Source organism: Sphaerodactylus townsendi, linkage group LG13 (assembly GCF_021028975.2).
Source record: "Sphaerodactylus townsendi isolate TG3544 linkage group LG13, MPM_Stown_v2.3, whole genome shotgun sequence".
Taxonomy (NCBI): domain Eukaryota; kingdom Metazoa; phylum Chordata; class Lepidosauria; order Squamata; family Sphaerodactylidae; genus Sphaerodactylus; species Sphaerodactylus townsendi.
This window is the reverse complement of record NC_059437.1, coordinates 51,400,498-51,472,369: the sequence shown is the minus strand read 5'-3', so window position 1 is coordinate 51,472,369 and position 71,872 is coordinate 51,400,498.

The window sequence follows — 71,872 nt, the reverse complement described above, 5'->3', positions numbered from 1 at the left end:
TGTCAAGTGACAGACCATAATGTCACAGAGTCCATCTTCCAAAGCAACCCTTTTGTTCAAGCTGATCTTGGTCATCTGGAGGCTAAATGTAATAATAGAAGATCCCCAGGTGTCACCTGGCGGTTGGCAACCGTACGAACCATTCATGATGCTCATCCCCCCCTTTCCCCCACCCTCATACTGGAATCCAGCGCTAGCCACAGTCAACAGAATCTTTCTGTTCCACATTTTCTGCATCACGTTCCAAGGGCTGTCACTGGGACATCTGGAAACAATTAAAAAGTCCACACAATTGTTTAACGACAATGAGAAAAAGGATTCTATCTCCCTCCACCCTTAAAAAAAAAGTCTTCAATGAGGCACAAAAATTCAGTCATTTCCATTTGTACGAGATGCCTACTTGGGAAGGCAGGGATGCGTGGCGGATTTATCTCCCTGCAGTCAAAATGAATTCTTAAGAGCAGACAATGACATTCCTTTACCCCGATCTATGCCTTCTAGTCGGGAAGTCCCTTTTTTAAAAAAACCCGACAACACAAAGTTGGAATATTTCGGAAAGCAAATAAAAAGAATGTTTGTATTCTTATTGGGAGAAGTGGAATTTATCTTCCGGCTCCTTAGGGGTGACACAATCATTTTAGTGACACGGCGGGCTTTTTGTTTTGTTTTGTTTTTCCTATTGGTGGTCTATCTGCCCATTAAAAGAGGAAACTGAGCAGAAAATAATTGGCTGGCCAATGTCTCTGCCTTTCCAAATCCAGCAGCAGCTATAGTACACTGTCACGGGAAAAACATACATTTTCCGTTTTGGGACCAGGCAAAAAGGAAAAGGAAATGGGAAAGAAAAGAGATTGAGTGGAGAGGGAGCGAATCTCCAATACATCAGTGAACAAACCAGGTATTAATAGAATTCAACAGCTGTTCATTTTTTCTTGATCAGTGGAGCAAAACAGGAAAAAAAAGGAACCCCAGCCTTACAGAATGAATGCCTTCTTTATGTATTTGAGTATTCTGTTCTCCCACTGCAGTCTCCGGCAGCAAAGCTGCGTGGGGTGGGAAAAACATTTTATTGGTGACTAATGTGATTGACTTCACCGTGAGGTCATATTGAAGCCATCGTCCTCATCCCATACCTGGGCTGTCTGGGCCTGATGCTATCCAAAAGCCCTCGCTCTGTGATGCATGAGCTACATCTTACAACAGGGAACCCAACAGACGGCAGCATCCGTAGAGACCGCATCTGTGGATTCTGCAGTTCTTTTTGAGGCCAGGCCTGTTAGCATGACAAACCGGTGAGGCACGCCGGGATCGCACTCTGGAGAATCGCCCCTGTTCCTGACTGTATTCTGTATTTGTGCAAATATTCTGAGTGATCCATGATGGCTTTTGTCCAAGAGGGCGGGGATGCTGCAGATTTTACCAAGGATCTGTTCCGTTGTCAGATTTAACACGTTTGATGGTGGCAGTTAGATGCAAAACAACCATTTGATCTGTTTGCTTCATGTCGAGCAGTTGGGATGTCTGCTGAACCGGTTGCACTGGGTTTCCCAAGTCCACCAAGTGCAAAGATTCTGCCCATTTGAGCTGGTTGGCAACAGCATTTAGAAGAAGAAGAAGAAGAAGAAGAAGAAGAAGAAGAAGAAGAAGAAGAAGAAGAAGAAGAAGAAGAAGAAGAAGAAGAAGAAGAAGAAGAAAAGGAGGAGGAGGGGGTGGAGTTTGGATTTATAGCTGACCTTTCTCTCCTGTAAGGAGACTCAATGTGGTTTACAAGCTCCTTTTGCTTCCTTTCCCCACAACCGACACCTTGTGAAGTAGGTGGGGCTGAGAGAGTTCTGAGAGAACTGTGACTAGCTCAAGGTCACCCAGCAGGAATGTAGGAGTGCGGAAACACATCTGGCTCACCAGATAAGTCTCTGCCACTCAGATGGAGGAGTGGGGAATCAAACCTGGTTCTCCAGATTAGAATCCACCTGCTCTTAACCACTACACCACGCCAGCTCCCAGCATGAAATAAATATTAGTGAAATAGGGTGCTGTGTGGTTTCCGGGCTGTGAAATATTAGTGAAATATTTTGTAATTTGTATGCAATCTAATCGCCGAAACGATTGCCTGATGATCAGAGCAAGGATAAGAGGAACTAGAGCCAGCATGGTGTGGTGGTGAACAGTGGCAGACTCTAACCTGGGAAACTGGGTTTGATTTCCCACTGATACACATGAAAGCTGCTTGGCGACCCCGGGCCTGTCTCAATTCTTTCATAACTCTCTCAGCCCCACTAACCTCAAAAGGTGCCTGTCGTGGAGAGAGGAACAAAAGTGGTTTATGAGCTGCTTTGAGACTCCTTAAAGTGCAGAACAGTGGGTATAAAAGCCATCTCTTCTTCTTCTTCTTCTTCTTCTTCTTCTTCTTCTTCTTCTTCTTCTTCTTCTTCTTCTTCTTCTTCTTCTTCTTCTCCTTCTCCTTCTCCTTCTCCTCCTCCATCTTCTTCTCCTTCTCCTCCTTCTTCTCCTTCTCCTTCTCCTTCTCCTTCTTCTTCTTCTTCTTCTTCTTCTTCTTCTTCTTCTTCTTCTTCTTCTTCTTCTTCTTCTTCTTCTTCTTCTTCTTCTTCTTCTTCCTCTCCCTCTCCCTCTCCCTCTCCTTCTTCTCCTTCTCCTTCTCCTTCTCCTTCTTCTCAAAAATGTCCAAGATGTCCAAAATGTCCAAGATGCTTGGAGGTTATTTAAAAACACAGTCTTAAAAGCTCAGCTGGAATGTGTTCCACAGGTTAGAAAAGGCAGCACCCAGTCCAAAAGAAAGCCACCATGGTTAACAAGGGACGTTGAGGAAATTATTAGGGGAAAAAAAGATGTCTTTTAGAAAATGGAAGTCAAGTTAACTGATAAAGAATACCAGAGAGGAACACTGGAAATGGTGGCAAAGAGACTAGCAGAGGATTAGCTGTAAAGGGGAGGCAAAAAAAGGATTATGAGGAGCGATGGCTGTGAACATCAAGAACCAGCTTAATAAACCCAGTTCTTCAAGTTACATCAAAAAACAGGAATAGCCAGCAAGGGAAGCGGTAGGCCCGTTAGATGACAAAGGAACAAAGGGTGTGCTAAAAGATGACAGGGAGATTGCAGGAAAAAAGCTGAATGAATTCTTTTGCATCTGTCTTCACTAAGAAGGAGGTGAGGAAAATTCCTGCACCTGAACCAAGCTTCTTAGGAGTAGAGATCAAGGGAGGAACCTACTTGAGAGAGATAGTGGTAGACAAAAGGAAGAAGTTCTGGCAGCCATTGATAAACTAAATGCTACCAAAATCCCTATTGGCCCAGATTGCATTTCACCCAAGAGATGCTCCTTAAAGAGCTCAAGCATGAAGGGAATTGCTGATGTTCTGCTCTCACTTTAATATACAGCTTCTATCCTTGAAATCCAGGCTCCATCCCTGAAGACTGGAAGATGGCAGCAATGTCACACCAATCTTTAGAGAGAAAGGGATCTAGGGGGGGGACCGGAGAATTACAAGGCCAGTCAGTTTGAGGCATCCTGTTTCCTGGTAAATTAGTAGAATCTGTCATTAAAGATAAAATTGCTGAACATAGAAAAAGCAAGACCTGCTTTTGAGAAAAGAGTCAGCATGGCTTTTGTAGAGAGCAAAAAAAAAAAAAAAAAATCCCTGTCTTACAAAGCTTACTACAGAGTTCTTTGAGGATGTAAATAGGCATGTGGATAGGGGAGACCAGTGGACATTTGTCTACTTGGATTTCCAAAGAAAGGCTTTTGACAAAGTTCCTCACCAGAGACTATTGGAGAAAACTCAGCAATGAAGGGAATAAGAGGGGAAGTCCTCCTATGGATTAAAACTGGTTTGAAACAGGAAGCAAGAGGGGCAGTTATGTAAATGGAAATTCTCACAATGGAGAGATGTGGGGAGTGGGTGTCCCCCAAGGATCCGTATTGGGACCAGTGCTCTTTAACCTATTCATAAATGATGACCTGGAAGTAGGGGTGGTGGGTAAAGCCGTGAGTAGCCATAAGTTGCAGCAGATGATACCAAAATGTATGTAGGAGGGTGGTAGAGAACCACAAAGGGATTCTGAGGAGCTCCAAAGCGGACCTTGTAAGTGGAGGTGAATTAAGGCTAAGAAAATGGCAAAATGCAGTTCAATGTAGCAAAGATGAAGTGAGAATTGCACATAGGGGCAAAAAAAATCCAAACTTCACATTACTGCGCTACAGAGGGTCCAAGTTGCTATCAGTCCACAGACCAGGAAAGGGATTTGAAGCGTCTTAGTTGATAGTTCCACATGAGAATGTCAACTCCAATGTATGGCTTAGCTAGAAAAAAGGCAAACTCTATGCTGGGGATAATTAGGAAAAGGAATTGAGAATAAAACTGCAAGAGATTGTCATGCCCTTATATAAAGCCATTAGTGGTCGACCCAGCGACACTTGGAGTACTGTGTTCAGTTCTGGTGCACCACATCCTCAAAAAGGGATATTGAAGAGATTGAAAAAGTGCAGAGAGAACTGTAGCAGCTTGAGGATGATTGAGGGACTTGCAGCACCTTCCTTATGAGGAAGAAGGCTGCAGCGTTTGGGACTCTTTAGTTTGGAGAGAGGAAGGCGTCTGAGGGGGACATGAAGTGGAAGTCTATAAAATTATGCATGGGGTAGCAAAATGTTGACAGAGAGAAGATTTTCTCTCTTTCTGCCAATATTAGAACCAGAGGGGCATTCATTGAAAAAGTGCTGGGGGGGAAGAATTAGAACTAATAAAAGGAAACACTTCTTCATCAGCGCGTGTGATTGGTGTTTGGAATATGCACTACCACAGAGGAGGTGGTAGTATGGCCACCTAACCTGGATAGCAAGCTTTAAAGAGGGCTTGGACAGACCCAGATTTAGGGAGAGAGGAGTGGGATTTGCATGGCTGCACCAATCTTGATCCTCTTTGAGTCTGGAGATTGCAAATTACCCCGTGTAACAGTCCAAGGTGCTTTCGGGGGGGGCCCAACAGCCGCCCAGAAGGCCATTGCTTTCCACAGCTCCCTACCATGTGAACTCCCAAAGGCACCTGGTTTGGGCCATCTGCAGTAGCAGAGGAGCTGGACTAGATGGACTCTTCTCTGATCCAGCTGCAGCTTGTTCTTATGTTCTTATGTTCTTATGTGTCTTCTATTTCTTCTTCTTCTTCTTCTTCTTCTTCTTCTTCTTCTTCTTCTTCTTTAACTTCTTGCTTCTTCTATCTTCTTCTTCTGCCTCTTCTTTCTTCTTCTTCTTTCTTTTTTCTTCTCCTTCTCCCCTTCCTCCTTCTCCTTCTCCTATGGCCTCTTATAGCCTTTCCTCCTTCTCCTTCTCCTTCTCTTTCTCTTTCTTCTTCTCCTTCTCCTTCTCCTTCTCCTTCTTCTTTCTTCTTCTTCTTCTTCTTCTTCTTCTTCTTCTTCTTCTCCTTCTCCTTCTCTTCTTCTCCCTCCTCCATCTTCTCCTTCCTCCTCCTTCTTCCTCCTTCTCCTTCCTCCTTCTCCTTCTTGCTTCTATTTCTTCTTCTTCTTCTTCTTCTTCTTCTTCTTCTTCTTCTTCTTCTTCTTCTTCTTCTTCTTCTTCTTCTTCTTCTTCTTCTTCTTCCTCCGCCTCCCCCTCCTCCTCTTCTTCTTCTGCTTCTCCTTCCTCCTCCTCCTCTTCTCCTCCTCCTCCTCCTCTTAACCTCATGCCTCTCCTTTTTTTCTCAGCTTCTTCTTCCCCTTCTCCTTCTCCTTCCTCCTTCTTTCTCAAAATGTCCAAGATGTCCAAGATGTCCAAGATGCTTGAGGTTATTTAGAAACCCACAGTCTTAAAAGCTCAGTTGGAATGTTCCACCCAGGTTAGAAAAGGCAGTACCCAGTTCAAAAGAAAGCCACCATGGTTAACAACAAGGACGTTGAGGGAAATTATTAGGGGAAAAAAGATGTCTTTTAGAAGAATGGAAGTCCAAGTTAACTGATAAAGAATACCAAGAGAGAACACTGGAAATGGTGGCAAAGAGACTAGCAAGTTAGCTGTAAAGGGGAGGCAAAAGGATTATGAGGAACGATGGCTGTGGAACATCGCAAGAACCAGCACAAACCCAGTTCTTCAAGTTACATCAAAAGTTGGCGGAATAGCCAGCAAGGAAGGTAGGCCCGTTAGATGACAAAGGAACAAAGGGTGTGCTAAAAGATGACAGGAGATTGCAGAAAAAAAGCTGAATGAATTCTTTTGCATCTGTCTTCACCCAAGAGGAGGTGAGGAAAATTCCTGCACCTGAACCAAGCTTCTTAGGAGGCTAGAGATCCGAACTAACGAGAGATAGTGGTAGACAAGGAAGACAGTTCTGGCAGCCATTGATAAACTAAATGCTACCAAATCCCCTTGGCCCAGATTGCATTTCACCCAAGAGATGCTCCTTAAAGAGCTCAAGCATGAAGGGAATTGCTGATGTTCTACTCTTTATTATGCAACTTCTATCCTGAAATCCAGGCTCCATCCCTGAAGACTGGAAGATGCAGCCAATGTCACACCAATCTTTAGAGAGAAAGGGATCTTAGGGGGGGGACCCGCTGGAGAATTACAGGCCAGTCAGTTTGAGGCATCCTGTTTCCTGGTAAATTAGTAGAATCTGTCATTAAAGATAAAATTATTAAACATAGAAAAAGCAAGACCTGCTTTTGAGAAAGAGTCAGCATGGCTTTTGTGAGGCAAAAAAAAAAAAAAAAAATCCCTGTCTTTACAAAGCTTACTACAGAGTTCTTGGAGGATGTGTAAATAGGCATGTGGATAGAGGGGAACCAGTGGACATTTGTCTACTTGGATTTCCAAAGAAAGGCTTTTGACAAAGTTCCTCACCAGAGACTATTGGAGAAAAAACTCAGCAATGAAGGGAATAAGAGGGGAAGTCCTCCTATGGATTAAAACTGGTTGAGAAACAGGAAGCAAAGAGGGGGTGTAAATGGGAAATTCTCACAATGGAGAGATGTGGGGAGTGGTGTCCCCCAAGGATCCGTATTGGGACCAGTGCTCTTTAACCTATTCATAAATGACCTGGAAGTAGGGTGGTGGGTAAAGCCGTGAGTGGCCAAGTTTGCAGATGATACCAAAATTATGTGGTAGGGTGGTGAGAACCACAAAGGGATTACTGAGGAGCTCCAAAGCGGACCTTGATAAATTAGGTGAGGGCTAAGAAAATGGCAAAATGCAGTTCAATGTAGCAAAGATGTAAAGTGAGAATTGCACATAGGGGCAAAAAATCCAAACTTCACATTAATATCGCCACAGGGGTCCAAGTTGCTATCAGTCCACAGACCAGAAAGGATTTGGGCGCTCTTTAGCTGATAGTTCCACATGGGAATGTCAACTCCAATGTATGGCAGCGCCAGAAAAAAGGCAAACTCTATGCTGGGGATAATTAGGAAAGGAAATCTGAGAATAAAACTGCAAGAGATTGTCATGCCCTTATATAAATGCGGTGCTAATCAGCGACTTGGAGTACTGTGTTCAGTTCTGGTCACCACATCCTCAAAAAGGGATATTGAAGAGATTGAAAAAGTGCAGAGAAGTAGCAACTTGAGGATGATTGAGGGACTGCAGCAACTTTCCTTATGAGGAAAGGCTGCAGCCGCTTGGGACTCTTTTAGTTTGGAGAGGAGACGTCTGAGGGGGGGGACATGAAGTTGAAGTCTATAAAATTATGCATGGGGTAGAAAATGTTGACAGAGAGAAGATTTTCTCTCTTTCTGCCAATATTAGAACCATAGGGGCATTCATTGAAAAAGTGCTGGGGAAGAATTAGAACTAATAAAAGTGAAACACTTCTTCACGCAACGCGGTGATTGGTGTTTGGAATATGCACTGCCACAGAGGAGGTGGTAGTATGGCCACCTAACCTGGATAGTTTTAAAAGGGCTGAATAGAGCCAGATTTAGGGAGAGAGGAGCTCATTTGCATGCCTGCACCAATCTTGATCCTCTTGATCTGAGATTGCAAATGCCTTAACAGTCCAAGGTGCTTTCGGGAGCCCAACAGCCGCAGAAGGCCATTGCTTTCACATCCTACATGTGAACTCCCAAAGGCACCTGGTGGGCCACTGCGAGTAGCAGAGAGCTGGACTAGATGGACTCTGCTCTGATCCAGCTGGCTTGTTCTTATGTTCTTATGTTCAAGTGTCTTCTCTTTCTTCTTCCTTCTTCTTCTCTTCTTTCTCTTTCTTCTTCTCTTCTTCTTCTTCTTCTTCTTCTTCTTCTTTTTCTTCTTTCTTCTTTCTTCTTTTTTCTCCTTTTTTCTTTTTCTTCTCCTTCTCCTTCTCCTTCTCCTTCTCCTTCTCCTTCTCCTTCTCCTTCTCCTTCTCCTTCTCCTTCTCCTTCTCCTTCTCCTTCTCCTTCTTCTTCTTCTTCTTCTTCTTCTTCTTCTTCTTCTTCTTCTTCTTCAATCAGGCTGCGTGAGAAGCAAAAGCCAATTGTGCTGTATTGTGAGACGAGTAAGGAAAACTGTGAAGCAGCTTGCTGAAGACCCATGTGCAGATCAATCAGCCGTTGAACCCATTGGTGAAGAAACAGGTCACCATCTCTGTTTTCCACTGATGAACAAAATTTGAGCTGAAATGGTGAACAACATTTGAATATCCCTGAAAGGGAGCCCAGAAAGGAAACTGCTTGGCAGACACAAGGGGTCCTTCCGCACACACAAAATAATGTGTTCTCAAACCACTTTCACAACTGTTTGCAAGTAGATTTTGCTATTCCGCACAGCTTCAAAGAGCACTGAAAGCAGTTTGAAAGTGCATTATTCTGCATGTGCGGAATGAGCCAAGGTCCCAGCTTCACTTCCTAGTTTTTCTGGCTAACAGATCTCCCATAGCCAGTACTGGGAAAAACCATGTTCTGCCTGTAACCCTATAGGACAGAGGCGTATAGGGAGAAATGGCACCCAGGGGCAACACCTGCTCCAGGAGTCCCCCGCCCCCATGCCCCCACTCCCCTATGCTCCCCTGCCCGGCCCCTTGTGCCCCCCGCCTAGCCCCTGCCTGATGGAGGTGGGGGGCGCTGGCAGTCTGCCACGAGCCCGCCAAAGTGCCCCTCGACAAATTCACTCCCCTTTTTCGATGGGGCTCCAAGACTGCAGAATGACTGCCCCTGGAATTGTGGGATTGTTTTCTGTCTTAATTTCAAAAGAGCTGTGAAACATTTCTTTTCTGTCACATCTTTGGAGATATCTCCCTAGAACCGCTTTTCTGACAGGGAGGTTTTCTTCCTTCATGCTAAGGCATACTGCTTGAATCTAAGGCCGCTTCCGACGTGCCTTCAGGCTCTTTCATGCCGGCAAGAATTCTGCCAGCGTAGTGGCGAGGCCGCTCAGACACAAGCGCGGCGAGCTGCTTCAGGAGAGGCCGGCGGATTTACAGGCGTTCCTCATGGAGTCGCCAGCCTCTCTTTTTTCCCATTCATTTGTCTCCCGCTTGTTCGCTCAGCAGTTGCCTCTGAAGCCCGTTTCCACGCCAGTTCTCCTCAGGCCTCCAGGGGTCCGGGAGGACAGCAGGAGGGGCTCTCGGAGGCAGTAGAGGCTGACAACGGGGACAAGGTGAGTGGGAAAGGGAAGGGAAACAGCTTTTATGTTCTCGGGCGGTGCCAGCTTCACAATCACAAGCAGCCGGGAGACACGCTTCAAACTAGAAGGCAAAAACAACCCTTTAAAGGGTTGTTTTTTAGGGTGGCCTGACGCCGCCCTGGGGGAGGGGAAGCGAAGCCAGGTCGGTGCTGCTGCGTTGCAGCAGCGCCACCTGTGCGAATGGCTCCCTGGGAACGGTGTTTTTGCCATCCCCAGGGTGCCATAAAAGGGCCGTGCGGAAACGGCCTTACTGTTTTACCAGTTACTTTTAAAATTGATAGTTGATTATCATTATTACTCCCCACCCCCACACCCCGCGCACCATTTTTGTATGCTGATTTCAACCCATGCTGTGAAAGCCGGACGTAAATTCTGGCCAGCTGCATGCAGATTTGGAACTGCAGCCATTTAGAATTTGGAATTCTAAACATTCAGAATTTTCAAGTACTTCAAATTCTATCAGAATGAATGAGAACAGCCATTCTCCCACTAAAAATAAGGCAGCTTGCTTTTTAAAATATTCTCTTCAACCTCCCTGACCTTTTCACAGTGATTCTGCCAACCCAAAGAGTGGAGCAAATGTAGCAAATGAATAGCAATAGCTATCTCTGTGAAGTCCTATAATAAGCCTTATTCGCTTTTACCTGTTCCCCAAAGAGGTATGAACAAAATATAACATTTCCTTACTCATCTGCAGTTTAATTCATCTGAGTAACATTCTTACTTCTAAGTTCTAAACCAACATATATTCCCTTTGGAGGATAGAGGGAAGGTGGTATGTATAGCCCCATCTTGTCAGGACTGAGAAGCTCAAGGTGGCTTACAAACTCCTTTCCCTCCCTCTCCCCACAACAGACACCTTGTGAGGCAGGTGGGGCTGAGAGAGTTCAGAAAGAACTGTGACTGGCCCAAGGTCACCCAGCAGGAATGCAGGAGTGCGGAAACACATCTGGCTCACCAGATAAGCCTCAGCCATTCAGGTGGAGGAGTGTGGAATCAAACCCTGTTCTACAGATTAGAATCCACCTGCTCTGAACCACTGTACCACGTCTCCTTACAAAACAGAAAGGTGGGGTATAAATCCAAACTCCTCCTCCTCCTCCTCCTCCTCCTCCTCTTCTTCTTCTTCTTCTTCTTCTTCTTCTTCTTCTTCTTCTTCTTCTTCTTCTTCTTCTTCTTCTTCTTCTTCTTCTTCTTCTTCTTGGGGCTGGTACTTGGATGGGAGACCACCAAGGAAGGCTCTGCAGAGTCTTCTCACTTGCCTTGAAAGCCCCTCGCTGAGGTCACCATTAATAGTTGTGACTTGATGGCTCACATATACACAGGGAGGTTAGTCATAATTCCAGGGGATCTCCAAGAAGATCTCCAGCCACTATCTGGAGATTGGCAACCCTACCTCCCATCCTTGTGCTCAATCCTAGATTCCCCCCAGTGCATAATTTAAAACCAGCACTGTAGTTCTAGATGGAAAAGACCCATTTCTGAATCTAGTAAGGTGAAAGAACATAGCTAGGGGCCAGGGACCAAAGGTGATAAAACTATTATGCTAAATATTGAATTCCTGGCTGTTGCAGGTTTTTGGGGCTGTGGGGCGTGGTCTGGCACTTTTAGTTCCTAATGTGATGCCCGCATCTATGACTGGCACCTTCAGAGGCATGCTGTGGGGAAAGCCCGTAACAGCCATTCATGTACAGATTCCGACTGTAAAAGCCTTCGACAATAAATTGAATTCCTGTCGACATTAGCATGCGCATCTTGATGAACTGCTCACTTAAAGACAAACTGTTATTCATATTAATTGGTATGAATCCTAATTTAATTACTTAGCATCCACAACATTGCACTTTGATAATTTATGACATGCATGACCCAGCTGAGTTACCCTTATGCCCAAGTTGGTTCTCCGTGAGAAATATGTTCTGCATCTTTAATGACTGCCACTGTGTTCCGCTGTTCTTGTAAGGGGCTGCAGAAATACACGCTGGCCAATTACGCAGAGGCCGATTCTGCCGTGCTGGCAACTGAATCCTGGCATGGCAAACTTCCTTGTATCAACATACAAGGAAGTTGCTGCTGCTGCAGTGATGTACCAGGATGTTGCTGTGCACGGGGAGTGGAAGTGATGTGCAGCAAACTGCTGACATACCCGGAGGTTGTGGTAGGCATCCTGCTCTTGCTCTTGGCTTTCCCTGTGGAAAGCAAGAACCCTTCAGGTGCACACCTGATGCTGTGGCAGGCAGAGAGGAGCAGCAGTGGCGTAGGAGGTTAAGAGCTCGTGTATCTAATCTGGAGGAACCGGGTTTGATTCCCAGCTCTGCCGCCTGAGCTGTGGAGGCTTATCTGGGGAATTCAGATTAGCCTGTGCACTCCCACACACGCCAGCTGGGTGACCTTGGGCTAGTCACAGCTTCTCGGAGCTCTCTCAGCCCCACCTACCTCACAGGGTGTTTGTTGTGAGGGGGGAAGGGCAAGGAGATTGTCAGCCCCTTTGAGTCTCCTGCAGGAGAGAAAGGGGGGTTATAAATCCAAACTCCTCCTCCTCCTCCTCCTCCTCTTCTTCTTCTTCCTCTTCCTCTTCTTCTTCTTCTTCCTCTTCTTCTCCTTCTCCTCCTCCTCCTCCTCCTCCTCCTTCTTCTCCTCCTCCTCCTCCTCCTTCTTCTTCTTCTTCTTCTTCTTCTTCTTCTTCTTCTTCACTCCCCCATTTGTAATCGGCCACTAATGCATATGTAACCTCAGCTTGTGGGTTCTGTGGGGCAGTACTTGGAATGAGTTGCAACAACAATTTTTAAACAACAAAATGGTTTACTTTTCTTTACAATTAACACTTTTAAAACATCAACATTTAACGTTACAATTCAAGGTCCTGTTCAGGTTGCATTTCAAGTCCTTCTATTTACAGTCTACTGATATTTGCCAAGTCCAAATTCTTCTTTGCAAGTTGGTTGGTCTCACTGAAGACTCTAAGGGCTTGATGAGACAGGTTGCAAACAGCGATAGAAGGTCTCCAGGAGAACTCTCAACCATTATAACAACAAAAGAAAACCCTGAAACAAAAAAATTCAACATTTACAACATAACAAAAACAACAACTACCTTCCCAGTAGTTTCCAACAATATTGCAATTACCTTAACAAGGTGTTAAGGGCTTATAGAAATCAAGGTCCGAGTCTGGTAGCCTTGTTCTTCTGCAAAAGAGCTCTTTCAGCCTCTCTGCTGCTCCGAGTCTCCACCCCCTTACTGGGTCAACCCATTCTGGGCCAATCCATTCAGGGCATGGGGGTTACACATACAGCCACGACTTGGGTGTATTCTGAAAATGCACCTCCCACCAAGAAAAAATGCACAGGAATGCATAATTTTTTGTTCTACTCATGCTGTTTGAAGGAAGACCAAAAGTCGCATGGAAACCAAGACAGCCTTCTTTCTTGAACAATCCAAAATACTCCACGGGCATTGCGGAGCATTTGTTGGGATGTCTATAAATCGGCACACCCCTATACCCAATTGCTCACCTTCCCTCCTACCAATAAACCAAAGCTCCCCTTCCCCTTTCCAAAAAAGTAACTGACCGTGGCGGTGTGCGCGCGCTCTTTAAATGGCTTCCACCAGGACCTCTCTTTCCGATATATTATTCTTCCTCATTTCCCACCACAATATTTCCTGCAGGGTCGATGCAGATAGCAGCTTTTCGGAGCTTCCCGAATTGAATTGGAAGGCTAGAAATGGGCAAAGTGGGCATTTATGATCCTTGACTTGGAGAGGAGAAAACGAGCTTCGAAGGCCAGCTAAGTTTGGTTTTCGAACATGCTGTCTGCAAGTATTCCGGCTTCTCCGTTTTTGTGACATTTTCAAATGAATACCATAGTGCCTTCCTAATGAGTAGGCAGAGAGGAGCAACACAGCTCGGAATGCAGATACTGGTGTCTTTTGGCCCATTGGGAAAATAGCATTGGGGTGTGTGTGTGTGTGTGTTATGTGTATTTCAACTGGGAAAATGGATTTGGGAACATTAATCCCTCCCCCTGGTCTTGTGACACTGATCTAATATGTCCTCTGTCATGGCTGTTTCTAGTATTTTTAAAAACTGCGAGCTATATGATCACACTGAATAGCCAGTTGTGGGTTTGAGGGGCAGCCAGGGGAAAGATTCTTCCGCAGCTGTGATTTGAGAAAGCGGGCTGTATTTTCTCCCTCCTGGAGCACCCCCCCCCCAACCCCAATACGAACAGACTTATCACCATCAGAGACCCCAATCTGCTGAGATAGCTCTCTTCAGTGCCAGGGAGTCCATAAAGAGAAGAGAGATTTCTGACCCTAGAAGGCAAGGTTAAACGCAATTGGCAAGGCGAGAAGATGCCAGTGCACTGTCTATTTTTATATAGCTAGCAAGACCTGTTATTGTAAATTTTTGTTTTTTAAAAGAACCCTGCAGCAAACTCCAGGCAAATATGTCCAGTACAGATCTTTTTTAAGTCTCAAATTTTGAGCGCTTGATTTATTTGCTCCCTCTTAACTTCTTCCAGCCAGCATTTAGCGTTTCCCTTGTAACCCTAGGAAATATTTCTCAGCCTTGAATGCATTCCGGATACGTTGGCCTAGGTAGAAGGAACAGAAAAGTGCTTTGGGGCATATAGATTGAACTGGAAGTCCTGGGTTGAAATCTGTCTATATTTGTACATGTTTATCCTCCTTTCTTTTCCAAGGAGTCGACACATGTAGTTCTCGGCCCTCTGTTTTATTTTCACAACAACCCTGCAAAGTAGGTTAGATGGTAAGGGCAACTGACTCAGGTTCACCCAGTGAGCTTTACTGGAATGGGAGGATTGGAACTCAGGTCTTCCAGGTCCTATGTAACACTGCTTCCCTTGGTGCAGCCGTACGCTCTCTGGATGACCTACTGTCTCTCAGACGTGGGATTCCAATATTTAATATGGGGTTAATAATACTAGTGTGACTGACAGGGTTATTGTAAAAATGAATGAGATAATTATAGGGAAGTCTGTGGAATTCATGAACCTGCAGTTGACTGTCAAAACATGGTATTGTTCAGGGATTCCTCAGTTTGCATTTTCTCCTTCTCCTGCTTAGTGCCATGAACCTCATACTTTTTCTGGATTGGAGTTCCCGACAAGCTGAGAAGAAGAGAAGAAGAAGAGTTTGGATTTCTACCCCACTTTTCTCAGCCATAAGGAGTCTCAAAGTGGCTTACAAGCTCCTTCCCCTTCTTCTCCCCACAACAGATACCTTGTGAAGCAGGTGGGGATGAGAGAGTTCTGAGAAAACTGTGACTAGACCAAGGTCACCCAGCAGGCTTCACATGGAGGAGCAGGGAAACAAAGTTCACCAGATAAGAGTCCGCCGCTCATGTGGAGGAGCGTGGAATCGAACCCAGTTCTCCAGATTAGAGCCCACCGCTCTTAACCACTGCACCACGCCGGCATTTTGAGGCTAAAATAGATGTTGCCTCCCCACCCCTTGAGCACATTGCTATTCCTACCCCACTCCTAGCTGACTGATGCATCTCTTATCCAGCAAAGGGCTTTCTGTTTATGCACAAAATCAACCGTCGTGGAAAGCGTTCAAGGTCAGGGCGAAGAAAATAAGAAAAATAGCAAGCCCGAACAAGTCTGACACCGGCTGATAAGTCGCCTTTTGCATGGGCCGAGACTCTCATCAATCATGTTTTGAGGTTACGGCACGGAAGATTTGTCCCGACGACTCAAATTCACAAATTAGGACATGCGATGGGAATACAATGAGCCGGGTCAGAGGAGAATATAGTATTCCTCCTGACCTGGATTAGACAGGATGTATGGAGAACGAAGCACTGCACAGCGATAGAGAATCTAATTTAGGAAGGAGCGCTGAACAATGAGCTTTGATAAATGAATGGATTTCCACCGCAAAACTCAGAAAGAGAGCATTGGGAGTTTGCTCACGCTTACACGTTCTGATCATCAGATAGCCGCATTCGGGAAACAAAACATCCATGTAGTTGACTGTATCGTCCTTATGACTGCTGGAAAGGATGCACGGCACCCATGTGCCGAGGAGCGGCTGTGCACCGTTAGTTACATTTGTGACTTTATTTGGGTTTCGAGGATTTGGGATTTGGGGTGCCTTTTGGGCCAGGGAATGCCCTGTAGCTCTGCAAGCCTGACAATTCCGCCTGTCGCATTCTTCTACCTTCGTCTAAATTATTCCATCACGTAACTTGATGAAATGACAAAGACAGAATAAGGTTGTATGATAGAATAGAATACAGCCGCAGATTAAGATGGAAGATTGTATAAAATACAACCTGGGAAATAAGGTGGAGAATAAAAGACAGAACGTAGTCGCAAACTAAGAAAAACAAACAACAGGACAGAAGACATAAACACAGAGCTATCTAGAGCATGTTAGAAATTTTCCCTCCTGTCATGCTATGGGCGTGCATGTCAAAAGGGCCGTTTCCGAACGGGTGTTTAATGGCGGCCTGGGGACGGCAAAAACGCCGTCCCCAGGCCGCCATTCGCACAGGGGGCACAGCTGCTTCGCAGCCGCGCTGCCCTCGTGCCACCTGCCTGGCCCGAAGCCGGCGTTTCCACAGTGCGCTTGGAAGCGCACTTGTTGTGGAAATGCCAGCTGGAAGCCGCTGCCATGCGAACGGCAGCAGCTTCCAGGCGCTTCCCCCCACTCCCTCCCTGCACTTACCTTGTCCCCGGCCCTCCAGTGCGTCGCCGAGGCCTGGGGACATGCCCCCCTGCCCGGCAACGCTTGACCAGTCGCACAGGGCCGAGGGGCATGTCTCCAGGCCTCGGCAACGTGCCGGAGGGCCGGGGACACGTCGGGTCGGCCGGGCGACGGCGCTCTGCGGCGCCGTCGTTCCCGGCTCTTTCATGCGAACGGTCCCAGGGTCGTCGGGTCAGCACGAAATGCGGCAACCTAGCCGCTTCCACCTCCGTGCGGAAAAGGCAAACGTTTTGGGATGTTATAAAGTACTAAAGGTGGAACAAAATACCTAGGGGATTTGAACATGCCAAACATATGCCCAGTTTGCCTGAGTGAACAGCAAATCTTACCCCCATGGGTTGTTGTCTAGGGCCGTTTCCGCATGGCACAATTATACCAGGTTCAAAACAGTATCATACAAACCGGGTCTATTTTATCCCGGTTTCTCCCTCCGCATGGCTGCCCGTTTCTTTCCAGGAGCCGAGTTAGGACCAGGAGGTAATATTGTCTTTGTCTTCAAATAACCTTTTTTTTCTTATTTTTGAAACTTACATCTTGGAGTCTGTGCTTAGCATTATTTTGGAGTATCTGATTTCAACTGGATATAACACCTGGTGACTCATCTGGTGGCAACTTTCCTTTCCTTTAGGCCAAACTCTATGGCTGTTTCTGCACGGGTGGAAAACAGCGCCCCAGGGATGCTAAAAACTGCGTCTCTGGGGAGGAGTTTCCACGGCCATCCTTGCACCTCCCAAGCAGCGCGAAGGCTCCACTTTCAAACCCTGCTCAAGGAGCGAGGTTTTTGCAAAGCAACATCTTCCTGCCAGTGCCATGCAAACAGCACCAGTGGGAAGACACTGTTTTTCCCGTCCCCTCCACTCACCTCTTCTGCCAGCGTCACTCTGGAAGGCTGGAGGGACATGCCCATGCCCTGGAGGTTGGAGGGTAGTGTGGCCATGTCCCTCCAGAGTGATGCTGGCAGAAGAGGGGAATGGAGGGGACCGAGGGAGAGGGGGCTGCTCACAAGCTACAGTGCAAACAGTCCCTGAGCCTCCACTGGCATAATTTATGCCGGTGGAGGTTCGTTTCCGCGCGTGTGCGGAAAGGGCCATTATAAGGGGTTTTTTTGTCTTATTAGCTTCTTAATGCCCTGCTCCTGTTTTAACTACCATTTTTATGCTGCTTATGTCCAATGCTTGGTTTGCAATGGCTTGTTGTCAGCATTGTGACAAGATTTCAGTTGAATGCCACCTCAAGCAAGACTTTGAAGATGCAGCATAGAACTACCCTAACAAATAAGCGATGTTCAAAGGCATCGTTTTAGACCCTGGAAAGAATTCTGTGAAACCATCTTCTCCCTTAAAGCAGAGAGTGGAGGGAAAGGGAGATCACCTTGATAGATTTTTTTCTTCTGGAGAACAGGAATGATGCAACCACAGCTTAGATGCCAGGAGACAAAGTTGCATGCTGGGAAGACAAACAAAAGGGACTTCAGAGCGCTAATGAGACGGAAAGGCTTTGAGGCAGAGAATATAATCCAGAAGATGCGGAAGGCCTTTAGCGGGGCTCTGAAGCAATTCGAGGCGAGGCCTTCTTCAAGAGCAATTCGAGGCGAGGCCTCCCATTTGCGCATCTCATCTCCTCCTCATTTTTTATCAACAAGCGGAATGTCCCTGCTCAGCCTCTGTCGCGCTTCTTGGCAAAAATGGATTTATTAATGCTTATTAATAGCCACCGGCAAGGCTCCTGTCACCGAGCCTGCCTCTCCTTGTTACGTCATTGCTCCTCACTGGAGCTGCGAGCGGTATCTAATGGGCCTAGAAGAGCCAACTCTTGCCACGCAGGTTGGTCGGGGTCATTAGGGTGGGCTCTGGGAAGCTGCGGTGGTGACTCACTTCCAGTGGCCAAACAGGCCCTGAGGACATCCTGAGGAGTTGCTGAATGTATCTGAGTTGCCCTCTGATTTCCTCTGGAGAACCTCCCAAACCTATGTGAGGCAGCCAACACTACGCAGTACTGAGATAATACATAAATGTAAAGAAAACAGTCAAGTTCCAATTGACTAATGGTAACTTTCATGGGATTCAGAAGAAGAAGAAGAAGAAGAGGAAGAAGAAGAAGAAGAAGAGGAAGAAGAAGAAGAAGAAGAAGAAGAAGAAGAAGAAGAAGAAGAAGAAGAAGAAGAAGAAGAAGAAGAAGAAGAAGAAGAAGAAGAAGAAGAAGAAGAAGAAGAAGAAGAAGAAGAAGAAGAAGAAGCCAGCTGGATCAGAGTCCATCTAGTCCAGCTCTCTGCTACTCACAGTGGCCCACCAGGTGACATTGGGAGCTCACATGCAGGATGTGAAAACAATGGCCTTCTGTGAGGTGGGTGGGGCTGAGAGAGCTCCAAAGAGCTGTGACTAGCCCAAGGTCACCCAGCTGGCATGCGTTGGAGTGCACAAGCTAATCTAGTTCACCAGATAAGCCTCCACAGCTCAAATAGCAGAGCGGGGAATCAAACCTGGTTCTCCAGATTAGAGTGCATCTGCCCTTGACTACTTCACCATGCTGGCTCTTCGACAGTGCTGTTCGACAGTGGAATGAACTACCTCGCAGTGTGGTGGTGTCTCCTCCTTTGGTGGTTTTTAAAGAGAGGCTCAATGGCCATCTTTCAGGAGTGCTTTGATTGTGTCTTCCTGCATTGCAGAGGGTTGGACTTGATGGCCCTTGGGGTCTCTTCCAACTCTGTGATTCTATGATTCATGCATGGACTCTCCTGGCCGTCAGTCTTACCCTGTGCCCACTGAAGTCAGCTAAGCATTTGATAGAATACAGACAAAATTGCATTTTGATACTGTGCCTGGGAAGATGTGTCCTCCCCCATTCCTTTGTTTTAACATCTGGCCTGAAGACAGAGTTGTTCTGTCAGGCCTATTGTTGAAGGCAACAAGGATTTCCACCTTTCTGGCCTCTCATCTCATCTCTTTTTTCCTCCCCTCTCCTCTGAAGACTACTCAACAGTAGAGAAAATGGGGCATAAAAACCAGTTCTTCTCTTCTTCTCCTTGGGCGTTTTCCCACTTACCTTCTGCCCCGCGCTACTGTAGGCAAGTAGCGCGGGGTCCCCTGGCACTCCTTAATTGAAAGCAGGTGGCGACAATGCATAACGCCTCGACGCTGCCAGCTGTCAGCAAATCAGCTACATTCCTGCCATTCTTCCGAAAGGCACCTTTGGATGAAGCCCAGGCACGCACCAGAAATGAGACACGCTGAGAGCAGCACGGGGCATACGGGAAGGCGTGGCAAGTGGGGAAACGCCCCCCGAGGACATTTGTCATCGTCTTCCCCTTAGGAGTGCACTATTAGTTTCTATTTTACCATTTCATGCTGTGATTATGATTCCCAACCTATTGCCAATTTGTGCATTAGCTTGTTTCCACTAGTATGGTGATGAAATGCAATTACAGATAAATGCACCTCGTAATGTTCTGTTGTCCGTGCCTATCTGACCTTTTAGTGTCAACTTTAGCTAGCTGGAGCTGATGCCCAAGATTTATCCTATGTCAGAATGGGAGACTTTCTTTCAAGTCTGAAAGATGAATGTCAGTTCTCCTGGCAACCAGGCAACGTTCTTCTTATGTAGGCTCCGATGTATTGTTTCTGGGTCGGGCCATTCGAGGCAAAAAGAACTGAGAAAGATTACCTTCCTCCACATGCAGCCTTATCTCTGAGGAACCATTTCCTGCCCCAGCTCCTCCTGCATTCATTATTTCATTTTTAATTTTTAATATGCACTCCCTTACGCTTTCTGAGGGCAATGCATCTTCAGACAATGAATAGTCGAAGCCTCAGTAAATAATCCGAGTAACTTACAAGAATGCAAAACTGCAAAAAGGGGCATAGTGTTGCCAGACAAAAATGTCAGTCTATAGAAAAAGAGTAAGACGAAGAGTTGGATTTACACCCTGCTTTTTCTCTCCCTTTAAGGAGTCTCAAAGCAGTTTACAAACTCCTCCCCTTCCTCTCCCCGCAACAGGCACCTTGTGAGACAGGGTGGGGCTGAGAGGGTTTGCTGGGGAGAGGGGAAGGGAAAGGAGTTTGTAAACCAGTTGAGTCTCCTTACAGGAGAGAAAGGGGGGATATAAATTCAACCCCCTCCTCCTCCTCCTCCTTTTCCTCCTCCTCCCCCTCCTTCTTCTTCTCAGGAATTTTTTCCTGATGTTTAGGTGGAATCTCTTTTCCTTCCCCTTGAACCCATTACTCCTGGTCCTAGTCTCTGGAGTAGCAGAAAACAAGCTTGCATGATTTTTCAGGATTTTTGGAGGATGCTTGAAATACAAGCCCTATTCCAAAAATAAGCCCTAGTTACAGAATACCCGGCGCAGCTGATCTGCTCAAGTGAGGGGTGCAAAATCACGGGGAAAAATAAAACATTCCCTGAAAATAAGCCCTAACGCATCTTTTGGAGCAAACATTAATATAAGACCCTGACTCCTTTTTGGGAAAATATGGTACATAAGCACATAAGAACATAAGAAAGAGTCTGCTGGTTCAGACCAGAGTCCATCTAGTCCATCACTCTGCTACTCGCAGTGGCCCACCAGGTGCCTTTGGGAGCTCACGTGCAGGATGTGAAAGCAATGGCCTGCTGCTGCTGCTGCTGCTGCTGCTCCTGAGCACCTGGTGTGCTAAGGTATTTGCAATCTGAGATCAAGGAGGATCAAGATTGGTAACCATAGATAGACTTCTCCTCCATAAATCTGTCCAAGTTGGGGGTTCTATTCCTGATGCCAAAATGTGGCCTCCTTTCTTTACCTTCCTCACTACTATTTCATCTCTCCAAACCTTCCAGACTCTTTAATCACTATTAACCTTTCGGAGCACAAGATTCATTGATCTTCATTTTGTCAGCTGTGAGTGACTTCAGATAATTTTCCAAACACCTCTCATCTTCATTAGTGAACTCTGTCTGGTCTCTGCCAACTCCTTAGAGTTTCCCGAGAGGCTCAAGGAAGCCATTGTGAATAGACAGTAGCCGACCTCCCCGTTTTCTTCCTTCGTGATGCCACTTCCACATACTGGGGAGGCTCCCAATCTTCACAGGCTCCCTTTGGAAAGAATGATCGACTCGCGCGGATCACAACATTTACAGGAACTCAGCAGCATAAAGTTTTCCAATGCTCGGGGGTGGAGGTAAACATTTTCCCCATTGATTCTCACCTAATTCTGGTCCCGTGATCTCTGGCATATCTTCGGATGATCAAAGGGATCCCCCTTACCTTTTTCATCAGTGCTAGGACACACACTCTCACACACACACACAAACACACAAACGTCCTGTTGAATCACCTTGTTGAACAGCTGCACTGGATTACACCAAAGGTCCCTCTCGGCCAGCATCTTGCTTCAAGCAGCAGACAACTGGAAACCTTTGGATTGATAACAAACACAGCACAGATACCAAAACCTCCCTCCGTTGTTGCCTGTATGGGCTGGTGTTCCACAGGTTATTGGTTCTGGACACAGAGGTTCCATTTCACCTTGATGACCAGTAGACATTGATGGATATCTGTGACGTGAATGTCTAAAATACTTTGAAAGCCAGCGGGCATCACCCGCATCCCACAGTAACCAGTTCCTCCAACCAATGGCTCTTGTTTTGCCAGGAAGTTACAGTGGGGGCTTGTGGCCTTGGTCGATGGTAAGATGTTGGGGGCAGCAGTGGTATAGTGGTTAAGAACAGGTGCATTCTAACCTGGAGGAACCGGGTTTGATCCCCGCTCTGCCACTTGAGCTGTGGAGGCTTATCTGGGGAATTCAGATTAGCCTGTGCACTCCCACACACGCCAGCTGGGTGACCTTGGGCTAGTCACAGTTCTTCTGAGCTCTCTCAGGGTGTTTGTTGTGAGGGGGGAAGGGCCAGGAGATTGTAGCCCCTTTGAGTCTCCTACAGGAGAGAAAGGGGGGATATAAATCCAAACTCCTTCTCCTTCTCCTTCTCCTTCTCCTTCTCCTTCTCCTTCTCCTTCTTCTTCTCCTTCTCCTTCTCCTTCTCCTTCTCCTTCTCCTTCTCCTTCTCCTTCTCCTCCTCCTCCTCCTCCTCCTCCTCCTCCTCCTCCTCCTCCTCCTCCTCCTTCTTCTTCTTCTTCTTCTTCTTCTTCTTCTTCTTCTTCTTCTTCTTCTTCTTCTCCTTCTCCTTCTTCTTCTTCTTCTCCTTCTCCTTCTCCTTCTTCTTCTTCAGATGATGGAACTGCAGATTTTGGCTCTCCTTGAAAGACAAATAGCTCCATCTAAGCAGTTGGGTACCCTGTACTGGATCTGAATCTGCAGGTGGAGCACCACGCTCCGCCGGCCCACTCTCTGAAGGTCCCTTCTATCTCAGAACTCCTGTACAAAATACCTGGGAAGCGGGACATGCTTGGGATTATAATTATTCAAGATGGTTGTAAACATTCATGCAGTTGTGGAAATGAAGAATTTCAAGCGCTCTGGAAAGACTGCTGTGTAAATGCTGGCTATTATGTTTTGAAGTCAAGCGTGGAGGCCGCATGACTTAGCATTCAGAGTGGGGGACACCAGATAAACTCTGCTGGCTGCGGTACATTCCGATACAAAGCAACTTGTAATGAAACCATATGTCCACATCTCCCCGACAGAAGCAGGGCTTTGAAGGCTGAACTCTAACAGCTGTCAAAAAGCCGCCGTGTTTATGTATAATAAATAATGCAAAGCCGTCCTGACGCATGGGCTCCTGATGCCACTCTGGCAGAACATGAATTTCAAATAATAAGACTCAAGAGATCACCGAGGAATCAATAAATTCCATCAGCTTGGATCTTGATGCTGCCTAGGACACGGAGACGTGGAAAGTGAGCAAGGCTGGAAGGTGAGAAGGTGAACTTAAAAGACAAAAGCAAAACAGGCATCTCGAGTCGTTTTCGCTCGAGTGACGCAGACTCAGGGCCAATTCAGGCATTCAGTGGATCATGGCGAGAAACATGGCGAGTTCATGCTAGGGGCGTACCGCCCAGGGGAACATATGAGGTCAAATCACCCCCTACATACCACCTCCTCCCCCCACCCCAGTCCATATCCAACTTCAAGACTTGGTGCAAAAATGTTGTTTGGCTGTCGTGGGGGAGGACAGCTGTCCATACCGGGGGAGGGGTGTGTGTGTGGAAAATTCAGATTTTGCACTGGGCTACATTTTCCCTAGATATGCCTCTGGTTCATGCATCAGGAAGGGGATTGTATGCTTGAATCCCCTTCCTTCATTACTTCCCTTTGTCAGCTGTGGAGATTTTTGCATGCAATTTATGAAGATTCTACAACCGTTGGGCTACATTTGTATTGACAGATTAGGTTTTTGGATGCCATGCACCATTTTATTGTATTAGCTTTATGCTGGAACCCACCCTGAGCCCCTGAGAAGGAAGGGTAGTCTACAAATCAAATAAAAAAACAAGAATATAATGTGGTGGAATAGGTCTGAGGGCCCTGACCTGGATAGTCAGGGTCAGGCCGGTTTAGAGAAGAAGAGTTTGGATTTATATCCCCCTCCCCCCTTTCTCTCCTGAAGGAGACTCAAATGGGCTTACAATTTCCATTCTTCCCCCGCCTCCACAACAAACACCCTGTGCGGTAAATGGGGCTGAGAGAGCTCTAAAGAACTGTGACTAGCCCAAGATCACCCAGCTGACATGCGTTGGAGTGCACAGGCTAATCTGGTTCACCAGGTAAGTCTCCACAACTCAAACAGCAGAGCGGGGAATCAAACCTGGTTCGTCCAGATTAGAATACACCTGCTCTTAACCACTACGCCACTGCTCCTCCTCTTCCAGATGATTGTGTTCTGGAGGTAAAAATAAAAAATAAAAAAGTAGACCTCATCTGAGTATATGCTGACATTGGAAAGTCAGGATTGAATGGCTGGGGGAAAATTCCACCATCACAATTGCACAATGCATGGTTGTTTTAATCATTTGCAGCCTAAGGAAAATGTGATCTGACTTGTCAAATTATTTCAACTGAAACATCTTATTTTTGACAGCTTCCTGGAGAAATTTCCGTAATCTTATCACAGATCTTCAGTTTCTTTACCATCCTTTTGATTATGTGCCTGAATGGGAACTACCAGTCACTTCAAATTTCCTTCAAATGAGGAGGAGGAGAAGAAGAGGAGGAGTAGAAGTTTGAATTTATACCCCACTTTTCTCTACTACAAGGAGTCTCAAAGTGGTCTACAAACTCCTTCCCTTCCTCTCCCCACAACAGACACCTTGGGAGGTAGGTGGGGCTGAGAGAGTTCAGAGAGAACTGTGATTGGCTCAGGGTCACTCAGCAGGCTTCATGCATAGGAGCAAAGAAACAAATCCAGTTTGACAGGTAAGAGTTCGCCATTCATGTGGAAAAGTGGGGAATCAAACCTGGTTCTCCCGATTACAGTCACTGCAAGGGTCGACAGATCTTGGCAAGAACAGTCACAGAGGCAGCAGGTTAATTTTGTTCACCTGTTACCTTTGCTTATCTTCATAGGAGGCAAAGCTCAAACAGCAAAATTGGAATCCAAAAGAATCTTAATGACCGACAAGTTATGAGCTTCTGAGAATCAAAAGTTGCTTTTGTTGGATACCTGATGAAATGAACGTTGACTCCCAAAAGCTGATATGTTGACCCTCTAGGTGCTACTGGCACCATCTACTACAGACCAACGCAGCTACCCGTCTGAAATTATATTAATGGCTGGAATGATGTCTCATCCAGTAATGTTGGGAAAGTTCATATGAAGGTGGGCGTTTCTACTCCCCCCCCCCCCAAGGACTCCTTCAGCTCAGTGGTAGAGCAACAGCTTTGTATGTATGAAGTCCAAGGTTCAGTCTTCACCAGAAGTGAACTTTGGTTCCCCAAAGCTGATATGTTGCCCTTTGAGGAGCTACTGGACTCAAATCTGGTTCATCTACTGCAGACCAACACAGCTACTGCAGACCAACACAGGACTCCTATAGCTCAGTGGTAGAGCAACAGCTTTGTATGTAGAATGTCCATGGTTCAATCTTCACCTTTAAGCCAGTGTGGTGCAGTAGTTAAGAGCAGGTGCACTCTAATCTGGAGAACTGGGTTTGATTCCCTGTTCTGCTGCTTGAGCTGTGGAGCTTATCTGGTCAACCAGATTAGCTTTTGCTCTCCAACACATGCCAGCTGGATGACCTGGGGCTAGTCACAGTTCTTTGGAACTCTCTCAGCCCCACCCACCTCACAGGGTGTCTGTTGTGGAAGGTAAGCCCCTTTGAGTGTCCTTCGGGAGAGAAAGGGGGGATATAAATCCAAATTCCTCCTCCTCCTCCTCCTCCTCCTCCTCCTCCTCCTCCTCCTCTTCTTCTTCTTCTCCTTCTTCTTCGGACTGGGTGGCAGGTGATGTGAACGATTTCTGCTTGGCACCATGGAAGGCAACTGCTAGTTAGAGTACACAAAACTGTCCTTGATAGACCCAACTTCTGATTCAGTCGAAGACAGCTTCATGAAAAATTATTATGGATAAGTGGCATGACTCATCTGCTTTGCACACAGAAGGTTGCAGGTTCAAATCTCAGCCTCCCCAGCCAGTAGATACTAGCCAGTGGATGACACAAAAGACCTTCACTGGAGACCCTGAACAACGGTAGCCAATCAGAGTAGACAAGACCCCAACAGACCAAGGGTCTGACACAATCAACTTCCTGTGTTCCTCTAAGTGAAAACCGGTTGGGGATTAAGAGCCTTCAATTCTAATTCAGGGGAAGAAATGTTTTCAGTTGTCAAAAACTCAGCTCTTCCCACTCTCTCACTACTTTCCCTCCAGTGTTTATGAACGTTCCTATCTGAATACTGCCACGCTGTGATGAGCTGAAATTTGACAGTTCTGTGCTCCCCGATCCTATTTCATGAACAAACAAACTGGAAGGGAATCAATATACAAAGTGACAGCTATCTTAGCCAAGCCCCTCATCCATTCGTGGAGGGGGAGCGATAAAACGGCGTAACACGGCGACCTTTGTTAAGGAGGCCGATCGGGAAAATATGCCGCTTTCCTGGAGGATATGAACTGAGCACAATGCCGTTTCAAAAATGATAACTATCAGGCAGACGCAACTAAGGAAGATGAAATCTGACTCGTTCACTTCCTCATGCTGGGGAGTTCTATCGATTCCCTCTTTATCACAGAGATTCCCTCTGAACTGCTTTACGGACCGACTGGAGCAGGTGCGAAGGAGAGTGATGAAGATGATCGGGGATGAAGATGATCGGGGTTAGGAGGAAAGGCCGCCTGGAGAACAGGAGGTTGGGGGGTGACGGGATTGTTCTCTCTTAAGTATATGAAAGGCTGTCAGAACAGGGCAGGGAGTGGTTCATGTTGGCAGCAGAAGATAGAACTCACAATAATCAGTTCAAGTTATTATTATTATTATTATTATTATTATTATTATTATTATTATTATTATTATTATTATTATTATTATTATTATTATTATTATTATTACACACATTACAGCACAGCACAAGTGTCTGGAATTCATCTCTGAATATCGAGTCCTTCCCAAGGACCTAGGATATTAGAGGTATTTGCGTAGAATATGTGCAGTTCCTAGAAGTGCTGCTTTCTGCAGCATGTGGACTGATGTTCTGTCCAAGTTTTGGCTTTCCAGATGTTTTTCAAGATTTCTTGGGATTCCTCCTAGAGCACCGACTACTAGTGGGATTACTGTTGTTCTTTTTTGCCACAATCGTTCGACTTCAATTTGTAGGTCCTTGTATTTTGTGATCTTTTCCAGCTCTTTGTCCTCTACCCTGCTGTCAACTGGCACAGCAACATCTATGATCCAAACATGTTTTTTCTCTACCACTGTTATGTCTGGGGTGTTGTGTGCCAGGTGTCTGTCTGTCTGTATTCTAAAGTCCCAGAGTATTTTTGCTTCTTCATTTTCTGTGATCTTCTCTGGCTTGTGCTCGTACCAGGTCTTGCTACAGGGCAGGCCGTACTTTTTGCAAAGGTTCCAGTGCACCATTGCTGCTAGCCTATTGTGACGTTCGAGATAGTCAGTTTGGGCTATTTTCTTACAACAGCAGATGATGTGCTCCACGGTTTCATCACCCTCTTTGCAGAGATGGCACTTTGGGTCATTGTAGGACTTTTAAATTCGTGTCTTTATTGCATTTGTCCTTAATGCTTGCTCCTGGGCAGCAAAAATCAGGCCTTCAGTTTCCTTCTTTAGAGTTCCCCTTCTGAGCCACTCCCATGTTTTCTTGCTGTCAACTTTCCCTTCAGTGTTCTTAAAGTACTGCCCATGGAGTGGCTTGTTTAGCCACTGCTCCTTTCGTGTTTTAAACTGTTGGACTCTATACTCTTTTGATTCTTTGGCTTTCAGCATCTCAGCCTTGTGGACTTCTTTCAATGCTGGCTCTTGACTTTCTTGGATGTATTCTGTCAGGCCTCTTTTCTCTTCCTCTACTGATTGCTTGATGTGGAGCAGCCCTCTTCCTCCTTCTGACCTTGCTAGGTAGAGTCTGTCTACATCACTTCTTGGATGCAGTGCTCGATTGATGGTCATAATTTTCCTTGTTTTTCTGTCCAGGATGTCCAATTCGGCTTGTGTCCAGTTAATTATGCCAGCAGTGTAGCGTACTACAGGCACCGCCCAAGTATTAATTGCCTTTATTGTATTTCCTCCATTTAACTTTGATTTCAAAATTTTTCTTACCCTTCTAAGATATTCCTTCCTAATTGCGCCTTTGACTTCTGCATGCTTGATGTTCTCTGCTTGCAGTATCCCCAAGTATTTGTAGCTTTCATTCACTGGTAGGCTCTTTATTTCTATGGCATTTGGCATATTCACACCCTCGCATGTTGCAAGTTTACCTTTACTGAGTTCCAAAGTTGCACACTTGTCAAGTCCAAAATCCATTGCAATGTCAGTGCTAAAGACTCTCACTGTGTTCAGTAGTGACTCAATCTCTGCTTTTGATTTTCCATAGAGCTTTAGGTCATCCATGTATAGAAGGTGTGAAATTTTTGGTGAGTTTCTTGCTGTCTGATATCCTTGACCTGTTTTCTTCAGAATTATAGAAAGCGGAATCATAGCAATGATGAAGAGTAGTGGGGACAGGGAGTCTCCTTGGAATATTCCCCTTCGGATGTTGACTTTCCCTATTCCTGCTCCATTGATTATTAATTCTGTTTTCCAAGTGTGCATTGCATTCTTGACCAATTTCTTGATGTTTTCACTGACTCCAATTATCTCCAGGCAATGAAGTATCCAACTGTGTGGCAGTGAGTCGAATGCTTTCCTGTAATCAATCCAAGCTACATGCAAGTTGGTTTTCCTTCTTTTGCAATTCTCAAGGATCATTTTATCTATGAGCAGTTGATCTTTTGTTCCCCTACTGTTTCGTTTGTTTCCTTTTTGTTCTGGGGGCAGCAAGTTCTTTCCTTCCAGGTGGTCTTGTATTGCATCAGCTAATATGCCAGTAAGCAGCTTAAAGGTTGTTGGTAGGCAAGTGATTGGTCTGTAATTGCTAGGGATTGCTCCCTTTTCTTGGTCTTTCATTATCAGAAACGTTTTCCCTGTTGTCATCCATTCTTCAATTTGGCCTGTTTGCAGCACCTGATTCAACTGTTGGGCAATTCTTTCATGCAAGTTGGTCAGTTTCTTCAGCCAGAATCCATGTAGTTCATCCTTGCCTGGGGCAGTCCAGTTCTTCACCTTTTTTGCTCGTTTTCCAACCATTTTAGTTGTTATTACAAGGTTGTCCATGTTGTTGCTGCTAAGTTCAGCCTCCACATCTTTGGCCCAATTTGCATTTTGGTTGTAGTTCTTTGGGCTGTCCCAAATGTTTCTCCAGAACTCAATTGTTTGTTCTCTGTCTGGCTCTCCTGTGTTTCGTTTCACATCTCCACTTACATTCTGGTAGAATCATTTCTGGTTGGAGTAGAAAAGTTGATTCTGCTTGAATTGAGCAACCCTTGCTTCGAATCTTGCAATCTTCTTTGAAACTGCCACCAGCTGTTGTTTGACCACCTCTATTGCCTCATTGAGTTTCCTCTTGTCCAGGTGGTATCTCTTAACTAGGTCTGCCTTGATTTTCTCATTTTTCAGCTTCTTCTCCTTCATGCTTTTCAGTTTGCTGGCATCCGATCGTAGTTTGCTGATTTTTCTTCCCAGTCTGATTTTCCACTTTGGAGTACCTATTTTCGGTCTTCTTTCTGGGTGATGGATCTTTACCCCTAGCTCTTTAGTAATCACTACTGCAGTGCTGTACATAAGCTGGTTTGTTTCATGCAGTGACATTATTTGGATTCCAGCAATGACCTTGTTTGCATCCTTCAGTGAATTGAGCAGATCCTTCCTTGGAACAATCTTCAATGGTGGCAATCTTGTACGTTCATTTGCATTGTTCATGTGTTCTAGGATCTTCTGCATCAGTTCTTCCTGCTTTTTTGTCAATTGGGAACTTTGGGTTGTTTGGGTTGGCTCCTTTGGAGGTGTGATTATTGTTGTTTCTTCCTCCTCTTCATATTTTGTCTCTTGCAGTCCTTGAATTGTTGCCAATTTTGTTGAATTTCTTTGAGTGTTTCTTGGTATATTTTCAATACCATTGTCTTGTGCTTTCTGCTGGATTTCTGCTAGCTCTAGTGCACTAAAAACCTTGTTCCTTTCAATATATCTTCTTTGATCAGCAAGTCTTTGCTCAGTAATTTCTGTGTCTGGGTGAAGTTCTTTCCAGACTTGGTACATTCGTTTGAGGTATCCTCTTTTTGACGGGGTTGATTTGTAGTAGCAAGCCATAATTTCTCTATTCTCTGCACACGAATATTTTCGACATTTGTTCGGTACTTCCAGTAGTCCTGCAGTCTTCAGCCCTGGTTGCTCAGCTGAAGATCCTGAGTCCTGTAGCCCATTTTCCGCCAAGTGCCCAGGTACTCCAGCACTAGACGAGGTCCTTGTTGACCCGGGCGACGACCGAGCCGGTATAAAGTTTCTTTTTCTTGTCTTCACCATGGTTTTGGGTTTTGGGCACATTTAGTCTGGCTCCTCATCAGAGGCCTCTCTGGTTTGGGTGGCCCTCCAGTACAGCCCTCTGACTCATTGGAGCACACAAGCCCCACCACCACAACAAGGTAGTGCCCTTTGGGGGGATTATTATTATTATTATTATTATTATTATTATTATTATTATTATTATTATTATTATTATTATTATTATTATTATTATTATTATTATTAACCGCCCTCCCCCGGAGGGCTCAGGGCGGTGAACAAAGCAGAAAGATAGAGCACAAATAAAATCCATAACATCAAAATTTAAATAGTCATTAAATAGTGGCTCTATATATGTTAAAACCAACCCCATTAAAATGCAGCGTCCTAATATCAGATATACCGGTGCCGTCCTACTAATGAATCCCCTGAGAAGAAAGGGGAAGAGGGGGACGGCAGGGTTCACAGATGTTAGAAAGGGGGGAGGGGGAGGGAGGGGGAGGGGGGCCATCAGCGGCCGGACTCCCCAAAGGCCCGGTGGAACAGCTCCATCTTGCAGGCCCTGCGAAGTTACAGGAGGAAAGGTACCGGCTGGATATTAGGAATAGAATCAACTGTTTGTTATGGAGGTGGTGAGCCCGCCCACACTGGCGGTCTTCAAGCAGTGGCTACACAAACCCATTGGGAATTAATAAGGTTAATTCATTACCTTTTTATTGTATTGTAAGAACATAAGAACATAAGAACAAGCCAGCTGGATCAGACCAGAGTCCATCTAGTCCAGCTCTCTGCTACTCGCAGTGGCCCACCAGGTGCCTTTGGGTATTATCATGTTTTAATTTTCATAAGCCACCCAGAGCCCAACCCTGGTTGGGAACAGGTGGGATACAAATGCAACCAGCCAGCCAGCCAGCCAGCCAGCCAGCCAGCCAGCCAGCCAGCCAGCCAGCCAGCCAATCAGTCAATCAGTCAATCAGTCAATCAGTCAATCAGTCAATCAGTCAATCAATGGCCAGGAATGCTCTAAGCTGATCTTGCATTGAGCAGGGAGTTGGACTGGATGGTTTTATATGGCCTCTTCCAACATTGTGATTCTATGATTTCTGTGTTTTCAGCCAGGGGGCTAACTGATTTCCATTCCTCAGAGTGGCAACCGTACCGGCTCTTTGTTCAAGCCCACAGGAATATTTTGAAGGGCTCAGTTATCATTGCAACTCATCTTTCTCCTTCGAATGCTTCAAATTTCATAGTAAATACATTTGTCAGTGGAATTGTCTTGGTTCAATGGCTGCCATCTTGGTGAGAAACAGTGAATTGCCCGAATGCCTCATAACTAAACTCAGGCCCAGTGAGCCCAAGTATACTTTTTCACGCATCACCCAGATTGAATGGGGAGAAACCCAACTCTTGCTCTGACAATGGCCACCAAAGTTCTCGCCATCATGGTTGTACTCTGCTGCTAACAAAGATTAATGTTTTAACCATTTTTATATTAGTTATTTAAGATGTTTTTTTAAAAAGTGTTCTATTATTTAAATGGTATTTCAAACGTTTGGTCTAAGACTAAGGTGACCAGATTGTCACCTTTTTAAACCGGGACGGGGGACCTGCGGCCGCGTGCACAGGAGGCTGCCGCACTGCCTTCTGGGGTGCTCCCCTGTTTCCTGCCCGAAAAGGGGAGCGCCCCAGAAGACAAAATCGGGACAGTTAAAAAACCCTGCGGGACGCGGGACAGATTGGTTTAAGGCGGGACTGTCCCACCGAAAGCGGGACGTCTGGTCACCTTATCTAAGACCGTAAATAAACCTGAACTGAACTGGTGCTGGGAATGCCCTCTTCCAAGCAATTTTTAAACCCTGTACTCAGGGGCACAGTTTGGGTTGGCCTGTCTCCTGACTGGTTACGTTGCCAGTACAAGCAGCCGTGTGAGAAAATTGGTCCACATAAAGATGCAGACAGTTTCATAGCCCAGTGGAGCCTTTCACCTTCCAAACTAGGTTGCAGGTTTATCTCCTCCAAACCTCACTGCCATGTGCAGGAGGGGGCAGGAGGACTGGCACTGTCTGCTCCCCTCCCCCGGCACAGGTAGGTATGAAGGTGGCTTGGGCACCCTATCTGAGTGCTTGAGGGACCATCTCTCCTGCTACACCCCCTAATGGACACTCCATTGGTGGAGCAAAAATTTACTCTCTGGCCAGAAGGAAGTTCTGCTGGCCTCCACCAGGGCCATCTTCCAGGCCCTGTGGAACTGCAATAAATCCTGTGAGATAGATCAGATCGAAAAAAAGGAGAAACGGACCCAAGGTCACTCACAGTCTTGAACTAAACAGTCAAGTAGGTAATTTGAAGCTGGAACGCCCAGGTCCCAGTCGAATTATCACTTCACCATATCCAATCATTATTTGCACTGTTAGGTTAGTCAATCAATGCATGGCATAGACTAAGTGGTGGAAAGTGTCCTCAAGTAGCAGTTGACTTACGATGACCCCACAGGGTTTTGAAGGCAAGAGATGAGCAGAGGTGGTTTGCCACGGCCTTTCTCTGCATAGTGACCTTGGACTTCCTTGGTGGTCTCCCATCCAAGTACTAACCAGGGCTAATCTGTTTTAGCTTCCAAGCTCTGATGAGACTGGGCTAGCCTGGGCTATCCAGGTCAGGGCATAAACAAAGTAAATAGAGGTAAATAATATATAGAGAGGAGGGAGAAGCCAGTGAGCTCAAGGTCTTGTAAACTATGACAAACTGTGGATGCTGTACTTCCAGAAATTCATCTCGATAATCTGGAATCTGGGAGCAGAGAGGACAGAAGAACGGGATGAAATAGAAGCAATTGACTTATTTGTCCATTCCCGTCCTTCCCTGTGGCTTGAAGAATCAATGATGCAACGCGTGACAATCTGCGAAAAGTCACCCTAATACCGTGGTGGTGAACCTTTGGCACTCCAGATGTTATGGTCTACAATTCCCATCAGCCCCTGCCAGCATGGCCAATTGGTCTAAGACTGTAAATAAACCTGTACTGAACTGGTGCTGGGAATGCCATCTTCCAAGCAATTTTTAAACCCTGTACTCAGGGGCACAGTTGGCCGATTGGCCATGCTGGCAGGGGCTGATGGGAATTGTAGTCCATAACATCTGGGGTGCCAAAGGTTCGCCACCACTGCGATATATTCAGATCCAGAATCTGACCGAACATTTGGGTGCATTTCCTGACCGAACATTTGGGCGCGTTTAGTGCAGACGTGGAGCGCTGAATATTCACAGCCATGAACGCCAGCTAATGTGACATTACTGGAGGCTGCCCCCTTGCAATCCTCTGCCAATTTTGCAATTGCAGCGTATGAAAGGTTTGGGTAGAATTAATACCGTATATACTCGTGTATAAGTCGACCCGCATATAAGTTGAGGCACCTAATTTTACCACGTGTTCCTATTAATCTACCGTATAAGTCGAGGGTGGGAAATGCAGCAGCTGCTGCACCAAAAATAAAAAATAGATACCAATAAAATTACATCGAATTGAGGCAGGCATCAGTAGGTTAAAAGCGTTTCAATACCCTTTCAAAGAAAAAACAATAAACTGCCTCTGTAAGTGGAAAAGATATCAACAAGGAACAATATGGTACCAACAATAACTTTAAAAGTACAAAACCCAGTCTAACTGTAGAAGCAACTGCCAAGCCTAAACACAAGAGTTAAAATCCTTCAAAACTGGATTCCTCATCATCATCTGTATGTCCAAATGTAACCCAACTTAGATTTTTAAGAGGGACATTATCAAAAATGGAAAATCTATCATATTAGCTTCCATTGTGTTCAATGGGGGATGGGGAATTCCCCTTTGGGGGTCATCACAACTTTGGATCCCCTGACCCAATCTTCACCAAACCTGGCTGGTATCATAAAGAGACTCTCCTGATGAGACCACCCAGGTTTGGTGAAGTTTGATTCAGAGGGTCCAAAGTTATGGACCCTCAAAGGGGTAGCCCCATCTACTAATAGCTCCCATTGAAAACAATGGGGAATGGGGGCACCTCCTTTGGGGGTCCATAACTTTGGACCCCCTGAACCAAACTTTACCAAACTTGGCTGGTATCATCAGGAGTGTCTTCTGGGGGTACCCTGAAATTTTGGTGCCGCTAGCATAAAAACTGTGCCCCCTGCTGGCTGGCAAATAAAAACACACACAAAATTTTAATGACCCGCATATAAGTCGAGGGAAGCTTTTTCAGCATTAAAAATGTGCTGAAAAATTCGACTTATACATGAGTATATACGGTAATATTTTTTAAAAAACTTTTTTTAAAAAGAGTCACCACACTGTGCCGACTTGATTCGCCTGCTTTTAAAAAACCACTTCTTCAGCTCGGCAGGAGAAACTACAAGTGGTCTTTTTCCATCTTCAAGAATTAGGAAGTCTTCAGGAGGGGCTACTGAGGGTTGCTGCCTTATCATAAAAAATAATACAGCAGGGCAGGAAAAGACCTCTCCGTCTGCAAACACCTGCCTTTTGAAGGGCTGCTAATTGCATTCTTCTCACCTGGCAATTTCTACACGCTGCTGTTAAATATTTTGAACTGATGGAAACTCAATGACCATCTATTTAGCAGACCCGTTGATTGTTGCAGAACAATCTGGGGATAAAAGGGAAGTGGTCGCTTGGGGATAAGACTGCTACCTTACAGAAATATTAATAAACTGACAGTTTTTATCACTTCATTTGCTTTGGCGGAGGGTGGGGGTTTCTGTGGACAGCAAACAGGCAGTCAGAGAATGAGCCAAATTCAGTGACCTATTAAGTGGTGCTACCCTGGAACCAGGGCAGATGTGTGTGTCCCTCCAAGAGCCAGTGTGGTGTAGTGGTTAAGAGCAGGTGGGGTCTAATCCAGGGGTTTGATTACTCACTCCTCCACCTGAGTGGCAGAGGCTTATCTGGTGAACCAGATGTGTTTCTACTGGGTGATCTTGGGCTAGTCACAGTTCTTTGGAACTCTCTCAGCCCCTCCTGCCTCACAAGGTGTCTGTTGTGGGGAGTGGAAGGGGAAAGGAGCTTCAAGAGGCTGAAGAGTCTCAGAGCTAGACCCTGGCTGGGGAACCTCAGAGCTTGGACGTGGCTGTGGATCCCAGCCTGAATGCTCTGCCTGAGCCTCTGGTCCCGCAGGAACTACTGACTGCTCAGGCCCTGTGTTTACGGGCAGTGCCTGGGAATCTGGAACCAAAACTGTCCCCTCCTCTCCACCTTCCTCCTGGGGGTCCCCAGCCAAACCAGGCTGAGCAATAACAAGTATCAGTGGGCTCAATAAGCAGATTGTATATGTTGGATGTTCCAACACAAGCAAGTGCACGGCTTAAAGACTGATTGGCATAGGCGTAGCAAGGGGGGAAGTGCCCAGTACACTAGTGTGTCCTCTGCCCCTGCCTCGCCACGCCCCCACCACGCCCCCACAGGGGCGCTTGCCCAGTGCATTGCGACCCCCATCCTCTTGGAGGTACACCTCTGCTGATCTGAACATGTGAAGTCGTTACGGCAGACGCAATGAAGAGACGAGATGCAGCGATGTCATCCGGTGGAGAGAAGCCAGCGGCGGGCTAGCGCGATCCGTGGATCTGGCTAATCTGCCGTACCGTGGTCCCTGGCACCTTTTATTAGGGTTTGGGGAAGGCGGGAGAGCGGGAGAAGGTTGCGCAATTCATAGCCTGCGGGGGCAGTGTACGTGCAGGAGGAAACGTCTCCGTCTGGGTCAATTCCACATCTGGGGGTCTTGTGACCCATGACTCAGGCATCTGGTGACCTGTGAGTCAGGGGGATCTCGTGATGGGTGTGCGTGTGCGCCCAGAAGGGGACAGATGGCGCAGGCATTCCTGTGCACTTTCGGCGCCTCTGCTGGGTTCGCGGGGCTCACCCCTACAAACATGGTCTTACAATATTTACAAAGTAGTACAGGTGAAAATCTTACTGCCTTGGGGAGAGCGTTCTAAAATTTGGCTCCATTGTCATAAGAGGAAAAGCCTGAACCAAAATTGGAAGGATAATTTTCAGGGATGGCTGGGAGGAGGAGAGGACTGAAGAGCTGGGAACCCATATAAAAGTTAAGGGGTGGGTTCAACCAAGTACTGGGAGGGATCAAGGATAGTGGCTGACAGTTGCCTTAAGGGGGAAAAAAATCCCTTTCTGTAGAAACCATCCCTACCCAGACTTCATTTATTTTCTAGGTGGAAGAGGAAAAGAAAATGGAACAAAGTCTGTTCAAAACTTGAGTGACAGTTTTTTACATTGTCAGTCGACATTTATAATTATAGCTGGCAACCTGATTTTATAAGTACGTGCACTTGAATAATGATATATTTATTAAAAGGAAGCTTTTCTTCTTCTGTGTTTTCTTTTCTTCCTTTGTTCTTCTGTACTTTTGACACACCACAAACTAAATTGCAGTGGGAGGAGTGGGGGAGAGGCAGGGGGAACCATTTATAATAAGCAGACAATAGACTGGAATCTTACAGAATATTCCATTGCGTTTGTTTGAAATGGTTTTAATTCCCGGTTTCTCCCCCCGCCCCCCCTGCTGTCTCCAGTGCGGTTACCCAGGGCTTGTAGGTAGAGGATTCTTTTCAGCGGCGGAAGATTTGCTAGTGAAGGCAGCCACGTTCCAGTGAGACTTAATTAAAATATAGAAGTCTGGAATGCCCTTCAGTAGCAGCCAGACGAAGCCAGATTGGCACGAAGAGGGATGGGAATACAAGAATGGGAGGGGGAAGGGAATCCACAATGGAAATTATGGTACAGGCAGAGAACATGAGCGCACCTGTGTGTATCACTTGGTCAGTGATGACTAGAGCAGCAGTGGCGTAGGAGGTTCAGAGCTCATGTATCAAATCTGGAGGAACCGGGTTTGATTCCCAGCTCTGCCGCCTGAGCTGTGGAGGCTTATCTGGGGAATTCAGATTAGCCTGTGCACTCCCACACACGCCAGCTGGGTGACCTTGGGCTAGTCACAGCTTCTCGGAGCTCTCTCAGCCCCACCTACCTCACAGGGTGTTTGTTGTGAGGGGGGAAGGGCAAGGAGATTGTCAGCCCCTTTGAGTCTCCTGCAGGAGAGAAAGGGGAGATATAAATCCAAACTCCTCCTCCTCCTCCTCCTCCTCCTCCTCCTCCTCCTCTTCTTCTTCTTCTTCTTCTTCTAGATATGTTAATGGATGCTGAAGGTGAAAGATACGGTTGCCAACTTCCAGATGCGGGCTGAAGTTCTCTCAGAAGGACAAATTATCTCCAGACTATGGCGTTCAGTTCCTGTGGAGAAAATGGCCAGCTTTGGAGGGTGGCTCTATACCACGATGAGCTCTCTCCCTTCTCCAAACTCCTCTCACCTCAGACTCCACCCCCAAATCTCAAGGAATTTTCCAGCCTGCAGTTGGCAACCCAAAGATATTGAAGAACACATTTTCCCTGCGCCATAACATGCAACATTCCGCCTAAAAGCTACCGACTGAACTATCATCTTTCTGTGAGAAAGGGCATGGACAGGTGGCAACTCAAGAAAGAGCCTTCACGGCCACGGGGCAAACATTGGAACTCTCTCTCCGAGGAGACTGAGCTTTCTCCCTCCGAACCAGAGTTAGAACAGAATTGAGCAGGACTGTAAGAAGAAGAAGAGTTTGGGTTTATATCCCCCCCCTTTCTCTCCTGCAAGGAGACTCAAAGGGGCTTACAATCTCCTTGCCCTTCCCCCCTCACAACAAACACCCAGTGAGGTAGGTGGGGCTGAGAGAGCTCTGAAGAACTGTGACTAGCCCAAGGTCACCCAGCTGGCGTGTGTGGGAGTGCACAGGCCAATCTGAATTCCCCAGATAAGCCTCCACAGCTCAGGCGGCAGAGCTGGGAATCAAACCCGGTTCCTCCAGATTAGAATGCACCTGCTCTTAACCAACTATGCCACTGCTCCTCCTCAGAGAAGTGTGAAATTAGAGAACAGGCAGGGAAGGGCCTCAGCGGCTGGGCCAGAGGCACACCTCTGAACCTGCCACTTGCTTGCCTACCCGCTTGTTCGCCTGCCTGATTTCCTCTTTCCTCTCCCCTAAGATTGGAGGCAGTCAGAGACAAGGTGCACAGGTGAGGGTGGGATGCAGCCAAGCAGGGGGACGGGAGCCTCTGAGGTTGGGGAAGAGGCGGGCTGCAGGCAGCACAGGTGAGCGGGCCAAGCTGGCGAACAGTGGAGGTTTTGACTGGGGACTGGGGACTCAGGTGGAGGCGCTGGCATGGCAGGCAACCTAATGCAGCTGCCTGCTCTTGTGGGGGGGGGGCAGAGTGGGAGAGGGCAGCAGAATGCACCCCCCTTCCATGACACTTGTGAGCGGTGCCCAGGGCCTGAGACGCTGGACATGTATGTGCTTTAAACTGAATCGTTTTATAAGTTCAACTGCATTTTAAACTGCTCACCTGTTTTAATTGACTTGTTAAGATTCGCCACCTTGCAGACCCTGATCAACTGGCCCGGTGGCCTAAAGATATTTTAAGTCAACGGAAATAAATAAATAAGTTTTCTCGCAAGACAAGTAAATTCGGCTAGCCTGAACTTGGTTGCGAATTCTTGGTTCGGTTCCAGCGAGCTTCATTCGCTCATGTCAGCAAGTAATGAGCTCACCAAGTGGGAAATGGATCTCCTCGTCATGATGAGACAAAATTTCTCCCCTCTCTGGGTAAATTATCCAACCTTGGCAGTATTTTAATGTTTAAACAGGCTCGCTCTTTCAAAATCCAAAACAGGCTCCCTGGAAAACCATTTAGGGCCATAATAAAATGAAAATCGAGCCTGAACAGAAAGCGCGTTGATTCCTACCCCCCACCCCACCCACCCGTGGCAGAAATGAAGCATTTTTGCATTTATTTTTGCTCAAGGTTGGCACTTCTTATGCCAGAACTAATTAAATTCTAATGTGTGCAGAGCAGAGAAATGACAGCTTTTCAAAGCAAAAGCATCGCAAGCAAACAGAGAAGGAGAAACGCCTTTTCATCGTGGGATCTGGGAAATTAACACCACCCTTCTCCTATTTACAAAGCTGGATCAGTTTATCAAGGAATTCAAGGAAATGGGAGCACAATTATTTCCCTGGCCTCCAACATCTTCCCTATGTTGTGTGAAGCTCATTCATTCTAGGGCAGTGGTGGCGAACCTTTGGCACTCCAGATGTTATGGACTACAATTCCCAATTGGCCATGCTGGCAGGGGCTCATGGGAATTGTAGTCCATAACATCTGGAGTGCCATGGGGGGGGGGGGGGGTGGGGGGGGGGGGGGGTGGGGGGGGGGGGGGGTGGGGGGGGGGGGGGGTGGGGGGGGGGGGGGGTGGGGGGGGGGGGGGGTGGGGGGGGGGGGGGGTGGGGGGGGGGGGGGGTGGGGGGGGGGGGGGGTGGGGGGGGGGGGGGGTGGGGGGGGGGGGGGGTGGGGGGGGGGGGGGGTGGGGGGGGGGGGGGGTGGGGGGGGGGGGGGGTGGGGGGGGGGGGGGGTGGGGGGGGGGGGGGGTGGGGGGGGGGGGGGGTGGGGGGGGGGGGGGGTGGGGGGGGGGGGGGGTGGGGGGGGGGGGGGGTGGGGGGGGGGGGGGGTGGGGGGGGGGGGGGGTGGGGGGGGGGGGGGGTGGGGGGGGGGGGGGGTGGGGGGGGGGGGGGGTGGGGGGGGGGGGGGGTGGGGGGGGGGGGGGGTGGGGGGGGGGGGGGGTGGGGGGGGGGGGGGGTGGGGGGGGGGGGGGGTGGGGGGGGGGGGGGGTGGGGGGGGGGGGGGGTGGGGGGGGGGGGGGGTGGGGGGGGGGGGGGGTGGGGGGGGGGGGGGGTGGGGGGGGGGGGGGGTGGGGGGGGGGGGGGGTGGGGGGGGGGGGGGGTGGGGGGGGGGGGGGGTGGGGGGGGGGGGGGGTGGGGGGGGGGGGGGGTGGGGGGGGGGGGGGGTGGGGGGGGGGGGGGGTGGGGGGGGGGGGGGGTGGGGGGGGGGGGGGGTGGGGGGGGGGGGGGGTGGGGGGGGGGGGGGGTGGGGGGGGGGGGGGGTGGGGGGGGGGGGGGGTGGGGGGGGGGGGGGGTGGGGGGGGGGGGGGGTGGGGGGGGGGGGGGGTGGGGGGGGGGGGGGGTGGGGGGGGGGGGGGGTGGGGGGGGGGGGGGGTGGGGGGGGGGGGGGGTGGGGGGGGGGGGGGGTGGGGGGGGGGGGGGGTGGGGGGGGGGGGGGGTGGGGGGGGGGGGGGGTGGGGGGGGGGGGGGGTGGGGGGGGGGGGGGGTGGGGGGGGGGGGGGGTGGGGGGGGGGGGGGGTGGGGGGGGGGGGGGGTGGGGGGGGGGGGGGGTGGGGGGGGGGGGGGGTGGGGGGGGGGGGGGGTGGGGGGGGGGGGGGGTGGGGGGGGGGGGGGGTGGGGGGGGGGGGGGGTGGGGGGGGGGGGGGGTGGGGGGGGGGGGGGGTGGGGGGGGGGGGGGGTGGGGGGGGGGGGGGGTGGGGGGGGGGGGGGGTGGGGGGGGGGGGGGGTGGGGGGGGGGGGGGGTGGGGGGGGGGGGGGGTGGGGGGGGGGGGGGGTGGGGGGGGGGGGGGGTGGGGGGGGGGGGGGGTGGGGGGGGGGGGGGGTGGGGGGGGGGGGGGGTGGGGGGGGGGGGGGGTGGGGGGGGGGGGGGGTGGGGGGGGGGGGGGGTGGGGGGGGGGGGGGGTGGGGGGGGGGGGGGGTGGGGGGGGGGGGGGGTGGGGGGGGGGGGGGGTGGGGGGGGGGGGGGGTGGGGGGGGGGGGGGGTGGGGGGGGGGGGGGGTGGGGGGGGGGGGGGGTGGGGGGGGGGGGGGGTGGGGGGGGGGGGGGGTGGGGGGGGGGGGGGGTGGGGGGGGGGGGGGGTGGGGGGGGGGGGGGGTGGGGGGGGGGGGGGGTGGGGGGGGGGGGGGGTGGGGGGGGGGGGGGGTGGGGGGGGGGGGGGGTGGGGGGGGGGGGGGGTGGGGGGGGGGGGGGGTGGGGGGGGGGGGGGGTGGGGGGGGGGGGGGGTGGGGGGGGGGGGGGGTGGGGGGGGGGGGGGGTGGGGGGGGGGGGGGGTGGGGGGGGGGGGGGGTGGGGGGGGGGGGGGGTGGGGGGGGGGGGGGGTGGGGGGGGGGGGGGGTGGGGGGGGGGGGGGGTGGGGGGGGGGGGGGGTGGGGGGGGGGGGGGGTGGGGGGGGGGGGGGGTGGGGGGGGGGGGGGGTGGGGGGGGGGGGGGGTGGGGGGGGGGGGGGGTGGGGGGGGGGGGGGGTGGGGGGGGGGGGGGGTGGGGGGGGGGGGGGGTGGGGGGGGGGGGGGGTGGGGGGGGGGGGGGGTGGGGGGGGGGGGGGGTGGGGGGGGGGGGGGGTGGGGGGGGGGGGGGGTGGGGGGGGGGGGGGGTGGGGGGGGGGGGGGGTGGGGGGGGGGGGGGGTGGGGGGGGGGGGGGGTGGGGGGGGGGGGGGGTGGGGGGGGGGGGGGGTGGGGGGGGGGGGGGGTGGGGGGGGGGGGGGGTGGGGGGGGGGGGGGGTGGGGGGGGGGGGGGGTGGGGGGGGGGGGGGGTGGGGGGGGGGGGGGGTGGGGGGGGGGGGGGGTGGGGGGGGGGGGGGGTGGGGGGGGGGGGGGGTGGGGGGGGGGGGGGGTGGGGGGGGGGGGGGGTGGGGGGGGGGGGGGGTGGGGGGGGGGGGGGGTGGGGGGGGGGGGGGGTGGGGGGGGGGGGGGGTGGGGGGGGGGGGGGGTGGGGGGGGGGGGGGGTGGGGGGGGGGGGGGGTGGGGGGGGGGGGGGGTGGGGGGGGGGGGGGGTGGGGGGGGGGGGGGGTGGGGGGGGGGGGGGGTGGGGGGGGGGGGGGGTGGGGGGGGGGGGGGGTGGGGGGGGGGGGGGGTGGGGGGGGGGGGGGGTGGGGGGGGGGGGGGGTGGGGGGGGGGGGGGGTGGGGGGGGGGGGGGGTGGGGGGGGGGGGGGGTGGGGGGGGGGGGGGGTGGGGGGGGGGGGGGGTGGGGGGGGGGGGGGGTGGGGGGGGGGGGGGGTGGGGGGGGGGGGGGGTGGGGGGGGGGGGGGGTGGGGGGGGGGGGGGGTGGGGGGGGGGGGGGGTGGGGGGGGGGGGGGGTGGGGGGGGGGGGGGGTGGGGGGGGGGGGGGGTGGGGGGGGGGGGGGGTGGGGGGGGGGGGGGGTGGGGGGGGGGGGGGGTGGGGGGGGGGGGGGGTGGGGGGGGGGGGGGGTGGGGGGGGGGGGGGGTGGGGGGGGGGGGGGGTGGGGGGGGGGGGGGGTGGGGGGGGGGGGGGGTGGGGGGGGGGGGGGGTGGGGGGGGGGGGGGGTGGGGGGGGGGGGGGGTGGGGGGGGGGGGGGGTGGGGGGGGGGGGGGGTGGGGGGGGGGGGGGGTGGGGGGGGGGGGGGGTGGGGGGGGGGGGGGGTGGGGGGGGGGGGGGGTGGGGGGGGGGGGGGGTGGGGGGGGGGGGGGGTGGGGGGGGGGGGGGGTGGGGGGGGGGGGGGGTGGGGGGGGGGGGGGGTGGGGGGGGGGGGGGGTGGGGGGGGGGGGGGGTGGGGGGGGGGGGGGGTGGGGGGGGGGGGGGGTGGGGGGGGGGGGGGGTGGGGGGGGGGGGGGGTGGGGGGGGGGGGGGGTGGGGGGGGGGGGGGGTGGGGGGGGGGGGGGGTGGGGGGGGGGGGGGGTGGGGGGGGGGGGGGGTGGGGGGGGGGGGGGGTGGGGGGGGGGGGGGGTGGGGGGGGGGGGGGGTGGGGGGGGGGGGGGGTGGGGGGGGGGGGGGGTGGGGGGGGGGGGGGGTGGGGGGGGGGGGGGGTGGGGGGGGGGGGGGGTGGGGGGGGGGGGGGGTGGGGGGGGGGGGGGGTGGGGGGGGGGGGGGGTGGGGGGGGGGGGGGGTGGGGGGGGGGGGGGGTGGGGGGGGGGGGGGGTGGGGGGGGGGGGGGGTGGGGGGGGGGGGGGGTGGGGGGGGGGGGGGGTGGGGGGGGGGGGGGGTGGGGGGGGGGGGGGGTGGGGGGGGGGGGGGGTGGGGGGGGGGGGGGGTGGGGGGGGGGGGGGGTGGGGGGGGGGGGGGGTGGGGGGGGGGGGGGGTGGGGGGGGGGGGGGGTGGGGGGGGGGGGGGGTGGGGGGGGGGGGGGGTGGGGGGGGGGGGGGGTGGGGGGGGGGGGGGGTGGGGGGGGGGGGGGGTGGGGGGGGGGGGGGGTGGGGGGGGGGGGGGGTGGGGGGGGGGGGGGGTGGGGGGGGGGGGGGGTGGGGGGGGGGGGGGGTGGGGGGGGGGGGGGGTGGGGGGGGGGGGGGGTGGGGGGGGGGGGGGGTGGGGGGGGGGGGGGGTGGGGGGGGGGGGGGGTGGGGGGGGGGGGGGGTGGGGGGGGGGGGGGGTGGGGGGGGGGGGGGGTGGGGGGGGGGGGGGGTGGGGGGGGGGGGGGGTGGGGGGGGGGGGGGGTGGGGGGGGGGGGGGGTGGGGGGGGGGGGGGGTGGGGGGGGGGGGGGGTGGGGGGGGGGGGGGGTGGGGGGGGGGGGGGGTGGGGGGGGGGGGGGGTGGGGGGGGGGGGGGGTGGGGGGGGGGGGGGGTGGGGGGGGGGGGGGGTGGGGGGGGGGGGGGGTGGGGGGGGGGGGGGGTGGGGGGGGGGGGGGGTGGGGGGGGGGGGGGGTGGGGGGGGGGGGGGGTGGGGGGGGGGGGGGGTGGGGGGGGGGGGGGGTGGGGGGGGGGGGGGGTGGGGGGGGGGGGGGGTGGGGGGGGGGGGGGGTGGGGGGGGGGGGGGGTGGGGGGGGGGGGGGGTGGGGGGGGGGGGGGGTGGGGGGGGGGGGGGGTGGGGGGGGGGGGGGGTGGGGGGGGGGGGGGGTGGGGGGGGGGGGGGGTGGGGGGGGGGGGGGGTGGGGGGGGGGGGGGGTGGGGGGGGGGGGGGGTGGGGGGGGGGGGGGGTGGGGGGGGGGGGGGGTGGGGGGGGGGGGGGGTGGGGGGGGGGGGGGGTGGGGGGGGGGGGGGGTGGGGGGGAGGGGGCGGTTGGGGGGGGGGGGCGTGGGGGGGGGGGGGGGTGGGGGGGGGGGCGTGTGGGGGGGGGGGGGGGGGGGGGGGGGGGGGGGGGGGGCGGGGGGGGGGGGGGGGGGGGGGGGGGGGGGGGGGGGGGGGTGGGGGGGGGGGGGGGTGGCAGGTGGGGGGGGGCGGGGGGGGGAGCGGCGGGGGGGGGGGGGGGGGGGCGGGGGGGGGGGCGGCGGGGGGGGGGGGGGGGGGGGGGGGGGGGGGGGGGGGGGGGGGGGGGGGGGGGGGCGGGGGTGGGGGGGGGGGGGGGGGGGGGGGGGGGGGGGGGGGGGGGGGGGGGGTGGGGGGAAGAAGAAGAAGAAGAAGAAGAAGAAGAAGAAGAAGAAGAAGAAAGTTTGGATTTATACCCCACTTTTCTCAACTGTAAATAGTCTCAAAGCAACTTACAAGCTTTTTCCCTTCTTCTCCTCACAATGAGGCAGGTGGGCCTCAGAGAGTCCAAAGAGAACTGTGACTGGTCCAAGGTCGCCCAGTAAGCTTGGTGTGGAGGAGTGCGGAATCAAACCAGGTTCACCGACTGGATGAGAGTCCGGTGTGGGCGACCAAACCCTTCCCAACCCAGATTTTTTCCCCCACTGATTTGGCTTTACCAAATCAACAAGCCTAGTAGACTCTATGGTATCATAAATACCCAGCTAAGGTTCCTTCCCTCCACAAATCCCACCTTCTCCAGGCTCCCCTCCCCCAAATCCCCAGGAATTTCCTGGCACAGAGTTGGCAAGCCAAGTCTCTTGACAAGTTTTAATAAATTTAGTGCCGTTTCAGTCCACTTGAGCCGCAGACGGGGCAGGGATGCAAGAGGGAAACCTTTTGAAAGTAACTTTTTGCATTCCGCATGTAATTCGCAGGGCTGTCAGAATTCATTACACTTGGCATTTGGCACCACAGTAATTTACTCTGATTGCTAAAACACTCGTGTTGTCTGTTAGCTCCACTGGTAATTAATTACTTTCCTCATTATTATTGGACCGCAGAAGATTCAAACTGCGCAGCATGAGGGAAGTTAGCAGGGGTGCAGCTGCAGTTTGAAAATCACGTTCAGAGGATTTGCGTTTCAACTATTTACAAAGGAAACGTAACACAAAGAATTCAAGGGGGGGGGGGAAACAATATTCGCCCAATAGTTGGTACAGATATCAAACTGGAGAGAGCAGCGCAAAGGGATTAGGACAAACATATGTTCCCTTTTCATTTCCCTTTGATAGCTGTTTACAGTTTGGGCAACGAGGCTGCTGTATTTTTGCAGTTGGTTCGGTTTGTTGGGAGATCTTATCTGCCAGCGTGGAGTCGTGGGCTAGACCTCAAGCCAGTCACTTACTTGTGACCTCGTTTACCTTGCAGGGTTGGTGTTATGATAAAAAGGAAGATGAGAGAATAAGGTATGGTCAGTGGTGGGATCCAAAAATTTTAGTAACAGGTTCCCAAGGTGGTGGGATTCAAACAGTGGCGAAGTGCCAATGGGGCTGGGTGGGGCACAACGGGGGCGTGGCCGGGCATTCCGGGGGCAGGGCATTAATAATTTCTCTGTTACTGTAAAAAACTTTTACTGTAAAAAAAAGTTCCTCATTTCCAGCTGGTATCTTTCTGTCCATAATTTAAACTCATTATATCAAGTCCTATCGTCTACTGCCAACAGAAACAACTACTTCTCCTCTAATTGACTGCCTCCACAACACGTATAATACTTCAAATACTTAATTTTGTTTCTAGAAATCAAAAGAAGGAGACTTTCCTTAAACCAGGAACTTTACCATATTTCTAAAACATGTTTTTTAAAACAGCCCAACAGGGAGAATTATCCCGTTTTCTACCTTCACTAACTAGCCACATAGGAAACAACAGGACTTTATGATTTTGGGACCTAATGGAATTTCTAACGGAAAAGCAGACCCAATTAGTAACCCCCTCTCGGCACACACAAATAATTAGTAACCCACTCTTGGGAACTGGTGAGAACCTGCTGGATCCCACCTCTGGGTATGGTGCTTTGTGTACTCACTGGAAAGAAAGGGAAGGTACAACGGAAGTAAATCAGTCAATGAGTAGTAACACCTATGTATCATGTGTCACTGTTTATATAGCTCATACATCTATCGTTTATAAAGCTGATTTATTGACACACAAATGGTGTTGGAAATGGTGTACATTATATGGGAACCATAATGTGCAAAGACACAGGAAATGGCTGAAAACCATCCATGTCTTCATTGATTTACATAAAGGACCTGCAAAGGCAAAATGGGGATTTCTGAGGTTGATCCAGCTAGAATGAGAAATTTAATATAATCTGTAACACGGCCAATGCACTTGTCATGCCATAAGTTGGGGTTGCTTTACTGGGAAATATCTAGAGGTTTTGGGGGGGGGGGGTAGAGCTGGGGGAACAGGGTTTGGGCATGCAGGGACCTCAGCAGGGTATAATACCATAGAGTCCACCCTCCAAAGCAGCCATTCGCTTCAGGGCAACAGTCCCTCTAACTACATTGGGGAACTGCGAGGAAGTTCCCAGTTACTGAGTAGAACAGAGCTGCCTGCTAGAGCTCCCCCTGTCAGTGGCCGGCCAAGGTGTGCAGCCGCAATATAGTGTCCACGTGGACATACAGCTTGCAAGGAACATTGCTTCTGAGGAATTGAACTCTGTCGTCTGGAGACCAGTTATGATTACAGGCGATCACAAGGCTTTCAAGGCCTTGCGCGGCCTGGGACCTCCGTACCTGCATGACCATCTTACCCCATATGTCCCGAATCGGTCTCTGCGCTCAGCAGAGGCCAATCTACTGGTGATCCCTGGCCCCTCAATTATGCGGCTGGCCTCCACCTGGGCCAGAGCCTTTACTGCACACTGGCCTAAAATAATGCTGCTTTCAAACCAGCTTTCACAGGCCCTGTTTGAGTGAATTTTGCAGGGCATTCAAGACTGAGCTGTTCTGCCGGGCCTTTGGGGAGACCAGCCGCTGATGGGCCCCCCTCCTTATAACATCAAGTGGATCCTGCCGCCCCTTCCTTCTGGTTTTTAAGGGAATGGATAGTAGTTGCCATCTTTTATGTTGATCTTAATAATGCTGCATTTTAATGGGGTGGGGTTTATTTTATTAGAGCCATATTAACTGATATTTAATTAATTTTAAGCTGATGTATGTGCTCTATTTCATATGCTGTTCACCGCCCTGAGCCCTTCGGGGGAGGGCGGTATATAAACCTAACCAATAAATAAATAATAAATAAATAAGGCTCCGCTTACGGCGGCTCCATAGACTTTTCAAGGCAAGAGATATTTGGAGGCTGTTTGCCATTGCCTGCCTCCGCATCACAACCTTGGTACGCCTTGGAGGTCTCCTGTGCAAACTCTCAGACCTTGTTAGGGTCAGGTCTGGAGAGCCGCAGTGGTGGGCTCCAAGGTAATCCTACATTGGTTTTTTTTATGATTTTGTAAAGTTGTATGATTTGTATAAGTTACGATTTTTATTATTTTTTTAATCTTGTTTTGTAACTGACCCTGAGATTTTTGGGTGTAGGGCAGGGGTGGGATTCAGCAGGTTCGTACCACTTCGGCAGAACCGGTTGTTAAAACGGTGCTTGTAGACAACCAGTTGCTGAATTAATTGAATCCCACCACTGCTATAGGGTGGGCTAAAATTCATACCAATCAATCGATTGATCAATCAATCAATGAACGTGAAAGAGTGGGAAATCGAACCTGGTACCCCAGGCTAAAGTCTGCCGCTCTTAACCATCACACCTAGGAAGCAGCAGTGGCATAGTGGTTAAGAGCAGGTGCATTCTAATCTGGAGGAACCAGGTTTGATTCCGCGCTCTGCTGAATGAGCTGTGGAGGCTTATCTGGGGAATTCAGATTAGCCTGTGCACTCCCACACACGCCAGCTGGGTGACCTTGGGCTAGTCACAGCTTTTCGGAGCTCTCTCAGCCCCACCTACCTCACAGGGTATTTGTTGTGAGGGGGGAAGGGCAAGGAGATTGTCAGCCCCTTTGAGTCTCCTACGGGAGAGAAAGGAGGGATATAAATGCAAACTCTTCTTCTTCTTCTTCTTCTTCTTCTTCTTCTTCTTCTTCTTCTTCTTCTTCTTCTTCTTCTTCTTCTTCTTCTTCTTCTTCTTCTTCTTCTTGCCGACTCTCTCCCTTGTAGCTATGAGTCCATTTGAACACGGGCTGAAAAATGAGGGCATGAATATTTGAAGGAGAGAAATAAACAATTGGAATCTTCCTCCTGCGATCCTCCTTCTTGTGCAGCTCAGCTCCAGTTCCTCCGCCTGACTGCTTCCCCCACCCAGTTGGAGCCTCTGTGTGTTCTTCTTTATTTGTTTCCCAGGAGGGAGTTTGTTTTTTCCCCTGCCAGGAAATTGCAACTTAAGTCTCTGTGAGCAGACAGAGACCTTTGGTTGACTCTGGCGAGTTTTCAAATCAGCCCCCTTGAAAGTGAGAGGGAAAGGAGTTATTTTATCTTTGATGTCAGAGAGGTGACTCTCTCCATCTTCTTTCTGCTTCTGCTTCTTCTTTCTTTTCTTTTCTTTTGAGGTTACAGAAGGAGCATTCGGTTTTTAAACAAGAGAAGTCAGCAGGGAGGCCCGGAGAGGTGAAGCAACAGAAGGCTGTAACAAATTGGAAAAATGGCCACACGTATTTAATTAATTGAAACGGTCTCACTTCCGCTGTCTCTTTAAAACGAGGATGGCAGACTTTTAAAAACAATAAGGTGGGTGGATGGGCAGGTGGGTGGGGAGAGATCAATGTGGTGATCTGGCAGCCGGTTTTATGAACGCAACTGTAATAACAATTGGCAGTCCCTAAAAAATGTGTAGGATTTCGAAGGGCATAGATAGCGGAATTAAAAATGCTCATCTTTTATTAATCGCATGCATTTTGCATAAGGGGATTATGGTTTGCAAACAAACCTGCAGCACAACACAATCGTGCTGATATAATTGTTGGTACAATCTGCCTTCCCTGTAGCAATTCTGTGTCGCCAAAAATACCCAATCCCCATTCAGCAGGACATTTTAGCCCTGTGCACAAGTCACAGCAAACGCATGTCCAACCTGGGTATGGTGTACGCTCGATTGTTCTTTGTACACATTCTGAGTAAACCTCATGTAACATACAATGCAAGTTTGGCTGATTGCTTGATTGGAAACACATAGTTACCCATGTACCAGTCCTTGGATTCATTCATACAACAAGCATGTGTCGTCTCTTACAAACTGGTATGCACGCATGCAGGCAGGCAGTATGTGGGTCCACTCAGTGGTGGGATCCAAAAATTTTAGTAACAGGTTCCCATGGTGGTGGGATTCAAACTGTTTCATAGCGCCAATGGGGCTGGGCGGGGCACAACAGGGGCATGGCCGGGCATTCCGGGGGCGGAGCATTGCTGGGCGGGGCTGTGGCAAGGACGCAGCCGCTGCGCCGGTCCTTGGGCGGGGAACGAATGCACGCAGGCGCAGGCTGCCACGCACACCGGTGCACCTCCTGCTAGATTGCTTCAAGTTCTACGCGCTACTGCTGAGAGGAGGGGCGTAACTAAGGCAAAAATCACGTGGCAAAATCACACATTAGTAACCCCCTCTCGGCACACACACAAATAATTAGTAACCCACTCTCGGGAACTGGTGAGAACCTGCTGGATCCCACCTCTGGGTCCACTGTTACACATTCAGATGTGTTGGGGTACACAATGAAGTGCCCAGTAAGGTGCAAGCACATTTGATCCAGGACTGACCAGTGGTCAATCTCCAGTTGGGACTTGGACACTCCCGGAATCACGACAGGTCTCCAGACTACAGAGATCCGTTCTCGTGGAGGAAATGGCTTCTTTCATGAGTGGTCTGTGTTGGATCATTCCCCTGCTAACTTCCACAACCTTTGCAGGCTCCTACTTCCCCCCCCCCCCGAAAAAAAATCTCCAGGAAACATGAGATGGCATGACCACATCTGTGTAAAATGATCTCAATACGTGGTATTGGGGGAAAATTTCCATTCCTAGTTTGGGTGTTTCCAGGCTGCTGGTAAAAAAATTCCTTCCCTAGGATGACGTGAATCATGAAAAGGTCAGGAAAAGGAGAAGCTACTCGATCACTAATGAGTTTTGGACCAAATCAAGGTTTCAAAGGTCTATAATTGGTCTCCTGACTTGCGCAAAGGGCACCTGCTGTAAACAAATTCGACTTCATTTCTTTTTAAAAAAAAACATGAAAAAATAGATTTGGCAGGATTCACTTGCATCTGGAAGAAGAAGGGGGAGGGAAAGATAACGTGAAAAAGGATGAAATTTGGGAACTTAACAAAGCATTGATGGTTGGCTTTGCGTTAATGTTCTCTTCCATCGGGGAACAATCATCGCCACGGATGAGTGGTCAAAAGAAGGGACACGTCAGGCTAAAAGCCCTGCTGATGTAAATGACGGGCGGCCAAGATGGAGATAAAGTGGAGGGACCACTTGGTCAAGGAGACCGTTTGCTCTCAGTCTCAAGGAAAGAAGAATGAAGGCTTGGATGAAAACACTCGTGCTGAGAAACTGGCAAAGCATGTGAAAGTCAGTACCTCCCTTTACTCCAATATGCCTACACAACCGATCAATGACCGGTAGAATGCTGTTTGAGACAAATTTAATAAGTATGGCTGCCCATCAGGGCCCCAATTTTGTATGTAGCAAAACTTCAACTGCCTTTGGCTCTCCAGCCCTCTGCCAGTTCTCCAAACTTGGCGGCCCACTTCCTTATTTCCAGTAGCGTATAAGCCCTTCTGTCTTTAGGTCTTTTGGGAGCTCTTGTCCCAGTCATAATTTCACCTTTGATCGTCTTTCCTTCATTCTTCCATCACCTATGAGGGTCTTGGGTTCCCACTGGGAGCAGAAGTGGGGTAGTGTCTAAGAGCAGTGGCTAAGAGCAGGTGCACTCTGATCTGGAGGAACTGGGTTTAATTCCCAGCTCTGCCGCTTGCGCTGTTGAGGCTTATCTGGGGAATTCAGATTAGCCTGTGCACTCCCACTCACGCCAGCTGGGTGACCTTGGGCTAGTCACAGCTCTACGGAGCTCTCTCAGCCCCACCCACCTCACAGGGTGTTTGTTGGGGGGGGGAAGGGAAAGGAGATTGTAAGCCCCTTTGAGTCTCCTACAGGAGAGAAAGGGGGGATATAAACCCAAACTCTTCTTCTTCTTCTTCTTCTTCTTCTTCTTCTTCTTCTTCTTCTTCTTCTTCTTCTTCTTCTTCTTCTTCTTCTTCTTCTTCTTCTTCTTCTTCTTCTTCTTCTTCTTCTTCTTCTTCTTCTTCTACATTCCAGCCTGATCTTTTGCCTAGCCTCCATAGACTATCTCCTGAGTATTTCTTCAAACTCCTCTCCCCTTCAGCCATTCTTCCTTCAGGTTCCTTTGTTTTAGTAAATTGCTTATTCTGCCGAAATTTCAGAATGGGAAGCGGGTCAGTTCCTCCAGTTTGGAGCTCTGTAGGAATGTGTGTGAAGTGCTGTCAACTCACTTGTGATGCGTGGTGACCCTATGAATCAATCACTTCCCAAATGTCCTATCGTTCACAGCCTTGCTCAGCTCTTGCAGTCTGAGGGGGTGGGACTTCCTTTACGCAGTCAATTCATCTCATGTTTGTTTTTCTCTTTTCCTGCTGTCTTGACTTTGGGTCACTCACAGCTCGCTCAGAACCTGCCGGGCCTTTGGGGATGCCAGCCACAGACTGCCTGCCCCCTCTGAAGCCCCCATGACAGTTTTGCCATCTTCAGCATTGCCTGATTGCCTGATTCCACCTATTTTGGGGCAATGCTGGCCCTCCTGGCCTTTGGGTTGGGCGCGATCTGTGCATGAATCTGGGCATGTATTTTTATCTGTAATTTTTGGAATTGCTGCTATAATGTATTTTAATGTATTTTAATGTTTTATCACTATATTGTATTTATGAGACCTTATATTGTATCTGTTTTATGTCTAATTGTACAGCACCCAGAGCCCTTCGGGGATTGGGCAGTTTATCAAGCCTAATAAATAATAATAATAATAATAATAATAATAATAATAATAATAATAATAATAATAATAATAATAATAAGAAGAAGAAGAAGAAGAAGAAGAAGAAGAAGAAGAAGAAGAAGAAGAAGAAGAAAGAAGAAGAAGAAGAAGAAGAAGGGTAGAGTACAAAGAGCTGGAAAAGTTCACAAAATACAAGGACCTACAAATTGAAGTTGAACGATTGTGGCAAAAAAGAACAATAGTAATCCCACTAGTAGTCAGTGCTCTAGGAGGAATCCCAAGAAATCTTGAAAAACATCTGGAAAGCCTAAACTTGGACAGAACATCAGTCCACATGCTGCAGAAAGCAGCACTTCACAAAGGAACTGCACATTCCCACGCGAAATACCTTCTATCGTCCTAGGTCCTTGGGAAGGACTCGATATTCAGAGATGAATTCCAGACACTTGTGCTGTGTTGTTATGTGTATACTACTACTACTACTACTACTGCTACTACTACTACTACTACTACTACTACTACTACTACTACTACTACTACTAGTAGTAGTAGTAGTAGTAGTAGTAATAATAATAATAATAATAATAATAATAATAATAATAATAATAATAATAATATATTTGTTGTGGGAAGGTTAAGCTGCTGTGAGGCTCCACACAGGTGAGAAAAGCAGGGTGTAAAAGTGTACTTTTCTCCTTTGCCGCCTTAAACGCTCACAAATGCCTTTTACAAGCATTCTTACAAAAAGTGTGTCTGCTGAGATTTGGGCGTGTCTCTGCCCATCTTCACATTCCCACTCAGTAAGCACTCCCTGAACACGCATGTGTGAACCACTTGAGGATGTTGTAAAAAAACCCTGTGGCAGTAGAATCGCTCAATGAACGCTTCCACGGGCTCAGACACCACTCTTATGATAATGGGAAAACAAGTACTTCGAATAACAAGATAATTATAGCGAAGAGTTTACGACAGCTCCGCAGACAGCTTCAATGATGCTCATGCAACTGTTGGGAAGAGTTGTGTAATTATAGAAAGGAAGGATCAGCAAATTGTGCCGCATAATGGACGAAATTAACCCCCTTGTGGTCAAACGCATTGCTTTGCTATCTCCGTTGACCTCAGCGCAGTTCTGTGATGGCCATTTACGCATTTGATATACCACCGACGAGATCCCCCTCCGCAAGTCCGCCAGTTTGCAAAGTTTGCAAAGAAGCAGTTGAATGTTTGTCAAGAGATTCCGCCCTGAAGGATACTTGTGGCTGCTCTGTTTGCCGTTGCTGGAACAAGAGGCCCATGTTGTAATTGCAAAGATTATGGTGCAGAGTGATTGCACTCTTTGGGAACAGCGAAAGTAAATCCTACAGTCAATTTGACAATCGTAGCTTCTTCAGGAATGCAACACTAATGGAAACAGTGTATTAGAAAAAATGGTTATTAATAGAGAAAGAGACTAAACCAAGATATAACGATGGCTTCTTTTGGCTGTTGCGGGTTTTCTGGACTGTGAGGCCATGGTCTGCTAGTTTTTGCCCCTGACGTTACACCTCCTTCTACAGCTCGTTTATTCAAAGGCTTGTCATGGTAAGATTCATTCATTCATTCATTCATTCATTCATTCATTCATTCATTCATTCATTCATTCATTCATTCATTCATTCGATTTATAGACCACCCCATCCCTAAGGGGCTCTGGGCGGTGTACAACATCAAAATATATACAGATAAATAGAGGTCCACAATAGTGACCACACAACAATCAATACAATAGCTAAAATCCATTAACATCTATTAAAACAGCGGTTAACATAACAATGACAGGCGTCCTATAACCCAATCTGTTAAAATCTCCCCAAAAAAGAAGGAGAGGCCAGACTCCTCTCTAGGAGGGTAACATAGATGGAACCAGAATTAAGGAGGTAAATAAATGCATAAAGCATAAGGGGGGGGGGGGGCGCCACTCAGCGACTGGACACTCCAAAGGCCCGGCGGAACAACTCAGTCTTACAGGCCCTGCGAAACTCACCAAGGTCCCGCAGGGCCCGGACAGCTGGAGGATGAGTGTTCCACCAGGCCGGGGCCAGGGCCGTAAAGGTCCTGGCCCATGTGGAGGCCAGCCGCATCATGGAGGGGCCAGGATGTGGTTCTTTCTGTGACACAGTGTGGAGTGATTTGCCCGGATGGAGTTTATTTCCAGTTGCATTGCTGTTGCATTTGCAACTGTATTTGCGACCGAACTTGCAATTTCCTTTGTAACTTGACAAGCGCTGGGATTACATTGCTTCTTTTTCTTCACACTCAAAGACTTACACTGGTAATAAGGGGGCTCAATATTTACGCCAAATAACCACGCCCAGTCTCCGCAGAGCAATGATGATGGCCCGTTGCAATGCCCTTCCATCAGATGTATCAACAGGGAGATTTTTCAAAAACCCTTACCACCAAAGGCTATGCATATGCAATGGGAATTGTGTAGATTCTATAGACCATATTTTACTTTATTGTCCACTTTACGCTATACCCAGAGTTAAATATTGGTCATCCCGGCTACTCAAAAAAGAATATGCATTTGACTTGCAAAAGATTTCCTTTCTGTTGGACAACCCCAGTAGTGATGCAAACAACGCAGTTGCCAAATACTTGGATTCATATATGAAACAGCGCTCTAGGAGCAAAATCTGAACTTTCCCCTCTTTTTTCTTTGTATTTTATTTTAGTTCCCCTCTATTTAGTTAAGTGGACCTGTGTATATAATACCGCGATATTGTTATGCCAATAAAGGTTCTTTGATTTGATTTGATTTGATTTCCTTGAGGTTGACTCCCTGGTTTCCAAGAACCTTAAAATCACCTATCTGGTTTGGGAGGAGGGAATTATATTCACAACACTCCCTGAACTATGGTCCCTTCCGCACATGCAGAATAATGCACATTCAATCCACTTTCACTATGGTTTGAAAGTGGATTTTGCTATTCCGCACAATAAAATCCAGCTTCAAAGTAGATTGAAAGTGGATTGAAAGTGCATTATTCTGTGTGTGAGGAAGGGGCCTATATTCCATGACCAGAGCTTGGACAAAATATAGATTTAAATTGACAGCATGTGTCACACACAGCCAGAGGCTTTTTAAAAACATGGCAAGCCACCGTAAGACTCATTTGCGGTGAGGATTGATTGATTCAGAATACATCCAAGCATTACGGACTAGGCAAATGAGTATTCCATAGCAGGTCATTATGAATTTTTAGTGATATTACTAAAGCTGAATCAATATGTATGTTGAGGAATTATTTTGGCATTTATTTCGCTGATACTCAGCACTGAACTAACGACAATTGAGATCTACTATCATTGGATATTTCTACTTGGTTTATGTTTTTTTTAAAAAATACAAATGCAGTATGTCTTGCTGTGGAAGCAAATTCAATTTGATGGGATATACCCTGAAGATTTGTCAGAATATTATAGCTTAACTATGATGATTATTTACTTACTTACTTATTTTAGGACATTTATTAGCTGCCTTTCTTCCTTATAAGACTCAAGGCAGCTTACCCTATGAATAAAATACACAAAATAGAATACATAAAATACATTAAAAAAAAACCTCAAAATCATAATTTAGGCTTGCTAGTAAATTACTGAAATGTGGCCCTAAACAATTCCATCTCCAATCACCTCTAGCTCATGCCTGAAATATATGGGCAAATTTGATACCTTTTAAAGATTTCATGAATGCTTTTAATTTGATTCAGGTAGTTTATAAAATATGTAGGCAACCATTCAGTGTCAAAAGCCAGATTTGTTGGCCTGATTGAAAATAGGTCCATTAAAAATACCTTGTTCTTCTTGTTGAACTTCTGCACTAGAGGAATAGTCTAGTCATAGATTTCCCCCCTCTGCCTTTCTTTCCAGGCAAATTCTGAAAATAAACACTGTACACAAGAATCACTGGTGGGATTTTTCACTGGTGCCTGTAGCTCTTCTAATATGTGCAATTATAGATTTGTGTTCTCCCAGGCAAGTTCAGGAAATGAAAGAAATTCCTTTCAGAAGTAGTTCACAGAGCTATATATTTGTGTAGGACAGGGGTTTCCCCAGTCCTTGCACTGAAATCTAAGGACAGTACTTAAGGGTTAAGTTTCCTTTAGAAGAGAAAGAGCAGTGGAGATTCGTGGTGCCTTTGCAGTGTTAGTTTTATTTACAAATATATTGCAGAACACAGTGGAAGCAAACAAGTTCCCAAGGAAGGTCAGCACAACTGATAATCCTTCCCCAAATCACCAGATAACCACTGCTTCAGCCCCGCAACGCTGTACCCCAATTTTAGATAACCCCAGATAAAACTATTTGTTTGCAGCCTTTCTATCTCTAAACTGCAAAACCAGCTCCAAAGGATTTCTCTCCCTTGCCCTTTACTCAGGGATGCACCACCTAAGATTGAGAGTTTTTTGCGGAATGTTGTGTTCACCTCACATTTTTGGAGTATGACACAGCCATTGTGGTGTAGTGGTTAAGAGCAGCGGAGAACCAGGTTTGATTCCCCAATCCTGCATATGAGTGGCAGACTTTTATCAGTTGAACTGGATTTGTTTCCTCACTCCTGCACATGAAGCCTGCTGGGTGACCTTGGGCCAGTCACAGTTCCCTTCAAACTCTCTCAGCCCCAGCTACCTCACAAGGTGTCTGTTGTGGGGAGAGGAAGGGAAGGAGTTCATAAGCCATTTTGAGACTCCTTACAGGAGAGAGAGATGGGGTATAAACCCCAACTCTTCTTCTTCTTTATGTAGAGTGCAAATTTCAGCAGTGTCACAGAGGTAGCCATTTGCCCAGAGGCAGTAATCCAGGGGAGGAACCATAGCTCAGTGGTAGAGTTTCTGCTTGGTATGCAAAAGGTCCTGTGTTCAATCCCCAGTGTCCCCGGTTAAAAGGATCAGGTGGTAGGTGATGTGAAAGAGCCGACCCCATTGTGAAACCTCCCATCATTTAGTGATTGGATCCTGCTCCCTTCCCCCCACGACAGCCATTTTATTATGGCATCGATATCTGTTCTCAGAATTCTAGAAATGACTAATGTTTCCACAATAGGGTTGCCAGCCTGCAGGTGGTGGCTAGATCTCTCCTGGGATGTCACCTGATCTGCAGGTGACAGAGATCCCCACACCTGGAGAAAATGGCTGCTTTGGAAGGTGGACTCTATGGCATTCTACCCCATCGAAGCCCCTCCCCTTCCCAAACCCTGCCCTCTTCAGGCTCCACCTCCAAAATCTCCGGGTATTTCCTAACCCAGAGTATGTAACCTGAAGAATATCAAGCGAAAAACCAAAACCACTAAACAATGGCAACTGCCAACTGAAAAAAAAACATGTGTATGCTAACACACAAATATTTAATGTATATAAATGATGAACTTCCATGCAAACAGTGCAGGTAGAAATCCTGCAGATCTAACCGGTGTACAATAATGTCAACAGTCCAAACTGTTGGTTACCAGTTGAATTCCGAATCATCTTCAAGGTGTGGGTATTGACCTTCAAGGCCTTACAGGACCGCATTACCTCATACCTTCGGGACCGCATTACCCCATATGTCCTGGGTCGACCTCTGTGTTCAGCAGAGGCCAATTTGCTGGAGATTCCTGGCCCCTCAATGACGCGGCTGGCCTCCACTCGGGCCAGGGCCTTTATGGCTCTGGCCTCTGCCTGGTGGAACACTCTACCACCAGCTGTCCGGGCCCTGCGGGACCTTGGAGAGTTCCGCAGGGCCTGTAAGACCGAGTTGTTCCACCGAGCCTTTGGAGAGACCAGCCGCTAAGGATCCCCCCCGCCCCCCTTGCTCTACAGGGGTCCCTAACATCATCAGAACCCTTTATTTTCTTCTGGGAGGGTTGGATATGGGTTGTGTGGGACATTGTTTTAGAATGCAATTGTTTTTAACTTATATGTATGTTTTTATATGATATTGTATTGTTCACCGCCCTGAGACCTTCGGGGATAGGGCGGTATATTAAATTAAATAATAAAATAAATAAATAAATAAATAAACATGAAAGACAGAAAACAACTTCAGGAAACAAAATCGGATGCACTCAGTTGCGGAATCAAAAGAACGGGTTCAAAATGTGGCCAGTTCCACAGTCAAATGTGAAAGTTCAACGTTCAGGCAGGCTTCGCCATCCTGTTTCGAGGATCATCCGTTCCACTTCCTCAGCAAGTATCATGCCAGCTGCAATATTATGGGATCCTGATTTTCATGAGACTTTATTCTCCTGGGCTAGCTTCAACCTTCAGATGCGTCCTGTGGCTATTAGGCAATCAAAAGCAGCCACAACAACGCTTAATATACCAGATGGGGAGAAGCATACGAAATAAAGGAACGATGAGCTGCGGCAAATTGCCTCTGAAAAACGCTTGGTACCGTTTCAAGACATTTTGCTTCGATGGAAATTTTCTGAGCCTGCGGATTCTGCCTCAGAAATGGGACAGGATCATTTGGCGTCCTGAAAATCCAAGGACAACTTCGGAGGCGGGGAGTTCCGGAAGCAACCCGAATTGCTAGTCTTGGGGGCGGAGGCGTGGGAGCACGGGCCACCGTCCAACATTCCTGTAATTGGTTCCGGCCCACCCATCAAATTGTAAAACTCATCCCAAGCTGCACCTCTTCAAAAAGTTGAACAAGTCCACAGTGACCAAACTTGGAACTAATCCAACCGTTTCTGTACACGAGCAAGGCCAGCCATTCCAGGAGAGATTTTTTTTTTTTTGCTTCATAAATAATTGAGGGATTTTTATTTTCTTTCTTTCTTTCCCGGCTTCTCCAAGCTGCCTCATTGTGATAAGCTGTTTGGGAGGTAAGATGAATCAGGACAGTCTTTTTTTTCTTTATGATTAGAAAATAATAACCAGCCTTTCCCTCTACGATTAGGAAATAATAACCCGTCTTTGGGGAGATTCCCCCCCCCCCTTATATTTGCAATTTGTAAAGATCAGCTTGGCGGGTGGAACAATACACTGTCTGGAGACCGCACCAGTTTCCCTCTCTGTCCCTTTCGTTCTATGCATAGGGGCGGTATCTACATTTGGCACATTTAAATACCTATTGCGTTGCTCGCGGCATGTCATTTTAGGTGGGTGGAGCTGTACATGCAATGTGCGTTAATTGAATCAATGGAGGACCAGTTTAAGAAGAATAAACTTCCCATGGAAATCTTCCAGATTACTGGCCTGCTGACCGGACAGTGACAATCCTCAAATGGAAAAGCGTTAAGGGGAGATTACAATGTGATAGTACTGAATTTGAATTCATTCACGAATTCAGAACATGGATCCTAAGAGTGCATTGACGCTGAATGGGTTGAACCACCAAAATCTTCTTGGTTTCTTCCCCGCCCCCCCAATATTTTATTCATTCATTTTAAAAAAATTATATAAGATACAGATATAACTTGAAGTAAATATTTCCTAGGGTATAGATAATAGATATACATTGGTTAACTACATTAATCCATATTTCACAAAACGTAATACATGCACTATTGGGGTGCTGTGTGGTTTCCGGGCTGTATGGCCGTGTTCTAGCAACATTCTCTCCTGACGTTTCGCCTGCATCTGTGGCTGGTATCCTCTGAAGATGCCAGCCACAGATGCAGGCGAAACATCAGGAGAGAATGCTGCTAGAACACGGCCATACAGCCCGGAAACCACACAGCACCCCAGTGATTCCAGCCTTCGACAATACATGCACTATTATTTGTACAGTTTTATATTCAAATATTTCAGAGGATTTAATACATGTACTATTCATCAAAATTATCTGATCCTTATCTACTTAACACTTTAATCCTAGCAATATTAAAGAGAAAGAAAATATATAATAGGTAGTTAATAGTATTTAGAAAATAAGAAAAAGAAAATTCACTAGAGATCTCTCATAATCAAGATATAGAATAAGAAAAGAACAAGCAACCCCATATAAAGTGAGTGACTTCCCCCCACCCTCATATACTCTTTTTGCTCGATATTTTAACGTATAGGCAAGCAATTTCAAAATAGACTCACATTATTCTACCTAATCTGACTTATATATACAAAAAGGAAAGTTAAATCTTCTTGGTTTCTAAAGTGCTACTGAACTCGAATCCAACTTTCTTCCGAAGACCCATGTGACTACTCTCTACAACTCTCTTCCCACGGAAATAATGCCCCTTTCTGCATAAACCTTTTAAAATGTTTTCAGGCAGGAATTAAAACATTTCCTCCGTGGAGTTCCACATTGTTTCCCCCCCTCTGGTCCCACATTGTTCCCCCCCACCCCTCTGGTTTTCTTTCCAGCCTCAAAACGTTTTCAGTGAATCTTCTTTAAAAACAAGTCTTTAGGCTGAAATGTTTTCAAAATGGCTTCACTGTTGTGCGATCACTTCAAGGTGTTTTCCACACCTCTCTGCCTTCCTTGAACTTTCTCCTGGGCGCCACTTTTTCAGCTCACTCTCCATTCCCTCTCGCCTGTATATTTGCTGACTTCCACAGGAGCAGCAGTGGCGTAGGAGGTTAAGAGCTCGTGTATCTAATCTGGAGGAACCGGGTTTGATTCCCCGCTCTGCCACCTGAGCTGTGGAGGCTTATCTGGGGAATTCAGGTTAGCCTGTGCACTCCCTCACACGCCAGCTGGGTGACCTTGGGCTAGTCACAGCTTCTCGGAGCCCTCTCAGCCCCACCCACCTCACAGGGTGTTTGTTGTGAGGGGGGAAGGACAAGGAGATTGTAAGCCCCTTTGAGTCTCCTGCAGGCGAGAAAGGGGGATATAAATCCAAACTCTTCTTCTTCCCTGACTCATTTAATCTTGGGGGTAATATTCAAGGCATCAATGCGGTATGGAGGTATGGAGAATCACAGCATGAAGCCAGTGCAACTCTTTCAGGACAGGGGTAATGTGGTCCCTGCTAGAAGCTCCAGTTAAGAGTCTAGTGGCTGCGTGCTGCACAAACTTCAGTTCCCGGATTGACTTCAAAAGCAGGCCAACGTAGAGCGAATTACAGTAGTCCAGTCTAGAGGTGACCGTTGATTTGTGCTGAAAGGGCCAGTGGCAGACAGTCTGCTCGCAGGGCCACCCAGTGGTGGGATTCAAAAATTTAATAACAGGTTCCGATGGCGGTGGGATTCAAACAGTGGCGTAGCGCCAATGGAGCTGGGCGGGGCACGACAGGGGGGTAGCCAGGCATTCCAGGGGCGGGGCATTCCTGGGCGGGGCTGTGGCAAGGATGCAGGGTGCACGCGCCCCAGGTGCAGTTCCCCTTCGCCCCACCTCTAGGTTCAAATAATGACTGTTTAAAGTATTAAAAAAGCAATATACCAAAAGGTAGTGTAATATTTCTTTTTTATATAATTATATTGATTGATTTTAAATAATAACATAAGAAAGGAGAGAAACCAAAAACTGTTTACAATTGTTAACAGATTACAAACATATCTAATTGTCTAGCTCTCTCAACCCCCCCCCACTAAAACATCCGTCCTTCCCATATTTCCCTCCCTCCCTACTTTCTACTTCCCCTTCAGATTCCTATAACTACTTTATCTATTCCACTTGAAAGAAAACTAACAGAGGGAGAGATCCAAAATCCTTAATCTAAAAGAGTAGTTTAAACTCCTCTCTTTCCAATATAAATTTCAAGGGAAAAAAAGAAAATGAAAAATCTTTACCTATAGTACTTTCCCAACCTTTATACCAATGAACAACAAAAAAATAGAATTACTATATATTGTATTATTTCATACAGTTCACGCACACATGGGGGGCAGGGGGCCCTGGGGGGCGATTCTGCATCCCCCACTTGACGAGATTTGTTGTACCCAGGGACAGAGATTACCCCTTTGTCCCTAGTGGAGTTAATTATTAATAACCGGTTCACCAAACTGAGAAAATTTTAGTAACCGGTTCTACCGAATAGGTGCGAATAGGCTGCATCCCACCTCTGGGGCCACCAGGCCCTAGTTCTCTACCTTCCTCCTAGATGTCCTACAGATCTCCACCAATGTTCTACCATGATCCAGTTCTTCTTCTGCAGGGACTGTGCTCCAGCTTCCATGACCTTGAATGCCCTGAACTGGTTTGCTTCTATATTCTGGAGCTAACTAGGCCCTGCTTTTCTGTCTCCCTCTTCAATTCCTCACCACGGCTGGCACATGTGACATATCACCTCTCTTGATATAAGAAGTTGTTATTGCCAGTAATATCTGAGCATTTACTCAACCCTATTTCCATCATCCCCTCTGCCCAAGAGTGGAGGGAGGGAGGGAGGGATGAACAATAGGCTTATTAAACGGAATAGATGCATTGGTGAAAGTTAACGGAACTATAAATAATGCTACCTAGCAAAATCACATTTCTTTTGTTTTCCATTAAAAAAAAAAACCGCGGAGGCCTTGCAAATTAAAAAGTGCCAGGATACTTTCAATTGGGTTGTTCCAGCTGGGATCTTAGCACAGAAGAGAGGATCGATCTTTAATGTGGACAGATGATAAATTGAGATGTTTATTCCCACAAATCACTGAGGCTCCAATAAGGAGGAAAAGGGATAATGTGGAGAAAAAAGAAACTAGAAACAAATGATTTGATGTTGCAGTTGTTTACTGATGGTGGCCAAGATTTGGGGGGTGATACCATGACCCATGTCTAGCATTTTGAGGCTTCAATTTATAGATGACAGTAGGTACCGTTACGTGTTTTGCATGTATACGTATGTATGAATTATTATCAATAATAATAATGATGATAATGAAAGAAGAAAAAGATCAGCCAGTAAGTGAAAAGAAATGCCCTTTATATTGACTTCATATTTGCCAAATGGCAAATTTAATGAAGCGCTTTTCAGAGTCCACATTAACCACAAATAGTCAAGCCATCTAAATCTCAAATCATGTTCTTCCAGCTCCGGTAGCTTTCTGTTTCTCAACAACACCCAGTGGCATAGTGGTTAAGAGCAAGTGCATTCTGATCTGGAGGAACCGGGTTTGATTCCCCGCTCTGCTGCTTGCGTTGTGGAGGCTGATCTGGGGAATTCAGATTAGCCTGTGCACTCCCACACGCGCCAGCTGGGTGACTTTGGGCTAGTCACAGCTTCTCAGAGCTCTCTTAGCCCCAACTACATCACAGGGTGTTTGTTGTGAGGGGGGAAGGGAAAGGAGATTGTAAGCCCCTTTGAGTCTCCTACAGGAGAGAAAGGGGGGGATATAAATCCAAACTCCTCCTCCTCCTCCTCCTCCTCCTCTTCTTCTCCTTCTTCTTCTCCTCCTCCTCCTCCTTTTCCTTCTCCTCCTTCTCCTCCTCCTTCTCCTCCTCCTCCTTCTTTCATCCCAACTAAGCAAAAAGCATCAAAATATAATTTCAAATCATGTAAACCTCAGGCCTCCTCTTTCCTTTGCATCTTGCAATATCTTAGGGTCGTGATTCGCATCGCTCGTTACGACGCCTGGGCTTCAAAAAGGCGCCTCCCCAGGTCGCCGTCACATTGGTATGCATTCTCCCCAGGGCGGCCAAGCTGCTCTAAACAGCAACCCTTTAAAGGGTTGTTGCTGGGGAGGGATCGCCTTCTGCAGCGCCGGTGCTAACCGGCTGGAAGACGTGCCTTCGCAGGCCTTCGTCGTCAAGGGCTGCCGAAGCCCCGTTCACACTGTCCCCACCTCCAGGGGTCGGAGGGTAGCGTAGCGGCTGCTTCCGCAGGCTTACCAGGAGACACCATAAGTGGGCGGGAAAGTAGAGGCGTCTGGCAGGAGTCGCTTCTGCCTTCTGTCAGTTTTCAAGGTTCGTCTCCGCATCGCCATAAGTATAGTATTTTCCCCACGCCGACAGAACTCCCCTGCCGGGCGTAATGTAGGGGCCGCAGAAACGCTTCATATTTAACTCTTGGTTTTTACACTTGCATACAAATTTAGATAGATCCTTCTACCATTGTTCAAATCGTGAATGAGTTGTCAAAACAGGTATTGCCTGAAACAAAAATAACATTCAGGATAAAACATTCATCTTAATCACAAATCTTATGCGCAACAAAGACAACTGCAATGTATCCCATCCTGACATTTCTTTTTTAACTTCAGGTCTTAATGTAATTATTTTGAAATAACATACAATTCATATTTGTCAAAGTAATACCCAGGTGCTGTACCTTCTTTTCAACCCCCCAAAAAACCCTGTTTTATTTGTCAAATCTGTTTGATCTTCTATTTTCATATTTTTGTTTCATATTTTTGTTAACATCCCTGTTTTCCGTATATTATTGGGAAATGATGTGGTATAAGCCAAACAAACAAACATTCTTTAAACCAACAACTGCACCAAGTTCTTTCAATTTTGTCCTTTATTTTGTAAAGGTTCTACAGTTTCATCCTTAAAACATTTATAGTACAGGCCCAATATTCCTTATGGCCCAGGAACCTTTCCCGATTTAGTTTTTTTTATAACTTGCAAAATTTCTTTTACTGTTATAGGTTCATAATTCACCTTTGTTCCTTTGCAAGTCTTAGTAAATTTTGCGTTTTAAAAGATATTCATCCATTTTCTCCAAGGCTACAATCTGTCCTTTACATAAATTAGGATATATATATATATAATGCTTTTTAATAGCTGCATTACTCGTCAATACAGCATCTCCCTCTTGTAATTTCAATATCCTTTTCTTTCCTTTCTTTTCTTAAATTTATATGCCAACTATTTCCCTGGTTTATTTGCAAATTCAAAATTCCAATTTCTTTTATTGTTAGCATGGATAATAGTTGCTGTAAAATCCTAATTTGTTGAGATATCTTTGTATTCCCCGGGGAGTTCTTCAATTCATCTTCTTTTCTCTTAACCTCATCCAAAATATAAAAAAACCTTTCAATAAAAAAGAGGGGGGGGACCGTGTTCTATTCATATCTTGCATTTTCCAGGAAAAGAGAGAACAAATCATTTTTTTCCTTTGAACTTCGACACCTTTTATCTGTTGAAAGCATTCTGAAAAGTTGAAAACTGAAGAGGACGTTGCCAAGTACATGCCAGTAAATCTTGTTAAACTTTCTTCTAAGATGAAGAGAGGTGTATTTATACTGCATTAAAGCTGCAGTTCTTAATAGGATCCTCGAAGTGCAAGTCACCATTTTGATTTAATCATCCAATGGTGTTGCAGGTTTACCTCAGAGTTCACTGTTCAACTGATTGGGATGAGTGGTGTGTGGCAATTCCTCGTCAAGGCTCCCATTTTGTTTGGCTAATTGCATGTTGGACCCTGAAACAATAGAAGCAGAAAAAGGCTCAATTTTTGTCAAATGCTGCAGTTTTGTAGTGGTTACAAGCAGTGTGGATTCTAATCTGGAGAATCGGGTTTGATTCCCCACTCCTCCACCTGAGTGGCGGAGGCTTATCTGGTGAACCAGATTTGTTTCCGTACTCCTACATTCCTGCTGGGTGACCTTGAGCTAGTCACAGTTCTCTCAGAACTCTCTCAGCCCCACCTACCTCACAAGGTGTCTGTTGAGGGAAAAAAAGGGAAAGGGGCTTGTAAGCCACCTTGAGTCTCCTTACAGGAGAGTGTTACTCAGCTTAACAGGTTATGAACGTTTTTCTAAGGAATCTCCACCAGCTGCTAAGAGTGTAACAGCGCATGAATATCTTTAAAATAGCGATGGGGAAAAATAACTCGGCTTGGTAACGCTTTGGGGAAATAGCTCACTCGGCGATGCGAGAGGCAGACTGGGAGGGGATCTTTTAAACCATGTATATGGGGAAATATAGCATGGAGCGTTCCGCAGAGTAACACAAGGAGTCCAAATTGAGTTTAAAATGTTTATATAAATTTGGTTTCAAACACACATACAGGAAGATATGGAGGAACACACACAAGTTCTTAGAGATATCAAAAGGTGAGAAAAATAGGTTTGGATGATAGAGAGGGAATTGGGGAGGCAACAGGGTAATACGTTACCTAATGGTTCCAATGCAGCAGACAAAGTAGAAGGCAGGGACTCTATGCCAGCACAGAGATCCCAGAGAAGGACGATATCGTGTCTCGCACCAACTTGACCAAGGGAGGTTCAGGTTAGAAATGGGCAATGAGCTTAAGGTGAGCAGGGCTTTTATAGGGTGAATCGCTAGTTTGGCGGGAAAAGAGGCCCCTTGCATTAGGTTTCGTTTCTTGCAGCTGTGCTGGGTTGCAGGAGCTGAGCTAAACAGTAGCTCTATCTATTGTCCTAAACCCAGGGGTTGGTAACCAATTGTTTCCTTGATTACATTAGCAACACCTTGAATAGGTGGTTGGAAGAGCGAGTCTCTGGCCATTGTAATTTGGCTGAGGCAGCGAGATTAAATCAGGGATGTGAGCACTTAGGAGCTTTTAGGAACAGCTGAAGGGAAGGAAGGGTGCAGCATCTCAATTCAAGGGATAGTTCACATTTACAACTCTAATGATTGTAGCTCTGGCTTGGGTGTGGACATCAAGGAGCAAATGAGTAGATTTATTTTCTACTGACTGTTTGCTATTCCTTAGGCTTGCTGTTAGCCCATTTTATTTTGCGCCACACCGTATATATCTGTTAGCCTTAATATAACTCAGAAACATATCTCACATATATATTGTATTTATAAATATCCCGGCTTGGATGTGTGATTTAAGATGTGGATTGGAAGCAGTGGTGGGATCCAAAAATTTTAGTAACAGGTTCCCATGGTGGTGGGATTCAAACTGTGGCGTAGCGCCAATGGGGCTAGGGGGGGCACGATGGGGGCGTGCCCAGGCATTAAGGGGGAAGGGCATTCCTGGGTGGGGCTGTGGCAAGGACGCAGCCGCTGCGCCGGTCCTTGGGCGGGAAACGAATGCACGCAGGCGCAGGCTGCCACACATGCCAGTGCATCTCCTGCTAGACTGCTTCAAGTTCTGCGCACTACTGCTGAGAGGAGGGGCGCAACTACGGCAAAAATCACTTGGCAAAATCACCCATTAGTAACCCCCTCCTCCTCCTCCTCCTCCTCCTCCTCCTCCTCTTCTTCTTCTTCTTCTTCTTCTTCTTCTTCTTCTTCTTCTTCTTCTTCTTCTTTAAATTCATGCTGATTCTTCGTGGAGTGTTCAAAACATGAGATTAACAAAGGTGGTTTGCTGTTGCTTACCTCTGTGTAGCAACCTGGACTTCCTTAGCAGTCTTAGCCAATTGGCCATGCTGGAAGGGGCTGATGGGAATTGTAGTCCATAACATCTGGAGTGCCAAAGGTTTACCACCACGGATTCGCCACCATGGCTATATATCAAAGATATGTATTGGTGAATGATGCAATCTTGAAGCAGCAAGCATAAGGTTAGCAAGAAGCCATGTATAAAATAAAAAAACCAACCCCAAAAACCTCCTTGCTGGATTGCTCACATAAGAATTAATCATCTTGATATTATCCCCCCTCCCCATTTCTGCTCAGTTTCTGCTCCTCATTTCTGCTCAGTTAAAAGTCTGTGTTTGTGCGTGTCAGAACCAACGCAAGGGAAAAACCCATACATCTGAAAAATTCATTTCTCAAAGAGCAGCATTAAACTTTTCACAGCAGGAACCAAACTAAAATCAATATATATTATAACATTCAACGGTATAGTGAACACCGGTTTCCGGATTGCAAAGGCGTGTGGAGGTGAAGCTCTACATTATTCTTCCCAGACATTCCTTGACATAAAACTTTTGTTGCAAAACTTGCATCTCAGCCCACAGAACGATTACAGTTGATGTTCAAGGCAGTGTGGTGTAGTGAGTAGACTGTTGAATTAGAATCTGAGAGATTCAGGTTCGAATCCCTTGTTGGCCTTAGAAGCTCACAGCCTTTCAGCCTGATCTACCACACAGGGTTGTTGTGAGAATAAAATGGAGAAGAAGAGAAGGATGTAAGAAGGGGTTAATTACACTGCCCAAGGAAGAGAAGAAAAAAAAATCACCTTATAATAATTACATTGAGTAAGGAATATATCTCAATCAACTCAATACAACTTTCAGTAAAATATTTTATAACAATCATAACAGACTAGGAATATATTTTGATCAGTCAAGAACATCCCTGGCACTTTGGATCCAAAGTCTTTTCTTAGAACGTGTTGGTGCTCTGATGTGTTTTAAAATCCTAACACTGCCCTGTTCATAGAGGGACGGTGAACTGGTGATCCATGGACTGAGATAATTTCACATAGACCCCAGATGAATTTTTCACCACATTATGTCAAAATTGTCTTCCCCAGTGACACCTGCCACTCAAGAGGCACAGGGCTGTCTGCCTCCCAGCTTTTGAACTAAACAAAAAGAGTTTCAGACAAGGGAAGGGAAGGAGAGGGATTCGTTTGACAATGTCAGAACAAAGGGATCTGCTAAGGACAGGCTGGTCTACTTCTTTAAACGCTTTTATCCCATTCTTTATTCAAAGAGCTCTGGGCGATATACGTCCATCTTCCAAGCTGTAGCTCAGTCTTCAGTGAGCAACAGACTAAGAAGCCAGACCAAGTAAATAGTTAAATGGGGCCCTAGGGGTTTCTCTAATCCATCTGAAAGGTGGGGGCTGCAGAGTTCAGTCCAAGTGGACTCTTCTCCTTGCAAATGCAGTCCCTGGTATCTCCATGTACACAGCCCAGTTCTTTCAAACAAACCCGTACCACTCCTACTTTATGCTGATGACGTGATACTGATCTCTAGATCTCAAGTGGGCCTTAAAAGGCTCCTTAGAAAAACTATGGAGTACTGTACATCTAACTTCCTGTCCTTAAACCCAGAAAAATCAAAAATTGTCATCTTTGCTAATGTATTTAAGCCTTCTAGATGGCTTATTAATGGGGTTAAGGTCGAACACTCCAAGTCCTTTAAATATCTAGGCCTAACCTTCCATCAGAAAGCCACATGGGCCAGACATAGAGATATTGCTGTAAAAGGAAGTTATCACACTGCTTCAGCAGTGGTAAAGTTTTTTCACACCAGGGGAAGGGGATATGTCCCAGCAGCTCTAAAGGTTTTCAACTCCAAGGTAGTTCAGCAACTTCTTTATGGAGTTCCCTTATGGATAACTGCATGGAACAATTCTGTTGAAAGAATACAATCTGGCTTCCTCTATAAAATACTCGGATTACCACACTCTGTACCATATGCTGTACTATGCTTAGAAACTGGTCAGAACCTACTTGAAACAAGAGCATGGCTAAATAAATGTTAGGGTTGGGGGTCCCCACAACATGAGGAACTGTATTAAAGGGTCGCGGCATTAGGAAGGTTGAGAACCACTGCCTTAGAAGCTAGGGTACATTCCTAGAGTATCACAGTGGAGGCTGTACTTTTTTCTTCCCACTCCTTAATTTTTCAAAGACAGGAAATTGAGATTCTGGGGGGAGGTACAAAGAGGGGGAGGTGGAAAGTTGGGACGCCTATGCCTGGCCCAGTTTTGATCATTACTGTTGTGTTCCATGGAGCTCCCAAAAAACAGATGCAGTGCAAGCAAGCCTTTATTGGCACAGACAACAGTACAACAATAGTAAAAAAAACTGATAAAAAATATACAGTACAGGAAATAAATGTTAAGTGGAGGGAAATCTACTGGCATTTAGTAATTTCCAGGAGAAAGTCTGCCACTATCGTACAGAGAGAAGGATCAGGATTGTCCAGTAAGTAGTGTAATCTAAATAAATGGGGAAGTTCGGGTAAATGTAAAGGAGTAAGATTCACATACTTGTTCTGATTTCCTTGAATTTGAAACAGTGCAGTAATTGGCGGGCCAGAGATTCAATTGAGCCATAATTACACGGGCACAATCTATTAGCCTTTTCTTGCTAGTTCAATCTGCCATGTAACAAGGCAGAAGGCAAAACATTAAACCTGGCGAGCACTATGGCTCTCCTTTGAGAAGGGTTTATTAAGCAATGCAGGTAGTGTGCCAAGCGGCCCCGTTCAAATGGGAGAGAAAAATACAGGGGGGAGCATGTGGATATGAAATCAATTTTATCAATGTGGATATGAAATCAATCTTTGATCTGAGATTGCAAATGCCTTAACAGTCCAGGTGCTCGGGAGCTCCCAAAGGCACCTGGTGGGCCACTGCGAGTAGCAGAGTGCTGGACTAGATGGACTCTGGTCTGATCCAGCTGGCTTGTTCTTATGTTCTTATGTTCTTATGTTCTTATGGACTGGAGTTCAAACAGGTTACACTTCAAAGACCTTTGCCAAATCTAAAGCTTTCACACGCAGCTGTCCCATTAGTTCCCACATCGCCCCTCTTCCCTTTGCTTTATTACCGGGCAATAGCCCCCCCCCCACACACACTTTCGTCTCCCACTGCTAATTCTCAAGCCTGCAGTTCTCCGAGGCCATGCTTGTTTTTTTGAGATAAGAACCAGGTATGCCCCTGCCTTGGGAAAGGCATTCCAATTAAGCCTGCACATTGCTACATAACAAAGCTCTAACTCCGATTACAAGCAGTAGCAGTCAGGATACCATAACCACCCATCCTCCCCTGGACACATGGCAAGAAGCCGTTTTTAAGGGCCTTGTTCGTCTACCCTGTTTCCCCAAAAATAAGACCTACCTCCAAAATAAGCCCTAGCATGATTTTTCAGGATTTTTGGAGGATGCTTGAAATATAAGCCCTATTCCAAATATAAGCCCTAGTTACAGATTCCCCGGCGCAGCTGATCTGGTCCAGTGAGGGGTGCAAAATCATGGGAAAAAAATAAAACATCCCCTGAAAACAAGTCCTAACGCATCTTTTGGAGCAAAAATTAATGTAAGACCCTGACTTCTTTTCGGGAAAATATGGTACATAAGAACATAAGAACATAAGAACATAAGAACTAGCCAGCTGGATCAGAGCAGAGTCCATCTAGTCCAGCACTCTGCTACTCGCAGTGGCCCACCAGGTGCCTTTGGGAGCTCACGTGCAGGAGGTGAAAGCAATGGCCTTCTGCGGCTGCTGCTGCTCCTGAGCACCTGGTCTGCTAAGGCATTTGCAATCTCAGATCAGTGGCCCACCAGGTGCCTTTGGGAGCTCACATGCAGGAGGTGAAAGCAATGGCCTTCTGCGGCTGCTGCTGCTCCTGAGCACCTGGTCTGCTAAGGCATTTGCAATCTGAGATCAAGGAGGATCAAGATGGGTCCCACCAGAGCTTACTTCCATTTGAAGGAGAAAAGCCCTCAGGCCACGCCACCGCTACACAGAAGCTACTGAGACGCCACCTGACCAACGCTCAACTGGTAGGTTTATAAGAGCAGGCAAGCAATCTCAAGCAGGCCTACGCAGAAGTAAGTCCCATGAGGTTTGCTCCTCGGAAAGTATTCTTTGGATTGGCCCCTGTAAGTATTCAGGGCTCCGTTGCTCCGCCCATCAGCCCTTCGGGCGTAACCACCGCACACCACTTTTCTACTGGCGAGCCTCTTCCCCATAAAGTTCCAACATGGCAGTTTTCCGCAAGACTGATCCAAACAGAAGTTGGAGGGAAAGAGAGGACCTTCGCATCTTCCCCGCTGTCAGACACAAACAAAAGAGCTGTTCGCAACTCCAATTATTTCGCCACGTTGCTTTATCATTCCTCTCCCTTGATGTCTTCTCGGAGGTGTCACTTGGGCGAGGAATTCATCGCGA